Here is a 72,089-nt window from a genome sequence, read left to right on the forward strand (position 1 = left end):
CGCCCACCTGTGCTCCTGCTCTCTCACCATCTATTTATAGGTGAGAACCTGCCCTCCCCAGGAAAGCCCCAAACACTAGAAAAGGAAGAGATTGCTTTTTGGAACATCTTGCTGGAGTTTGCCACTAAAAGCCGAAATGTCAAAAGAGAAAGATGTGGTTTAAGTGCTGACTGCTTTTCCTCCTGTGTAGGACTGATTGCCCTCCAACACTATCTACCCAAAAAGAAAACCAAGTCAACAGTGAATTATTCCATTTTTGCAAAAAAAAAAAGGAAAGAAAAGAAAAAGAAAGGTTTTCATTACTAAAATTCAAATTTTTTAGTGTTAGGCTTTTAAAGGATGAAGTATTTTCTAGAATGGATTTTGAAGGAATAATCATACCCTAATTACAATATCATTTCTTTCTACAGAGAACAAAGTTAAATATGTCGCTTTTAAATGAGAAAAATAAATTTTAAACTCAGCACAGCAAGAACTATCCAATAAATAGGAAATAATTTTTTTTTCTTTTTTTTAAAGATTTTCTTTATTTATTCATGAGAGACTGACAGAGAGAGAGGCAGAGGCAGAGGGAGAAGCAGGCTCCCCGCTGAGCAGGGAGTCCGATGTGGGACTCGATCCCAGGACCCCGGGATCATGACCTGAGCCGAAGGCAGACACTTAACCAACTGAGCCACCCAGGTGCCCAGGAAGTAATTTTTCTTTTTTTTTTTTTTTTAAGATTTTATTTATTTATTTGACAGAGAGAGACACAGCGAGAGAGGGAGCACAAGCAGGGGGAGTGGGAGAGGGAGAAGCAAGCTTCCTGCCGAGCAGGGAGCCCGATGAGGGGCTCGATCCCAGGACCCTGGGATCATGACCTGAGCCGAAGGCAGACGCTTAACGACTGAGCCACCCAGGCGCCCCCAGGAAGTAATTTTTCAATTGTCTTGTACATTTCTATTTCCCCTTCATGCTCTAAATGTACATGGAGACGCTTCATACATAGAAAAAATAATGAATGTTATTTACAAACTAACCAATCTGTAGTTTCAGTATTTCTGATTTTATTGAAAAAACTAACCAATCTGCAGTTTCAGTACTTCTGATTTATGAGCTAGGAGAGGGAGAGGTTGAGTACAAATGGCTGGTTAATTTGGTAAATAAGGTCCATTTGTATAAACCTGCAAGAAATTATACCATAAACAATTCATTGTTTTCTTAAATATGGAAGAGAGAAATGCCTAATCTTAGTATTCAATCATAATAAAATGTATCTTTCAACAAAGGAAGCATTATATTGGAAATTCCTAAGATATAAACAAGTTTCCTACTTCCTTTGCATTTCTCTAGAGTGCTTTGTACACACACACACACACACACACACACACACACACACACGGCACACAGCTCACGTCTCATTAACATATGACAGAGATTAGAACCATCTATTTTACTTTTATCATTAAAAAATTTGTGCCATGATCAAATCTTGGCACATATATGAGTAGCTGTATGTTACAGAAGCGCACCTCAAAAATTAGTGTTAAGCCATTTTCATTTTATTTTTTTTTAAAGTAACTCTACCCCCCCAGCGTGGGGCTTGAACTCACGACCCTGAGATCAAGAGTCGCATGCTCTACCGACTGAGCCAGCCAGGCGCCCCAGCCATTTTTGTTTTAACAACATTTATTACAAATCACGTTTTATAAACACTAGATAAATTACATACAAAAGCTAGACAAATATACAGAAGCAAAAACAGCAGTACTAATAACACAAGAGAAATAATCTAGTATAATGTTTAAACATGTATAACTTAATAAAATTACTAATTTTTCCTTGCTAATAAATGTTCATGAGTTAAAAGGCTATTAAAAATGAAATGTAGTATAATTATTATCAACATTTGTTATTATAGAAACAACAACCATAGCACTACTTATTTTTAAAAATCTTTTCAAACATTCAGAGGCCAAATGACTGTCCTTAAAGACAAATTAAGCTTGGGTAAAAGCTCTTACCCAACTGAAGAATATAAAATTTTAGGCTTTGGTTAATAGATACTAAATTTAGTGGGTATTTTAAAATTAACAACTCCCTTATATGTTATATTCCTGAGTTTTTTGCTAAAATACTATAGATAAAGAACTCAGTTTACAGCTTTGTGTACCGTATTTATTTTTAAAAAACAAAAGGTACTATACTGTAAGTGTGAATAATGGGATTTAATAATGTAATCACAATCAGAAGAATAAGTTTAATTTAGCTTAACCGTGGGAAAAATCAATGCCCTCTGACTACTAATTGCAAAGCTTATTTGTAAATTATGATTATAATTATGTTAACCCTGTCACCAAGTTTTATTTGCATCTCATGAAATCATTCTGATTTAAAGAAGAGATTGAGAATGTAGTATAGAATGCTCTTACAAAAGACTGAAATGATACAATGCTAATGGTTAGCACGAGGCCAGACACAGGGTAGGTAGTCAATTTTACTTATGAAAGTGAAAAGTCTTTGAATGTATTATTTCGGAACATCAACACACAGTTCAATATAGTAGTTATAAATTAATCTGATATATTCAAAAGCAGTTTACACATGAAAATACATTTTTAGTAACAATCGTAAGAGGGATTTTTATAAGCGGCTATTTTCAGTCTTGGTTTTACCAAAATAGATTTAAATTTAAGGTTCCTTTTAAAAATAGACCTATGAAAGCTAATTTCCTATTAGCTGCTATATACGATGTACATGGAAGGTTCAGTCCCTTCTTCTCCAGATCACCCAATCAACATCTTCTGAACTGATTACTTTAGCTTACAACAAACTCCTCACAACCGGGTTTCCCCTGGAGAATGAAGCAGGGTATCTGGGGCCTGGGTCCAAGGATGTGGATTTTTAAACAAGTAGCTCTCCCCTGCCTCCTGGTAAATAATTATAGTCAGGTTGATTTGGGAAATAATGCTTAAAGCAGCCAAAAACAGTTTCATCATGCTTGAACACTGCTTGATAAATTAGGTGTATCTGATGAAAATCAAATCTCTCTAGTTTTTTTTTTTTTAAATAATCTGCATAGCTTATCATCATGATTAAGCATTTCATACCTAAATTCACAAGATTTTGTTCTAATTCTCCTGATAAACCACAAGAGCTAGTGATCTCACCTTTCGGAAAGCTGCTGGTGGTCGGGCTTCTATACGTTTAGCCTTGGCCTTGCATATGCCTTTCCTTACCAGGAAGTACAAGGGTCACCTAGCAGTTGCGTTCAAAAACTAAACGGTGTAGAATTTATTCACAGAATCCTACTACTCACAAAGTAGTCTTGAAACAGCTACACCAACATCAGTTAGTAGAGTTAATTGCAAAACTGGTTATCAAACCCCTATTAATTAAAAAAATGCGATTTACAAAGTACTATATCAATTCTGCGTACAAAATCTCACTCGCCACATTAAGCAATTATTTAACTGGCTATGTATACATGAAAAAAATGTGCAGAGGTTCATTCTAATTGATCAACTAGTAATGAATCTCTAAATTAAAAAAGAAAAGCAGCAATGGAATGTATTCTCAAACAATATGGAGCACTGAGGAAAGTTTAAATTCTTAGAGATTTGAAAGGATATTTAATTATGATTAAAATCATGAACTGCTAGCCACTTCTATGTTCTAGTAACGATACCATAAGCAGAGAAACAAAACCACAACCTTACTGAAGTAGGTTAAATAGTTTTTAAGCTGATTAAAACTACTGAATTTAAAATGAACTTTTTTTTTTTTTTTTTGGTAGGCTCCATGCCCAACACGGGGCTTGAACTCCCAACCCTGAGATCAAGAGTCCTATGCTCTACCGACTGAGCCAACCAGATGCCCCAAAACAATTTTGAACCTGAAGTAAGTGATGCAGTATTCAACAGTTTACTAAAAAATAAACATTAACAGTTTTATCATTAGTAAAAACCGTTGCTAATACACAAATTAAAAAGGGCTTAATACCAAGTCCTTGGTTCCACATTGCACTTCATATTCCCATCTGTATGTCAGCAAAGTTGTAGAAGCTGTCTACATCTGCAGATGCTGTCTCCTTGCTTTCTGATACAAACATCTATTTTAAATATAAAAGAAGCAAAAAATAAATACCAGTAATCCCCAAATTCCAAAGCCCATGTTGTCTACAGAACAGTCACAAGCTTGCTATTAGAAGAAATTCAAGTACACCATTTATATAATCTTTAATCAGTATTCTGCAGAATCCATACAATATAGTTTCAGTAGCTATAATGTAAATTGAGCTCTTTTAAAAGCACTTACGATATAATTAAGGTCTTCGCTTTCATAATACTTCAGTTGTACTTTATCACACTTGGAATTTTACTATTTTTTAAATATACAAGAGTCAATGTTATGAAAGCTACTGAATAGAGGTTTATTTAAAGAATTCTTAGTTTCTTCTATTTCCTAATAACAATCTCAATAGGCTGAGAAGCAAGACTTGAGATTATCATTTTTAAAGCTGCTAAAGATATATTACTAATTTTAAATGAACTACCTGCTAAACATAAGTAAAGCAGTACTCAGCAGAACCCTCCAAAAATCGTTTTTACAAATGTCAGCCAGGAATTAGAGGAGACCTGGGCTCTATTCTAGCTTTATCATAAACTAGCTGTATGATGCTGACAATTCATTCAATAAATCTCTGTGGACTCACTTTCCACACCTGCAAAATGAGAACATTGGAATTAGATAATCTTTGACTCCTCATTCAGATCTAAAACCTCCAAATCATATAACCATTTTCTCTTCGCTTCCTTTTCTATTCAACCTAATCATATTTGCCCTTCCCCTTAGTACTGTTGTGATGGTAAAATGAGACAAAAGACAAAGTACTTTAAATTATGCGAATTCAAGAAACTATTAGCCAAATCAGACAGCAAAACCAAAAATTTTATCTCAGATATTTATCAAAAAATTATTAGTTATATCTATACTCATTTAGTACTCCAAACTCTTTGGTTTTTAAGTTATATTAAGTCTGAAATTCTTAGATACACCAACCTCATCAACATATCTAGAAACTACCTACATGTAACGACTTCTAGATATAGCTCAAATTCATTGTTTGTTTGTTTGTTTTTTTTAATGGGCTCTGTGCTGGGCTCGAACCCACCACCGTGAGATCAAGACCTGAACCGAGATAAGAATTGGACACTCAAACGGCTGAGCCACCCAGGTGCCCCCAAATTCAATGTTTGATGAAGCATTACTGAAACAAATAAAAATGAACAGTGGGCAACAGGATCATCCGTCTAAAGTATATAATCTTAGAAATATAACATTTTTCAACATATCACTAGTTTTCAAAAAAGGAAGGACTTAAAGAGACATTTAATGAGACTTTTTACTTTAGAAACTCATGTATTATTGATGGTTTTTAAATTAGTAGATTCTTGGGACGCCTGGGGTGGCTCAGTTGGTTAAGTGTCTGCCTTCGGCTCAGGTCATGTTCCCAGGGTCCTGGGATGGAGCCCCACATCGGGCTCCTTGCTTAGCGGGAAAGCCTGCTTCTCCTTCTGCTTGCCATTCTCCCTGCTTGTGCTCTCTCTCTCTGACAAATAAATAAAAAAAAATCTTTAAATTAGTAGATTCTTATTTTGTAAATTTTTAAGCAGTTAAAATTTTAATTTGGCAAGGAAAGACCAAAGCTTAGCTCCCAATTGTTTACCATAGATTCTAAAAATCATGGTCTGTTCTTTTTTTTTTTTTTTAATTCCAAGCAACAATGGGGATAAAAGTACTATTTAATTGTAAGGAAAAGGAAATGACATGAAAGGTCTGACTGAAATAGAAATAATAAAATCTCGTACCTTGGTCCCATTGAATATCTCATTGACAATAAGCTGGCATCCTTCTACAGCTCCATCTCCATTAAATTCCAAGGCAATAACAGGACCTATAACCAAACACAAGAAGTGTTGTCTGAATATAACTACAAATCATTTATTTATTTATCTATTTATTTATTTAGAGGAAGTGTGGGGAAGGGGCAGAAGGAGAGGGAGAATCTTAAGCAGGCTCCACACCCAGCACGGAGCCCGATGCGGGGCTTGATCTCACAATCTTGAGATCATAACCTGAACTGAAATCAAGAGTCGGATGCTTAACCGACTGAGCCACCCAGGTGCCCCCAAATCTATTTTAAAATTTATCTTTTTATTCTTTACATTGTAAAGACTCTCCAGCCTCTTCCTTGGGGGTAAGAGAAGAAGTAGTAGACAGATGAGACACATCACCTTAGCTACTTCTTCCAACTGTAATCATAAAACAAATTAACACAATCTCATCTTATTATGATGGGTAGCTTCACTGTTATTACAGGACTACGGTCACATTTTTAAGTGTTGTAAATAGTCTGACTTTTCTGTATTTCATTCGTTAAAAACCATAAAAAGTCGACTCATTTCGCAGTACAAAAAAACAGCTGATAAGATGACAAATAAGATCAAAAGCAATTCAAGTCACCCCAAGTAGGTTTTGCCAGGCAGCCAGTCTTGCTTCCAATTCTCCTACTTATCAGCCAAGTTCTGGGCCACCAATAATGAAGCTAAGCCAAGCAGGAATTGAAGCCAGTCACCAGAAGTAATGACCATCTGAAAGTAGTTTTCTTGAGTGTGCCTTAAAACTACATTCTAGAACCAAAGACCAAGTTTTTATTCTCTGAATAGAATATTTGTGCTTCCTTTCCCATACATTAATTTGAATACTTTTAAAGCCCCTGTACTTGAAATTCAAGTGTAAAGGTTTATGATTAAGTTTGGCTTGGATTTAAATACCGCATTGGCACTGCTGGCGTCAAACTGTTGGCAAACGTGGCCATAAGTTAGCCCAGCAAAATATGTCCTTCACTTCGATTACTACTTATTCAGTTATCACTATATTGCTTAACAGATTTTCTTTTTAACTTATAAAGTAGTGGATATGTCCTAACCTGTAGAAAATTATAAATTTCTTGAAAAAAGACATAAACCCATTAAACAAACATGGAGCAACAGAGACTAAGAAGTACTAAGCAATGAAGTACTAAGGTGAATGTAGGCATGTGCCATATGACGAGACACAAGAACAAGGGAGAAGACCACGCTACACTGGGCACCAAAAGACCTGAGGGCCTGTGATTTAATATAAACAACAAATACAGAAAAGGCATGATACATAACAGTAAACTGTACAATGAGATACAGAGAACAAAGTATGAGTTTTTCAGGATCACAGTGTACAGAGCAAGACAGGCGCTATATAAAGAAGATAACCACGGAACATTTTCTCAGAAAAATGCGTGATTCTCTGTCTGGGGCAAGAAATGGGTAAGATTAACCTGGAATATCTTGTTGAGCCAAAAAGCAAGGAGGCTATCAAAGGCCAATACAGTTGTACCAAAAGGACACAGGAGCCAGCTTGAAGGGGCTCCCAGTAGCCAAAGATGAGACACTGATATCAGAAGGAATAATGACTGCAATTTATTAAAACATACTGAATATATAAAAAGTCATGAGCTCAAAATGATATTTAGAAGAGAGAAACAAAATTCACTGGACGCCAATGTAGGTTGCTAATGCATCAATTCATTACTGTGAAAACTGATAATTATTTTCCCTTTATTTATTCTGCTTTTCTGTTATGAAGCATATTTCAAGTTAACCAAACGGCTCTGGTATACAAGAGGAGTTCTGTTAACATCCATTAACATATGCAGAGGTAGTGACATGGTTAGAAAATGATCACTTTGCAACTCCTAATAAAATAATTGGATCCTGGGGCGCCTGGGTGGCTCAGTTGGGAAAGCATCTGCCTTCGGCTCAGGTCATGATCCTGGGACCCTAGGATTGAGCCCCGCATCAGGCTCCCTGCTCAGTGAAGAGCCTGCTTCTCCCTCTCCCTCTGCCTCTCCCCCGCCCCCGCTCGTGTGCTCTCGCTCTCTCTCTCTCTCTCTCTCTCTCTTTAATAAATAAAATCTTTAAAAAAATAATTGGATCCAGGCAATAATCATCAATGGTTTTAGCATCCCACAGAGAAGACTGACAGGAAACCCTATGATGAAAAGCTAAGACCGAGATCACCTAAACCTATTGATCAATCAACTAAAGGTTCAACAAACATTATAAGCCTTCTCATTTAATACTATAGGAAATAGTAACACCAAAAAAGTAACTAAACCTGAGTTTAAGAAGGCTTTGCTCTAACTTCTGGTCTACAATAACTCTAGAGGAACAAATGAAACAAACCCATGCATACTACGGGACAACTGACCAGGTTTTTTGTGTTTTGTTTTTGTTTTTGTTTTTGTTTTTTTACAAGAGAAAGGCATGCAACAAAAAGGGCGGGGGATGACAGACCACCTGTTTCTGGTTAAGAGCGATATAAGGTAACAAAACTACACACGGTGAGTGGGCCAATTTTCGATCTGGATCAAATTAACTGAAAACACAGAAAGAATGTTTTCAGATTTGAGGAAAATGTGAATATGGACTGGGTATTAGATGATATTAAGGAATTGTTGTTAATCATGATAGATGTGATATTATATTGTGGTTACTTAAGAAAACATCCGTCTTTAATTTGGTTTTAAGATACACACAAATACTTAGGAATGAATAACAGCACATATCAAAATTTGATTAAAATATTTCAGCAAAAAGGAGATTATAGATTACTTTTTGAAGTATGGCAGGAAGTTGATAAAACTGGGGGAGAGGTACACATGAGGTCATTGTGCTTTCTACTTTTGAGTAGTGATAGTACATTTGGAAATTTGCAAAAAAGAGTTTTAAAACGCATATTAAACCAAATAAATACTGAATTAAAAAGAAAAAGTTGAGGGGTGCCTGGGTGGCTCAGTTAAACATCTGCCTTCGGCTCAGGTCAAGATCCTAGGGTCCTAGGATCGAGCCCCACGTTAGGCTCTCTGCTTGGCAGGGAGCCTGCTTCTCCCTTCCCCCACTTCCCTGTTTATGCTCTCTTTCTCTCTCTGTCAAATAAAAAAATAAAATTAAAAAAAAATACACAAGGGACAGAAGACTAAGACTGGAATTAAAAAAAAAGAGAGAAAGTTGATAATAAAGGTAGGGTTTCCAGTTTTTACGAGAGTGGAAAGTTTAAATTAAGGTAAAATAGAGCATGCTTTTATTCAGGATCACTACAAGGAAATACAATAGATACATTGTTTAAAGTCAAACATTTATTACTGAAAGTTCCTGTATTCTATAAAGAGAACATAAGCTAGAATTCAGGAACACAATTTTGGTGGAATTACCCATGCATGTAACTTGGTTGACAGTCGTCTTTTTTGTTTGTTTGTTTGTTTAAGTAAGCTCTATGCTCCATGTGGGGCTTAAACTCAGGACCCCGAGATCAAGAGTTGCATGTTCTACCAACTGAGCCAGCCAGGTGCCCCAACTTGGTTGATATTCTTTAAATAGAATATGATGAACTTCCAGGAAGTGACCTAATAATCTACCAACAAAGAAACGCCAACAAAAAAGGTAGACTGGTACATCAGTTTTGATAACATGTTGTGGATAATTCTAAATTAAAAAAAAAAAAAAACCTACAATGCTGACAATGCACTTTTTAAGCAGTCCTACTTGTATAATGATGCTGACTACAATTACTGTGATTATTTCAAACTTAACTATGAGGTCAATAAAGATGACTGGTTAACTTTTTAAAAAGCATTTTAGTGTGAACATCTTATCAAATAGTTTGCAGTAGCTTTGGGGCACCTGCACCCCAATGTTTATAGCATCAATGTTCACAATAGCCAAAATACAGAAAGAACCCAGATGTCCATCAAGAGATGAATGGATAAAGAAGATGTGGTATGGAATATTACTCAGCCATCAAAACGAATGAAATCCTGCCATTTCCTACGATGTGGTTGGAACTAGAGGGTACTCTGCTAAGTGAAATAAGTCAGAGAAAGACAAATACCATATGATTTCACTCATATGTGGAATTTAAGAAACAAAACAGATAAACATAGAGGAAGGGAAGGAAAAATAAAATAAGATAAAAACAGAGGGGGAGGCAAACCATAAACGACTCTTAACTATAGGGAACAAACAGGGTTGCTGGAGGGGCGGTGGGTGGGGGGATGGAGTAACTGGGTGATGGGCATTAAGGAGGGCACTTGATGGAATGAGCACTGGGTATTACATGCAACCCATGAATCACTAAATTCTACTCCTTAAACTAATACACTATATGTTAACTAAATTGAATTTAAATTTAAAAAAATCTAAATATTTGAGCTGTCATGAAAAACTGAGATTTTGAAGCAAACAAAAAAGATTCCTGGAAGTCCTAATACCCTCCTTCTATGTTGTTAAATGTGACCTTGGAATAAGTCGCTAGCATGTCTTTTTTTTTTTTTAAAGATTTTATTTAGGGCGCCTGGGTGGCTCAGATGGTTAAGCGTCTGCCTTCGGCTCAGGTCATGATCTCAGGGTCCTGGGATCGAGTCCCACATCGGGCTTCCTGCTCCTTGGGAGCCTGCTTCTCCCTCTGCCTCTCTCTCTCTCTCTGTCTCTCATGAATAAATAAATAAAATCTTTAAAAAAAAAAAAAAAAAGATTTTATTTATTTATTTGACAGAGAAAGACACAGCTAGAGAGGGAACACAGGCAGGGGGAGTGGGAGAGGGAGAAGCAGATTCCCCACTGAGCAGGGAGCCTGATGCGGGGCTGGATCCCAGGACCCTAGGATCATGACCTGAGCCAAAGGCAGACGCTTAATGACTGAGCCACCCAGGCACCCCTATTATGTCTTAATTAGATTATAGCAACAGCCTCCCAGGTGGTCTCTCCGCTTCCCCCTTAGTAAGACTTACATTTTAAAGGGACCATGACATTCTTCTGCTCTAAAACCTCCAGTAAAATATGACCTATATTTTTATTTTTAATTATTCTAAAAATAACTGAGTTTTTCAGATTTTTATTTTCATTGAAGTATAGTTGACACACAGTATTTTATTAGTTTCAGGTATACAAAATAGTGATTCAACAATTATATACATTATAAAATGCTCACCATAATAAGTGTAGTTACCATCTATCATCTTATAAAGTTATTACAATATTATTGACTATAGTCCCTATGCTGTACTGCTTTTCATCCCTGTGACTTAATTATTTTATAACGGGAAGTTTGTACCTCTTTATCCCCTTAAAAATAACAGACAATTTATTTTATTTTTTTTAAAGATTTATTTTTTTTTGAGAGAGAGTGAGCGAGTGCAGGAGTGGGGGGAGGGACAGAGGGAGAGGGAGAGCATCTCAAGCAGACTCCCTGCTAAGCATGGAGCCTGACGCAGGGCTCAATCTCACAACCCTTAAACCATGACCTGAGCTGAATGAAATCAAGAGTTGGACGCTCAACTGACTGAGCCACCCAGGTGCCCCCAAAATAACAGATAGTTTAAAGCATTAACAAAGCTATACAAGTTAACAAGGTATTTAGGTGTTTATAGCATATATAATAGTAAAATATATAACAATGATACAGGAATGGGAGGGAAGACTTGAGAATATAATGTTATTAAGTCCTTATATACAACAGGTAAAGTGTTATTCTTAGAAGATGTATTTGAATTATTTAAACATACATACTGTAAAACCTAAGGTGACCGTTAAGTACGTTTTAGAAAAAGTAGTATAAATAATAATAGAGGAGATTAAATGGAATCATAGAAAATGCCCAATTAAACAGAAGAAGAGGTAACAAGAAACAAAGAACAAATGGACTAAAAAGCAGCTAGCAAGATGGTAGATGTTCGTCAAGGCATATCATAATCAAATTCACAAAATACACAAAGAAAGAATCCTGAAAATAGCAAGCAAGGGAAAAAAGCCCTTAACCTACAAGGGAAGACAGATCAGGTTCACAGCAGACCTGTCTATAGAAACTTAGCAGGCCAGAAGAGAGTAGCAGGAAATATTCAACATGCTGAATGGTAAAAAAAAAAAAAAATATGCAGCCAAGAATTCTTTATCCAGCAAGGCTGTCATTCAGAATAGGAGAGATAAAGCTTCCCAAACAAAAACTAAAGGAGTTCATGACCACCAAACCAACCCTGTGATAAATTTTATGGGGGGACTCTTTGAGTGGAGGGAAAAAACCCCAAAGCAACAAAGACTAGGACCAGAGAACAACCCCAGAAACACCAACTCTACAGGTAACACAATGACACTAAATTCATATCTTTCCATAATCACTCTGAATGCAAATGGACTAAATGGTCCAATCAAAAGACACAGGGCATCAGAATAGATAGAAAAACAAGATCCATCTATATGCTGCCTACAAGAGACTCACTTTAGACCCAAAGACACCTGCAGATGGAAAGTGAGGAGATGGAGAACCATCTATCATGCTAATGGACGTCAAAAGAAAGCTGGAGTAGCCATACTTATATCAAACTAGATTTTAAAACAAAGATAGTAACAAGATATGAAGAAAGGCATTATACCATAATTAAGGGGTCTAATCAAGAAGATCTAACAATTGTAAATATTTATACCCCCAACTTGAGGGCACCCAAATATATAAATCAATTAATAATAAACATAAACTCCTTGATAATAATACAATAATAGTAGGGGACTTTAATAGCCTACGTACAGCAACGGACAGATCATCTAAGCAGGAAATCAACAAGGAAACAATGGCTTTGAATGACACACTGGACCCGGACTTAATAGACACATTCATAACATTTCATCCTAAAGCAGCAGAATAAACATTATTTTTGAGTGCACATGGAACATTCTCCTGAATAGATCACCTACTGGGTCACAAATCAGCCCTCAACAAGTACAAAAAGGGGCACCAGTCGGTTAAACATCTGACTCTTGATTTCAGCTCAGGTCATGATCTCAGAGTCATGAGATCGAGCCCCGCATCAGGCTCCACACTGAGCGTGGAGCCTGCTTAAGATTCTCTCTCTCTCCCTCTGTCCCCTCCCCTGCTCATGCGAGCGCGTGCGCTCTCTCTCAAAAAAAAAAAAGTACAAAAAGATCGAGATCATACCATGCATATTTTAAGACCACAATGCTATGAAACTTGAAGTCAATCACAAAAAAAATTTGGAAAAACCTCAAATACATGGAAGTTAAAGAATATCCTACTAAAGAATGAATGGGTTAACCAGAAAATTAAAGAAGAAATTAAAAAAATACATGGAAGCAAATGAAAATGAAAACACAATAGACCAAAACCCTTGGGATGCAGCAAGGCAGTCCTAAGAGGGAAGTATATTGTAATACATGCCTACCTCAAGAAACAAGAAAAGTCTCAAATGCACAACCTAACCTTAAACCTAAAGGAGCTAGAAAAGGAATAGCAAATAAAGCCTAAAGCCAGCATTAGAAGGGAAATAATAAAGATTAGAGCAGAAATAAATGATATAGTAACAAAAAAATCAGTAGAATGGATTAATGAAACCAAGAGCTGGTTATTTGAAAGAATTAATAAAATTGATAAACCCCTAGCTAAACTTATTAAAAAGAAAACAGAAAGGACCCAAATAGATAAAATCATGAATGAAAGAGGAGAGATCACAAGCAACACCACAGAAATACAAACAATTATAAGAGAATACTATGAAAGATTATGTGCCAATAAACTGGGCAACCTGGAAGAAATGGACAAATTCCTAGAAACTTACAAACTACCAAAACTGAAACAGGAAAACATAGAAAATTTGGACAGACCAAAATCAGCAAAGAAATTGAAGCAGTAATCAAAAATCTCCCAACAAACAAGAGTCCTGGGCCAGATGGCTTCCCAGGAGAATTCTGCCAGATATTTAAAGAAGAGCTAATACCTATTCTTCTCAAACTGTTCCAAAAAATAGAAATGGAAGGAAAACTTCCAAACTTACTCTATGAAGCCAGATTACCTTGATTCCAAAACCAGACAAAGACCCCACTAAAAACGAGAATTACAGGCCAATATCCCTGATGAACGTGGATGTGAGAATTTTCAATAAAACACTAGATTTGCTAGTACATTAAAAGAATCATTCACCATGATCAAGTGGGATTTATTCCAGGGCTGCAGGGTGGTTCAACATTCACAAATCAATCAACATGATACACAAAATTAATAAAAGAAAGGATAAGAACCGTATGATCCTGTCAGTAGATGCAGAAAAAGCATTTGACAAAATACACCATCCTTTCTTGATAAAGTCCCTCAACAAAGTAGGGATAGATGGAACATACCTCAAAATCATAAAGGCCATATACGAAAGACCCACAGCTAACATCATCCTCAATAGGGAAAAACTAAGAGTCTCCCCTGCATCAGGAACAAGACAAGGATGTTCACTCTACCATTACTATTTAATATAGTACTGGAAGTCTTAGCCTCAGCAATCAGACAACAAAAAGAAATGAGAGGCATCCAAATCGGCAAGGAAGAAGTCAAACTTTGACTATTTGCAGATGACATGATACTCTGTAAAAAACCCGAAAGATTCCACCAGGAAATTGCTAGAACTAATACATGAATTTAGAAAAGCTGAAGGATAGAAAAATCAGTGTGCAAAAATCTGTTGCATTTCTTTTTTATTTATTTATATGTTTATTTAAATTCAATTAACATATAATGTATTATTGGTTTCAGAGGTAGAGGTCAATTTTAACTCTTACAGTTAGACCTATTATCCATTTTGAATTAATTATTTGTGTATGTATGGTCTAAATCCACCTTTTTACATTTGGCTATCCAAATGACCTAGCACCATTTGTAGAAAAGACAATCCTTCCCTCACTGAATTGCCTTAACAGCCTTGTAAAAAATCAATTTACCATAAATAAAAAGATTTCTGAACACTCAATTCTGTTCCATTGATCAATATGTCTATCCTTATGTCAATACCACACTCTCTTAATTACTGTAGCTTTATAGTACATTTTAAAATTGGAAGGTATAAGTCCCCCAATTTTGTCTTTCAAGATTGTTTTTACTATGCTGGGAACCAGGCTTGCATGCCTGGACCAACTCCCACCTGTTCATGGTATAGAATTATTTTTATATATTAAAATATTTGGCAATATTCTGTTAAAAAAAAGAAATCTGTTGCATTTCTATACACCAATAATGAAGCAGCAGAAAAAGAAATCAAGGAATTGATCCCATTTGCTATTGCATCAAAAACAATTAAGATACCTGGGAATAGACCTGACTAAAAGCAAAAGATCTGTACTCTGAAAACTATAAACACTTACGAAGGAAACTGAAGAAGATATAAAGAAATGGAAAAGCGTTCCATGCTCATGGACTAGAAGAACAAACATTGTTAAAATGTCTGTACTACCCAAAGCAATCTACACATTTAATGCATTCCCTATCAAAATCCCACCAGCATTTTTCACAGAGCTAGAACAAACATTCCTAAAATTTGTATAGAACCACAAAAGCCCCAAATAGCCAAAGCAATTCTGAAAAAGAAAAACAAAACTGGAGGCATCACAATTCCGGATTTCAAGCTATATCACAAAGCTGTAGTCATCACGACAGTAAGACACTGGCACAAAAACAGACACATGAATCAATGGAGCAGAACAGAGAACCCAGAAATGGGCCCATAACTATATGGTCAACTAATCTTTGACAAAGTAGGAAAGAACATCCAATGGAAAAAAGACAGTCTGTTCAACAAATGGTGCTGGGAAAACTGGACAGCAACATGCAAAAGAATGAAACTGGACCACTTTCTTACACCATACACAAAAATAAATTCAAAACAGATGAAAGACCTAAATGTAAGACAGGAAACCATCAAAATCCTAGAGGAAAACACAGGTAGAAACCTCTTTGACCTTGGCCATAGCAACTTCTTACTAGACATGTTACCAGAGGCCAGGGAAACAAAAGCAAAAATGAACTATTGGGACTTCAAGATAAAAAGCTTCTGCACAGTGAAGGAAACAATCAACAAACTAAATGGCAGCCTATGGAATGGGAGAAGATATCTGCAAACAACATATCTGATAAAGGGTTGGTAACCAAAATCTATAAAGAACTTCTCAAACTCAACACCCAAAAAACAAATAGTCCAGTTAAGAAAGGGGCAGAAGACATGAATAGACACTTTTCCAAAGAAGACATCCAGATGGCTAATAGACACATGAAAAGAAGCTCAACATCACTAATCATCAGGGAAATACAAACGAAAACCATGATGAGATACCACCTCACACGAGAAACAACAGGTACTGGTGGGGATGCAGAGAAAGGGGAACCCTCTGGCACTGCTGGGAATGCAAACTGGTGCAGCCACTCTGGAAAACAGTATGGAGGTTCCTTAAAATGTTAAGAATAGAATTACCCTATGATCCAGCATTTGCACTACTAGGTATTTACCCAAAGGATTCAAAAATACAGATTTGAAGGGATACATACACTCTGATGTTTATAGTAACATTATCAATAATAGCCAAACTATGGAGAGAGCCCAAATGTCCAACGACTGATGAATGGATAAAGAAGATGTGGTATATGTATACAATGGAATATTACTCAGCCATCAAAAATGAAATCTTGCCATGTGCAATGATGTGGATGGAGCTAGAGTGTATTTTGCTAAGTGAAGTAAGTCAGTCAGAGAAAGACAAATACCATATGATCTCACTCATGTAGAGTTTAAGAAAGAAAACAGATGAAAAGGGGTGCCTGGGTGGCTCATTCGTTAAGCGTCTGCCTTCGGCTCAGGTCATGATCCCAGGGTCCTGGGATTGAGCCCCACATCGGGTGCCCTGCTCAGCAGGAAGCCTGCTTCTCCCTCTCCTACTCCCCCTGCTTGTGTTACCTCTCTCGCTGTGTCCCTTTCTGTCAAATAAATAAAATCTTAAAAAAAAAAACAAACAGATGAACATACAGGAAGGGGGGAAAAAGGAGAGAGGGAAACAAACCATAAAAGACTCTTAACAATAGAGAAAAACTGAGGGCTGATGGAGAGAGGTGGGTGGGGGATGAGCTAGATGGGTGATGGGGTATTAAAGAGGGCACTTGTTGTGATGAGCACTGGGTGTTGCATATAAGTGATGAATCACTGATTTCTACCCCAGAAACCAATATTGCACTGTATGTTAACTAAAATTTAAATTAAAAAAAGATGGCAGATGTTGGTCCAAGTATATCCATCTCTTTTAATGTGAATGGTCTAAACACAACTGTTAAAAGACAGAGATTGTCAGACTGAATTGAAAAGGAAGAACCAAGTATATGCTATCTACGAAAACTCACTTTAAAATTAAAATTTTTTTTAATGGAGAATTTTTTAAATTAAAAAAATTGTGTGTGTGTGTGTGTGTGTACGCGCAAGACAGAGAGAGAGGAGGAGGAGTAGGAGTAGAGGGAGACAGAGAGAATCTTAAGCACGCTCTACACTGAGCATGGAGCCTGACGTGGGGATCAATATCATGACCCTCAGATCACAACCTGAGCTGAAATCAAGACTTAGAGGCTTAACCGGCTGAGCCACCCAAGCACCCCTAAAACCCACTTTAGATATACAGACATCAATAAATTAAAAGAACGGGGATAAGGATATATGATGAGACACTAAAGAACCAAATGAAAGCTGGAGTAGCTATATTTTAGACAAAGTAGATTTCAGAACAAGGAAGATTATCAGAGACCAAGAGGGACATTACATAATGAAAAAGGATTCTCTAAGAAGACGTAACAATCCTAAATGTGTATGCATCTAACAACAGAGTTTGACAGTTTACAAGACAAAATCTAATAGGATCTGACAAGAGAAACAGACAAATCCAGTTAACGTTGGAAACTTCAACACTCTTCTTTCGTTAATTCACAGAAGTAGGAAGAAAATCAGTAGAGACATAGGTGAACTGACTAGCACTATGAATCAAATTGACCTAGGGGACATTTACAGAATATTCCACCAAACAACAAAAACAAAAAAACAGATTATACATTCTTCTTGCATGCAAATAAAATATTCACCAACATGGGCTATATCTAATTAAAGAAAATAGAAATCATACAATGTGTGTTTTGGGGCCATAACAGCTTTAATTTAGAAATAACAGAAATACATCTGGACAATGTCCAAATGTTTGGAAATTAAACAGTATACATCTAAATCAATGAATCAAGTAAAAAATCTCATGGGAAACTAAAAAATATTCTGAACAACATCAGGGGTCAACACACATTTTCTGTAAAGGGCCAGATAGGAAATATTTTAGGCTTTGTGGGCCATATGGTGTCTATCACAACTAATCAACTATGCTGTTGTAGTACAAACAGCAAAACATGATAAATAAAAGAAAAGATCCAATAAAACTTCACTTATAAAACATACAGTGAACCATATTTTGCCAAAGCCTGAATTAAATAAAAATACATGTCAAAATATGCAGGATGCAGTTAAAGCAGTGCTTAAAGGAAAATTTTTAACATTGAATACATATACAGTTGATCCTCATTATTCACAGATTCCTTATCTGCAAATGTGCCAACTTGGTAAAATTTATCTGTAACCCCAAAATGAATACGTGGTCTTTTCATGGTCATTCACAGAGAAACACAGAACAGCAAAAATTTGAGTTGCCTGACATACACATTCCTAGGTGAAGTTGAACAAAGTGATCCTCTGCCTTCTTGTTTCAGCCCTCATACTGTAAGCAAGCATCCTTTTCAGTTTTAGTGCCACATTTTCCACATTTTGTGGGTTTTGTTAGTGGTTTTGCTGTTTAAATTGGCCCGCCAAACATAGTGCAAAAATGCTGTCTAATGTTCCTAAGTTTAGGAAGGCTGTGATATGCCTTTCAGAGAAAATACCTGTTAGATAAGCTTCATTTAGGCAAGAATTATAGTGCTGTTGGCTCTGAGTTCAATGTTAATGAATCAATAATATATACTGAATAAGATGTCTTTAAACAGAAACAAACAGGCATGCCTGGGTGGCTCAGTCGGTTAAGCATCCGACTCTTGGTTTTGGCTCAGGTCATAGACCCGAGTCAGGCTCTGTGCTCAGTGCGGAGTCAACCTGAGATACCTTCCCCTTCTCTTTCCCTTCCCCTCTGCTCCTCCCGTCCCCTCCACCCCCGCAGCTCGTGCGTGTAGGCTCTATCTCTCTAAAATAAGTAAATAAATAAATAGAATCTTTAAAAAAAAGAAAATAAATGAACAGAAACAAACATACAAAAGATTATGTATGGATTGATTGACAAAAATGTTATGACCAGAGACTTGCAGGAACTTAACCCCATATTTCTCCTAGGAGCAGGAGCTCAGTATTCATTAATTCAGTGTTCACAGTGACTTTACAGAATATAACTACTGTGAATAATGAAAAGCAACTGTATTAGAAAAGAAGAAATACCTAAAATCAGTAACCTAATCTTAAATCTAAAGAAACTAGAGAAAGAAAAGCAAATCAAATGTAAAACAAGTAAAGGAAGGAATAATAGTTCAGCAGAAAATAATAAAATTGAAAAGAGAAAAACAATAGAGAAAATCATGAAACAAAGAGGTGCTTCTTTGAAATTATCAATAAAACAATAAACCTTTATCCAAGCTGATAGGAGAGGGAGAGGACTCAAATTAACAATAGCAGGAATATTAGTGGGACATCACTACTGATCCCACAGATGTTAGTAGGAATAAAGAAATACTATAAACAACTCTATGTCCATAAATTTGGTAACTTAAATGAAATGAAACCATTTCCTAAAAGACAAAAACTATCAAAATTCGGGGCGCCTGGGTGGCTCAGTCGTTAAGTGTCTGCCTTCAGCTCAGGTCATGATCCCAGGGTCCTGGGATCGAGCCCCGCGTTGGGCTGCCTGCTCAGCGGGAAGCCTGCTTCTCCCTCTCCCACTCCCCCTGCTTGTGTTCCCTCTCTTGCTGTATCTCTCTCTGTCAAATAAATAAATAAAATCTTTAAAAAAAAAACTATCAAAATTCATTCAAAAAGAAAGCCCTAAGTGCCCTGTAAGTAAATAATTTAATAAGTAAATTAAACATACAGCTAAAAATCTCCCCAAATCTCCAGGCCCAGATGGTTTCATTGGTGAATTCTACCACACATTTAAAGAAGAAATGATACCCATTCTCTAAAATTTATTCAAGATCATAGAAGAGAAAGGATACATCCCAACTCATTTTATGAGGCCAGCATTACCCTAATATCAAAGCCAGACAAAGATATGATGAGAAAACTATAGACCAATGTCCCTCATGAACAAAGATGCAAAAATCTTCAATAGAATATTGGCAAATTGAATTTGGCAATATATTAAAGAGGTAATATATTATGATCAAGGGGTTCATCTCAGGAATACAAGGCTGGTTCAACATTCAAAATTAACAAGTCATTCACCAGATTAAAAAAACATATTATCTCAATAAATTCAGAAAAAAGCATTCAACAAAATTCAGCACCCATGCATAATAAAAACTCAACAAACTAGGGACAGAATGAAATTTCCTTAGACTAATAAAAGGTATATATGAGAATCCTATAACCAACATCATTCTTTACAGTGAGACTGAACACTTTATGGTGAGATTGAATTCTGAAATCAGTAACAGTGCAAGAATGTCCTCTCCTCACTATGCTCTACAACACGATAGTGGAAATCCTATCCAGCATAACAATGCCAAAAAAAAAAAAAGAAAGAAAGAAAGAAATAAAAGGCATGTCAAAATGACAGAGGAACCAACCTAAAAGAATTTTCAATGGCTAAAACTGGAACAATTTGATAGTACTGGATTATAACCCAAAGAATAAAATGCATATTCATGAGTCTCTACTGATAGAAATGATTGAGTAAGTAAACAGGGGAGAAGGGCAAAATATTTCTTAACAGAAGAATTCCAAATAATGTGAGCAGATACTACCCTCTCCAGGAGGTGTAGCTTAATTCTCCTTGCCTTGAGTGTAAGCTGGTCTTAGTGACTCAACTTCCAAAGAACGAAGTATGAGAAGGAAAAAGCAGGAACTTTACAGTGTTTGGGAAACCTGGCAGATAACACCTGAACCAAGCCACTAAGGTCAATGCCCCAGTGATAAGTCATGTCGATATCCTGTACCCCCAGATGTGATGTGATGAGGGGGGGCATTTCACCTCTTCCCCCAAAACCTCAATCTAATCAGAGAAACCCAAATTGAGGTACATTCTACAAAACAACTTATCAGTACTGTGAAAGTATTTCAAGGTCATGAAAAACAAGGAAAGACTAAGGAAGTATCGCAGATTAGAGGAGACTAAAGAGACATGACAACTGAATGCAATGTGGGATTTTAAATTGAATTCTGGAACAGGAAAAGGACATAACTGGAAAAACTGGTAAAATCTGAATAAAGACTATAGTTTAAGTTAATAGTATTTTACCAGTGTAAATTTCTTAGTTTTGATAAATGTATCATATACTAACATTAGGGGATGCTGGATAAAGGGTATATGGAGGTTCTCTGAACTACCTTTGCAATTCTTCTGTAAAACTAAAACTAAAATTATTCCAATAATAATATAAAATTATTCCAATATAAAACGTTTATTTAAAAAAAACAACTGAGGGGCACCTGGCTGGCTCAGTCGATAGACATGTAACTTTTGATGTTGGGGTCATGAGTTCAAGCCCCATGTTGGGCCTAGAGCTTAAAAAAAACATGGGGCACCCGGGTGGCTCAGTCGATTAGGCATCCAACTCTTGGTTTTGGCTCAGGTAATGATCTCATGGGTCATGAGATGGAACCCTGCATTGGGCACTGCACTCAGCGGGGAGTTTGCTTGAGATTTTCTCCCTCTGTCCCTCCTCCCACTGGCATGTGCACACTCTTTCTTCTAAAATGAATAAATAAATCTTTAAAAAACACAACTGAATGGGAGAACATATTTGTAAATCTTATATCTGGTAAGGGGTTAATATTCAAAATATGTAAAGAACTCATATAACTCAACAGGAAAAAAAACCACCAAACAATCTGATTAAAAAATGGGCAGAGGCGGTGTCTGGGTGGCTCAGTCAGTTAAGTGTCTGACTCTTGATCTCGGCTCAGGTCTTGATCTCATGGTCGTGAGTTTGAGCCCCGTGTTGGGCTCCATGGAGCCCACTTAAGATAAATGGGTAGAAGATATGAGCAGACATTTTTCCAAAGAAGACATACAGATAGACAACAGGTATATGAAAAGGTACTCAACATCACTAATCATCAGGGAAATGAAAATCAAAACCATGATGAGATTGATCATCTCACACCTGTTAGAATGGCTATCATCAGGGGCGCCTGGGGGGCTCAGTCGTTAAGCGTCTGCCTTCGGCTCAGGTCATGATCCCAGGGTCCTGGGATCGAGCCCCACATTGGGTTCCCTGCTCAGCAGGAAGCCTGCTTCTCCCTCTCCCATTCCCCCTGCTTGTGTTCCTGCTCTGTGTCTCTCTCTGTCAAATAAATAAATAAAATCTTTAAAAAAAAAAAAAAAAAGAATGGCTATCATCAAAAAGATAAGAAACAACAAATGTTGGCGAGGATGTGGAAAAGAGGGAAACCTTGTGCATTCTGGGTAGGAATGTAAATTGGTGCGTCCAGTATGGAAAACAGTATGGAAGTTCCTCAAGAAATTAAAAACAGAACTAAAGTATGATCCAGCAATTCCACTTCTGGGTATCTATCTGAAGAAAATGAAAACACTAACCTGAAAAGATCTATGTACTCTCATGATCACTGCAGCATTATTTACAGTAGCCAAGATATGGAAACAACCATTGATGTCCATGAATGGATAATGAAAATGTGGCATATTTACACACACAGACAATGGAATATTACTCAACCATAAAAAGGAAACTTTTCCATTTGCAACAACATGGATGGACCTTGAAGGCATAATGCTAGGTGAAATAAGTCACAGAAAGATAAATTCCATATGATCTCATTTATATGTGGACTCTGAAAAAACAAAAACAAAAAACCCGAAACTTATAGGTAACTTATAGAGAACCTAAACTTTTAAGTACCTTATAGAGAACAGAGTGGTAGTTGCCAGAGAGGGTAGGGTGAGGGGTGGGCAAAATGAGTGAAGGGGGTCAAAAGGTACAAGCTTCCACTTATAAAACACATAAGTCATGGGGATATAATGCACAGCATGGTAACTATAGTTAATAATACTGTAGCACATATTTGAAAGTTGCTAAGAGAGTAGACTGTAAAAGTCCTTATCATAAGAAAAAGAATTTTGTAACTACATATGGTGACAGATGTTAACTAGATTTATTGTGCTGATAATTTCACAATACGCATAAATACCAAATCATTGTTATACATCTGAAACTAATACGTATATGTGAACTATACTTCAAAAAAATATCTAGTTGCTTCTCATCTCAGACTAGAAGCCAAAGTCTCTACAATGGCCTACAAGGCCCTCTATCATTGGACTCTTCCGCCACCTCTCAGACTTTATGTATGTTTATTGAATGAATGAATGACCCTCTAAGACAAAGGAACCCAAGTCTGATTAATCATCAGAACCATCTGTGGAACTTTTTAAAAAGCAGATTCCATCAAAAACTAATGATGTAATGTATGGTGATTAACATAACATAAAAAAAAACACATCAGAAAAAAAAAAAAAAAAAGCAGATTCCAGGGGTGCCTGGGTGGCTCAGTCGGTTAAATGTCTGCCTTTGGCTCAGGTCATGATCCCAGGGTCCTGGGATCGAGCCCCACATCGGGCTCCCTGCTCAGCAGGGAGTCTGCTTATCCCTCTCCCTCTGCCTGATGCTCCCTCTGCTTGTGCGCTCTCTCTCTCTCTCTCTAATAAATAAATAAATAAAATCTTTTAAAAAATAAAAAAAATAGGGCGCCTGGGTGGCTCAGTTGGTTAAGCGACTGCCTTCGGCTCAGGTCATGATCCTGGAGTCCCGGGATCGAGCCCCGCATCAGGCTCCCTGCTCAGCAGGGAGTCTGCTTCTCCCACTGACCCTTCCCCTCTCATGCTCTCTGTCTCCCATTCTCTCTCTCAGATAAATAAATAAAACCTTTAAAAAAAATAAAAATAAATAAAAATAAATAAAAAATAAAAAAAATAAAAAGCAGATTCCAAGGGTATACCTCAGAAATTTTTTAATCAGTCTTTCTGGGGTGGGAGATGGAAATTTATATTTTTAAAAGCACCCTAGATGGTTCTGAGGATTAGTCAGGTTTAGAAGATTCTCAAGATGGAAAACACAATGAATTCTCTCACTAAGCAGACCAAAAGCTTTATCAATTGAAAGTAAATAACTGTGACTGCTTTAACTGAAGAGGAAAATTTAGAGAGTCTGAGGTGCAAAGTATTTGAATAAAAGTGAATTTTCAAAAGAAAAAGTTCACCCTTGGCTCAGAACAGTGGTTTGAAACTGGGAGCAATTTTGCCCCCCAAGGGGCGTTTGGTAATATCTAGAAACATTTTTGGTTGCCACAACTGGGGGTGTTTGCTACTGGCATCTGGGGGGTAAAAGCTAGGGATGCTGCTAAACATCCTATAATGCACAGGACAGCCCCCCACCCCGCCACAATTATCTGATATCCTAAAATCTCAATAGTGCTGAGGTTGAGAAACCCTCCTTAGAATGACTGATGGCGGGCGCCTGGGTGGCTCAGTTGGTTAGGCGACTGCCTTCGGCTCAGGTCATGATCCTGGAGTCCCTGGATCGAGTCCCGCATCCGGCTCCCTGCTCAGCAGGGAGTCTGCTTCTCCCTCTGACCCTCCCCCCTCTCATGTGCTCTCTCTCTCTCAAATGAATAAATAAAATCTTAAAAAAATAATAAAAATAAAAATAAAAAAAAAGAATGACTGATGGCCATTTTTAGATAAGGATCCAATCGACCCAAGTCCTGCTAGAATATTTCCACTGATAGCCTGCTCACTATTCCATATCAGTCAATGCAATATTGAGCAGCTAAAAAATTTTCCCCTATTTTTTATTTTGAAAAAAAAGAAAAATTTCAGACATAGAAAAGTCGAAAGACTAACATAAACATCCATCTGCCCTTCACCCACACCTATCAAATGTTAACATTTGATCCCATTTGCTTTATCCCACACTACATACGCTTTTTGTTTTTGTTTTGCTGAGCCATTTGAAAGTAGCTGACATCATGACACTTCAGCATGAATTTCCTACATAACCACAATACCATTATCATACCTAAGGATACTAACAGTAATTCCATAACATCATCTCCAAACTTCCCAAATTTTCCCCAAAAATATCTTACAGCTTTACAGTTCACTGCATCCCAATCCAATGAAGGTTCATTCATTGTACTTAGTTGTTATGTTTCTTTTAATCCACAATAGTCCCCCATCATTTATGTTTGTTTTCCAGGACACTGTCTGAAGAGTCCTAGCCAGCTGTCTAGTGGAATGTCTTCTTTTTTGGATCTGAGTCATCATTTCCTCATAGTGTCATTCAACATGCCCCTAAAATTTCCTTTCTTTCTGATAAGCTAGAAGTGAAGTCTTAGCTTGATTAGATTCAAATTAAGTATTTTGGGGAAGAACTCTTCATAGGTGATGTTGTGTATTTCTTACTGTGTCGCATCAGGAGGAACACAATGTCAGGCTGCCCTGCCTTCAGTGATGCTAAGTTTGATGAGAATGATCACCAAATCTCTGCTGTAAAGGTACATTTCCCCTTTGAATGAGAATGTACAAATATCCTAGCAACCTTCTTAGCAACTTTTACCCCAGTAGTTTTAGCTCCACTGATAATCTTTATCTGAATTAATTATTACCCTGGGGATTGGAAGATGGTGATTTCCAAAGTCTATCATTCCTTCTGCATTTATTAGCTCACAGTATTCTATAAAGAGCAAAGAGCTTTCCTTTATTTCCTCCTCCCCCCCTTTTTATTATCACTATGGATGCATGGATTTCTACTGTTAAATCAATTCCCTTCATTATTCTTTGTGATGCCTAAATTATCCCAACTTTGGCCAGTGGAAACGGATTTAAGCCTGCTCTTATGACCTTTTGGCATTACCTCCTTAGTCTTTGAGTACTTCCTATGGATATCTCTGGTTTTAAAAAGTTAATTATATGATGTTTATTTGCTGAAATTCCTGTAACATCTGCCCATTGGTTTTAGTTCTACTTTTTAAAAATTTTTAAAAAATTTTATTTATTTGATAAAGATTGAGAGAGAGAGAGAGACAGAGACAGAGACAGAGAGAGAGAGCGCCCAAGTAGGCAGAGTGACAGGCTGAGGGAGAAACAGGCTCCCCGCTGAGCAGGACCCTGGGATCATGACCTGAGCCGAAGGCAGACGCTTAACCGACTGAGCCACCCAGGCGCCCCTACTTTTTTTTAGTTCTACTTTTACTTCCTCCATGTGGAATGTTGTGTTACTTAAACACAGATATTCTATTTGGGGTTGGAGCATTTCTATGAAACCACTCCACTAACACTGCATGAGCACATAAATCATTAATTTAGACCTACTCGTATACTTACTTCATCCCTAATCTCACACATTAGGATGTCCATTACACTTATTACTTGACTCAATTTCTGAAACCTGTTGGGAGTTTAAAGGCTTGTTTTCAAGGTTCCACCAGAATGCTCCCATGTCAAAACAGCTACATCAAAGGAGCCACTATAAAACACTGATGAAAGAAATTGAAGACAAAACAAACAAATGGAAAGATAGTCCATGCTCATGGATTGGAAGAACCAATATTGTTAAAATGTCCATACTACTCAAAGCAACCTACAGATTTAATGTAATCCCTATCAAAATACTAACAACATTTTTCACAGAACTAGAACAAATAATCTTAAAATTTGTATGAAACCACAAAAGATCCTGAGTAGACAAAGCAATCTTGAAAAAGAAGAATAAAGCTGGAGGTATCTCAATCTCCGATTTGAAAGCTATAGCTAATCAAAACAGTATGTTACTGGCACAAAAAGAGACACATAGATCAATGAAACAGAATACAGTCCAGAAATAAACCCACACTTAAATAGTCCACTAATCTATGACAAAGAAAGCAAGAATATACAATGGGGAAAAGACAGTCCCTTCAACTGGTGTTGGGAAAACTGGTCAGCTATATGAGAAAGAATGAAACTGGACCACTTTCTTACACCATACACAAAAATAAATTCAAAATGGATGAAAGATCTAAATGTGAGACCTGAAACCATAAAACTAGTAGAAGACACAGGCTATAATTTCTTTGACATTGGCCACAGAAACATTTTTCTAGGCATGTTTCCTCAGGCAAGAAAAAAACAAAAGCAACAAAGAAAAAGGCAACCTACTGAATGGGAGAAGATACTGCAAATGAATATCTGATAAGGGGTTAATATCCAAAATATATAAAGCTCTTATGCAACTCAAGAGCAAAAAACCAAATAATCCAATTAAAAATGGGCAGAGGACCTGAACATTTTCCCAAAGAAGACATACAGATGGCCAACAGACACATGAAAAGATGCTCAACGTCACTCATCATCAGGGAAATGCAAATTAAAAAACCATAATGAGATATCATTTTATACCTGTCAGAATGGCTAACATCGAAAATATAAGAAATAACAAAGTGCTGGTTAGGATGTGGAGAAAAAGGAACCCTCATGCACTGTTGGTGGGAAAGCAAATTGTTGCAGCCACTGTCAAAGACCGTATGGAGGTTCCTCAGAATGTTAAAAGTACAACTACCCTACAATCCAGTAATTGCAGTACTGGATATTTACCTGAAAAATACAAAACACTAATTCAAAGGGATACATGCACTTGTACGTTTACAGCAGCATTATTTACAATAGGCAATTTATAGAAGCAGTCCAAGTGTCCATCAATAGATGAATAAATAAGATGTGGTGTGTGCATGCATGCGTGTGTGTGTATAAAATGGAATATTATTCAGCCATTGAAAAGAATGAAATCTTGCCATTTACAACAACATGGATGGAGTTAAAGAATATAATGCTAAGTGAAATAAGTCAGAGAAAGACAAATACCATAGTGAAATCACTAATTTGAAAAGATATATGCACCCTATGTGCACTGCAACATTATTTACAATAGCCAAGTTATGGAAGCAAGCCATGTCCATCCATAGATGAATGGATAAAGAAGGTGTGGTATATATATAAAATGGAATATTACTCAGCCATAAAAAAGAATGAAATCTTACCATTTGCAACATGGATGAAACTAGAGGGTATAATATTAAGTGAAGTAAGTCAGCCAGAGAGAGACAACTACCATATGATTTCACTCATATGTGGCATTTAAGAAACAAAACAAAGAAAAAAAAGACAAAAAGCCAGACTCTTAAATACAGAAAACTGGTGGTTGCCAGAGGGGAGGTGGGTGGGGAGAGGGGATGAAATAGATAAGAGACTAAGAGTACACTTATCTTGATGAGCACTGAGAAATGTACAGAATTGTTGAATCATTATACTGTATACCTGAAACTAATATAACACTGTATGTTAATTATACTTCAATTAAAAAAAAGGAGCCAATCATAATTTCCAATATATATTCTAGAGTAGATACACACACTGGGTTAGAACAAATCCTTCATACTGCTACAATAACCACAAAGGTATATGAAATACTGTATTAATGGCTGAGTCATACCCAGCATTAGTTATTAAAATGATCCCAACAGTCCTCCAACATTTTCTTTTTTTTTAAGATTTATATATTTATTTTAGAGAGAAAGAGCATGGGGGAGCAGAGGGAGAGGGAGAGAATCTCAAGCAGACTCCCTGCTGAGCACGGAGCTGGACGCAGGGCTCAATCTCACAACCCTGAGATCATGACCTAAGCCAAAATCAAGAGTCCGACACTTAACCGCCTGAGCCACCCAGGCGCCCCTCCTCCAACATTTTCATACAGGTTTTGCAGTTATTATAATTTACACATAAAAAAGCATGTAAATGCAGATGTACCATCTTTTTAGGGTATACTCAATCAGCATTGCATATTACTATACATATTTGCTCAGGCCAGTAAAGAAAAGCCTGATGAGCCTTGAGCAAACAATGTCCCTGCTCTGACAGATAAACAGAACTCTGTCCTCTAGAATCAGTATGCCTTCAAATACATACAGACAGACATAACCCTTCCGGAGGGCATATGAATTCCAGTTCCTCTGTTTGCAGACGTATTTCCAGTATCTGAAATTTGTTGGTGGCATTTGCCCACTGGGGAAAACAATTCTAGTTATGCATGAGAAGTTAATCAATCACATTAAATACATAAAATAGTATACCATTTTATTTGTATTTCTTATTTCCTTTCCAGTATGGTCAAAGCCCACTGAAGGCAGAAAGAATCCTTATGAAGTGCTTTGTAACTCTGGGCAGGGAGAATGAAACAGTCACTCACTGTAGTACAATAATATAACAACAATAAAATAATAATTAAAATAACAAAATATATAATAATAGAGTATGACTCTCAAGTACTAAGATGACAAAAGAGGAAAGAAAACCTAATGCCTAGTTAGTTACATAGGAATTTTTGAATGATGTAAAATTTTGACATTTTTGAATAGTAATAGAAAAACGATAAAACAAACAAGAAGGAGAAGGCAATGTAAGAGAAATGCTAAAGGCAAGAGCAGATCTAATCACATGTCAAGTGGATAAGCACACAAGTACACCAATCATCCAGAACGTACCTTTGTTCAGAAGAGGAAGGAAGTCAGGTGCTTTTTCCCCAAAAACCCTTTGAGCATCCTCGGCTTTCATTGACACTTCCTTTGTCTGTACTAGGAAAAAGCCTTTACCGACCATCTGTGGAAAATAAAATTTCATTTAGAGTTTAAAATGAACTTCTGAGATTAAAACAATATTTTCCTATTCTAGTATTTTTCTGTACAAAATGCAACACAGCATGCTGATTTTTGTTTGAATCATCACTCTAATTCAAGGCGTTTGCTCTAACAAGTTTTCACGTACACAAGATTTTTCCAGATGGGTAGTCTGCAGTGCCTAATTTGTTTGTCCAATGAGAAGAGAATGGTCAAGTAGGTAAACTAGGGTACATTCATCGCATGATGAAATAGCATAGTTCATTAAACATAACAAATAATAAAATGGGGAAAAGCTTATGTAATAATTTTGAAAAGCATGATACAAATATATATAGTATAGCACAATGGTGATAGACCACATTTATGGAGCCCTACTGTGTGCCAGGCAGTCTTATGCGCTTTACATGTATAGCACATTTAACCCTCTCATGAGGTAGGTACTATTATTACCCTCATTTTACAGGTGAGAAAATGAAGGCACAGAGTGGTAAAGAAACTTACTCAAGGTCACATAACTATCAAGTAACAGAACTGTGATTCGAACCTAGTTAATCGGATGATAGATGAAATAAATGAAAGATTATTCCTAAAAAGACTATTCAAGATATAGTATGTTATGGATGATTTTTTTTGTTATGGATGATTTTTAAACATTTCTACAATTCTGTACAATAAGTACACATTAATTTTTAGAATAATGATGAAAGTAGTTTTTAAAAATGCAAAGTATTCAACCACTTTAATTTTTTTAGCAAAGCCTATTGGATTTTTAAGTATAAAAGTAACATACATATATGCTCAACACAGAACACCTGAAAAATGAAAAAAATAGAAACAAATACGAACCAAGGTGCCACCACTCAAAGGTGCCACTGCCATTTGGGCATACTTCCTTTTACCCTCCCAGTTTTCTTTTTCTCCCATTACAGAAATGACACATGTTCATTGTAAAATCCATATAACCACAAAAAGAAAAGAAAATCCTAATCTTAATCCAATTCCTAAGAATAACCACAACTGTTAACATTTTAGTATATATAACTTTCCACACTTAGATCTCTAAAAAAAATTCAGATACTTATATAATATTCTACAAATTTTCACTTACTTGACTGTGAATATTTCCCAGCTATTCCACTATAAAATTACTTTTAATGGCTGATAGTATTTCATCCAATCAGCTACATCATCCCATACCATTCCATCAAATTGGATTCAAACTCAAATCCTTTTTCAGAACCCTCAATGCTGCCTCAGAAAAAAGAAACATACATAAAAAAGTAGCAGAAAATTGCGTGGACATCCACTGCCAGGTGATGACTGCAAAGTTACTTAAAATATCAGAAATAATCCTACATCTGTTTCTAATTTTCTAGATGGCTCACTACCTCTCATTTTATAGTCAGACACATAAACTGACAAGATGATTAATTCAAAATACTGTTACCTAAAAACAAATAATGAATTACAAAACTTGATCTATTTTGATATCTCACTGCAGATATCTGGAGACTCTTTTTTCATGGAAATTCTTCTACTTATAAAGACTTGAAAATAGTGGTAACTACCCAACTTAAATTATGCAATACATTACTTCCAAACAATTCAAACTACTTTTACTCTAATTTATCCTGTGCATATCTGTGATGTACCTAAGAGGGAGCAAGAAATCTGATTTTTAGGAGAGAAAATTGAGGCCCAGTAACTTCTCTTGATTCCCTTTGGAATGTGCTTTCTGCTTTATTCAGCTTCTCTGGACTTCCTATCTCAAAAAACTATTATGATACATTTAATTTATAAAAACAATGTGAAACAAAATTCTGTGATACTCCTAGGGTTTAACAAAACCAGAGTTAGCAATCACAGTTCCAGTCGAAGCTGTCTTAAGGTATTCGGGTTATGATATGAGAAAGACTCAAGTTTTGTGGGGTTTTTGTTTTGTTTTGTTTTGTTTTGATCTCAGAATTAGGTAGCTCCTACACATATTTTCCTGGGAACTTGAGCTTCATTTTTTTTTTTTGAAAAAATATGTAATCTCTCCCTTAATATGTAAGTCAGTGATCTTTTAGCATGTTTTGATACCCTCTTCACATGTACTTGGCATTTTCTTCTTTTTGTTCTTTTGTCATTCCTTAATTCTGTGCTTTCAGAATTAGGTAGGATAACTCCAACCACAAAGTCCCAGGGTTTTTCCTTCTAGGCTGAAGGGTAGTATCTGCCTTGACTCCCCACACTTTCAGTCACATTCCTGCTCCACCAGGCACTCGTCAACGTTCCTTTACCACTGGGGCAGCAGATTAGCATCATGCTTAAGGGTTCAGACTGTGCTTTAAAGCCAATTCCTACCAAAAAAGGAGTTTAACCTGAATAATTACATCGTCTGAAAACTGTATGTAGATTTTTTTTCTAAGTCTGGATTTAAATCATGGCTCTGCTGTTTACCAGCTGAGTGACCTTTTGCAAGTTACTTGCTCTCTCTGTGGCTCATTTTCCTTATCTGTAAAAAGGGGACTAAATGGCACCTATTTCATAGGTTATTCTAAATTAAGTGAGTTACTTCATTTAAATTCCTTATAACAATGCCTGGTATACAGTAAACACTATATAAGTGTTAGCTATTATTACTGCTGTTGTTGCATTTTTGTTTTAAAATATCTTGTACTCCAGAAGGACATCTAAAGAACATCATTCTGGGCGCCTGGGTGGCTCAGATGGTTAAGCGTCTGCCTTCGGCTCAGGTCATGATCCCAGGGTCCTGGGATCGAGTCCCGCATCGGGCTCCCTGCTCCTTGGGAGCCTGCTTCTCCCTCTGTTTCTCTCTCTCTCTCTCTCTGTCTATCATGAATAAATAAATAAAATCTTAAAAAAAAGAACATCATTCTTCCTGGTCACATGTTGCTTTCAAGTGCACACAACGCTGCCATTTCACACATCAGATACCCAAAATTAAAAGGTTAAGAACATCTGATGACTCATGAAGAAAGACTGTTTGTTTTGATGGGATTTTTTTCTTTTAAACATGCTATCTATTCTTTATGTCCACTTCTCAGTTCTTACCAAAAAAGGAGTTTAACCTGAATAATTACATCGTCTGAAAACTGTATGTAGATTTTTTTCTAAGTCCCCATGAAGTATAATGAAAATGCTGACCTCTCAGATGTTGGATTAGCATGTGATTAGATTGCTCAAAGGCCAGAAGTACTTTTTCTATATCTTACCAGATTCATAGCATGTTTTCAGCAGATTGGCATGAACAAAAAATAAAAATACCACAGTCTTAAAATTATACTTTGGTTTCTGTTGTTTTGAAAACTAGACTTCAGATATACTTTGTAGGTTTCAGACATGGATTTTCTACATTGTAGGATGTATAGCTACAGAGAGGTGGTCATTTTTAGTGTTTTCCCCCCCTATAATCTTCCTTTCGACAGAACAGTTTCAATTTTTAGGGATGCCTGGGTGGCTCAGTCATTAAGCATCTGCCTTTGGCTTAGGTCATGATCCCAGAATCCTGGGATCAAGCCCCGCATCAGGCTCCCTGCTTGGCAGGGAGCCTGCTTCTCCCTCTCCCGCTCCCCCTGCTTGTGTTCCCTCTCTCGCAGTCTCTGTCAAAAAATAAATAAAAATCTTTAAAAAAAAAGAACAGTTACAATTTTTTAAAAAACCCATTCAAAAGGAGACTTGAGTTTTCCATTCACTTCTTCATTTCTGGAAGTTTGATTTTTAAATTTGACCACTCCTGCAGAACATCTGATTAATGGGTGACCAATACATCCCACTGCTGCCTCCCTACTGGAGCACCCACCAACATAGGAACTGCTGCTTCTGGAGCCCCTAATCTCTACGTCCCCAGTTATTTTTCAAGTGGAAGCTGCTTCCGCGAGAAGGACTCTTCTTTAATCCCAAACTCACCGAGTCCCTGCTCCTGAGCCCACCACCTCTGCTATCCCAGCTCCCACCTCATTCTTACACACCAACCTCCCCTTCCCATAGCAACAGGGCAAAGGAGAATAATGTGGAGGTGGTTTTCACAGTCGCCCCAGTGGCCAAAAGTTGTACTCCTAAATGTTTTTGCCACCCCTTCCAACCAATTAAAACTCCAAAAAAATATTCCCAACTAAATAAGGTCATGCTTTACTATGCAGTACTACTTTTGTAAGCTTCCGTGGAAATCATTCATTATAAAGAATGGAAGTTCTCTGAGGGCAGAGAATTTTGCCTATGGGTCTCCATCTCCAGCATATACTCCAGAAAGTGGTGTGTTCCTATCTAGGTGTGGGTCTGTCTTTCTTCTCTCTCTCCTTACCTCATCAATTAGTTTTCTGGCATTTGCAATAGTGTAATCACCAGCAAATAATACCACTAAGCATGACTCATCGCTGCTCTTCTGTCTCTGACCCCGAGATACTGGAACAATACTTCTATTGGCTTCTGTGGAAACTCGGACAGCTTTGAGCTCTTCGGTAGTAGGTAGAGGAACATGGTCTTGCACTACAGCATTCTCTGGAAGAAGGCTCCAGTTGAGTTCTCCTGACACAGGTGTAAAGTCATGAATGTTGCTCCAGGTATTATTGAAGATACTTAGCCCTGCATCTTTGAACTGGAACGCTAATTCAGGGTAGTACCATTGGAAGCAGCCAAACTTGATGTTTGTGGAAGACTCAATGATGGGTTGAGTGGCACAGCACAAAAAGACTTCCAGCTTTCTACAATCCCTCACACGAAACTGCTGGCAGGCTAACGTGCACTTGCAATCTCTGCAATTCCGGAAAAACACACTGCCTTTCACAGGTCCCAGAAAAATTACGCAGTTAGTACAGTCGTCGATAGTAATTGTAGCAGAGTGATCAAAGATGTAGATGTTACAGTTCTCACAGTCTTGAATGAGAAACTGTTGTCCTGCCACTTGGCCAGGTAGGCGACCTACTGTTTCATCCTTCAGGCCACTGAACATGTAGTCTTTTGGATCAACCTGCAGGGACAAAACACAGGCCTTGAGTATTACTAACATTATTCAACAAATACTAGTCAAGTGTCTACTGGGTACCAGGCACAATTCTTGGTGCTAAAATAAGAAGTTCCTACTCTCACCGACTTTGCAACACAGTAAGAAAATGAACAGCACAAATTATTTTTTTCCAATAATTAAGAGGAATGGGGGGGGGGAAGGGAGAGGAAACTGTGATAAAGAAAGACTCAAGGACATATCAACCAAACAATGTGTGAACATTGTGTGGATCCTGTTTCAACATACCAACTATAGAAATACTTTTTTGAAACAATTGGGGAAATTCTCACGCACACAGCATTTTGGATGATATTAAGGAATATTTCAGCTCTGACCCTTTCTTTTTTCCTAATGCTTCAATTTTTAAATTTTTTAAATTCAAGTGTAATTAACATACAGTGTTATATTAGTTTCAGGTGTACAATGTAGTGATTCAATAATTCCATACATCACGCGGTGCTCATCACAAGTGCCCTCCTTAATCCCCATCACCTATTTCACCCATCCCCCCACCTACCTCCCCTCTGGTAACCTCCAGTTTGTTCTCTATATTAAGAGTCCGGTCTTTTGACTGTCTTTTTCCTTTGTTCGTTTGTGTTGCTTCTTAAATTCCACGAGTGAAAATGTAAAACAACTTCTGCTGCTTCTTTAAAAACTTCTGAAATTGGAAATACACCCGGACTGAAATATATTTCTCTATCCTTCAGTATATGGATGCATGGGTCTTAGTTTCTAAACCCCGACTGATTTCTGCAATATGCTACAGAAAATGGAAGAACCTGAAGGCACAAGAACTACTATATGGCATAACTCCCATCTGCAAGTTTGATTCAAATATTTATTGAGCTTTTCCTACAATGTAATTCTTTAAATGCCACCATTCCTATCTTTAGATATTCTAAACTAAAGCACACATAACCTTTTAAACCGTATGCCTGGAATTTGTCACATTATATATTTTAAAATTCTAACTGACCTCTAAGAGCCACAAAAAGGCCATTTTGATTTTTTTTAAATTACGTTTGAGTCTACTTGCACTGTTTTACCTTTTTGCAAATATTAAATTTCATGCAAAACTATTCATGTGTCAGAAATAGACTCCCATACAGCAGGTAAAATTTTGATTATTCACCAAGGATAATTTAATCATCCCAACCATTTCCAAACTAACTTAAAGTGACTTATTCAGTATTGCACAATAAATGTGGTACTTATCCAGTTTTATATAATGTACTAGAAGGAGTACTGGTCTGTAGCATGAAGCAATAAGAGAGGCACTTTGTTTCCCAGTCTTAATTTTGTCACCTATAAGCAACATCATCCTGGAAGAGGCACTTCAACTTTCCAGATCTTCAGTCATTCAACCAACATTTGAACACCCAATATGAGCCAGATAGTCTCTTAGGCACTAACATGAGTATGACCAGCTCCTCCCATAAAAAAGTAAACACTAACCTAAACAGATGATTTAAAAACAACTTGGATGTGTAATGCAAGATGCCTAGAATATTGTGGAAACACAGAGGAGAATGACACCTGGGGTGGGGGAGGTAGGGGTGTAAGACTTTACTAACAAAGTGAGAATGAACAAGCTGAAGATCACCACATAAAACGGGTAAGAGTAAAGGATCCTCCCTTCCCACACCAGGCAAAAGTGAAAGAATTAACAAAATAAAACTCTTTGGAGAACGTGAGGAAAAGCAAAAGTGGTTTGGTGTTTACCAGTGATACTAGAATGGGAGTAGATGAAGCTAGAGAGATAGGCAGGGGCCATATTATAAAGCCTGGAAGTTATCCATGGGCAATTGGTTACCACAGGAAGATTTTAAATAAGAAAAATTTACATTTCAGGAAGATTACTCTGATAAGAATATGGAAGTGGAGCATGGATCTGAGACTGCTGCAGTCAGTCATCCAGTAAGGACTGGACGTAGAGCAGTGGTTAGGAGAGAAGAGGAAGATAGGATAAATTTGAGAAATCCTGAGGAAGTAGAATCAATTTGGTAATTCAATGGCTATAGGAGGTAAGGCAGAAGGATGGATCCAAAATGATTCCTAGTTCTCTAGTCAGTGTTTTTCAACTTTTTTGGACTATAATCCACATTAGTAGATTCTTCAGCACAGCGCAGTACACCTACTTGTGAGTATTTGTGCATGTACACATACCAAAGAAATAAAAGCTTCACAAATAATATTTACCCTAATTTTGTGTTAAGCCCCCCAAATTTTCTATTATCCCACTGATGGGTTTGAAAAAACATTGCTCTGATTTATATGATTGGATGTTAGTGTGCTAAACATCAGAAGAAGGGAAAAATACAGGAGGCAAACACAGGTTTAATGTGGAAAGAAGTGTTCAAGCAATTCTATTTCTAGGATTTTACAGGTGATGCGTGTATATAAAGGTACTGGGGCACCTGGGTGGCTCAGTCTGTTGGGTGACTCTTGGTTTCGGCTCAGGTCGTGATCTCATGGATTGTGAGACTGAGCCCCATGTCAGGCTCCGAGCTCCGTGTGGACTCTGCTTGAAGATTCTCTCCCTCTGCCTGCCCCCTCAAATAAGTAAACTTATCTTTTTTTTTTTTCAAAAGAGGTACAGTATTCCAGTTTGGTCTCTACCAAGAAACTGAATTAGCATGGTTGCTGGTTCCCTATTGCCTAAGATCAACCCCAAAGGGACCACGTAAGGAAAACACCAAGAAAAGGGGAAACTATGAGAAGTCCCTGTGGTGGAGAGTGGGAGGATAAAACAGAAAAGGAACCTCTGGGATTTCTGCTCTTGCTTCTCCCCCACCCTAAATCTTGAGACCACAGTGCTTCTCCCACACCTGCTGGGACTCAGATCTCTGGTTCAGGCTTCCTTTGAGTAAATTCAGGGCAGGACAGAAACCCTGTGCTGGTGAAGAGCTGGGAAAAAACAGGTGGGGACTAACTCTGACAGTTGCTCTGGACCTCTCCAAACCCTCATAACTGGCAGATTAAAATCTAAGGAGTGTCTTCTAATGTGCTCCTCCCAACTACTGATTGGTCAAGGAGACCAAAAAAATTAACAAAATATATAAGATCTGAACCACACAATGAGAAAAAGCTTGAGTTCTGCATCCAACAAGTGGAGTGTACTCACAGTTTTCTTAAGGACACATTAAAGCTTTTTTAAAAATCATATACTAGATCATAAAGCCTAAACAAATTTTAAATGATAGATAACTTACAGACCATGATACGGGACCAACATGTAATTAAGTTAAAAGTTAATAACAAAAGATACTTTTAAAAATTCTTGCCTGCTTGAAAATTTTAAAAACACACTGCTAAATAACTCACGGGTTAAAGAAGAAATCATAATCAAATCTAAAAATACTTAGAATTAAATGTTAAGGCACCACATTTGGGATGCAGCAAAGATGGTGCTTTGAAGGAAATCTATAACCTTAAATAGCTATAATAAAAACACTCAAAATTAGTTAAATGTCCATCTTAAGAAATTAGACAATAAACAATAAACCTACAGAAAGTAGGAGAAAAAAAGACAAATAGAAGTTAATGACTTAGGGGCGCCTGGGTGGCTCAGTCATTAAGCGTCTGCCTTCGGCTCAGGTCATGACCCCAGGGTCCTGCGATCAAGCCCAAGCCCCACATCGGGCTCCCTGCTCCGCGGAGAGCCTGCTTCTCCCTCTCCCACTCCTCCTGCTGCGTTCCCTCTCTCGCTGTGTCTCTCTCTGTCAAATAAATAAATAAAACCTTTAAAAAAAAGAAGTTAATGACTTAGGTATTAAATATATAATAGAAAACATCAGCAAAGCCAAAAATATGGGTTTTTGGGGGGGGGGCAAAAAATAGGCAAACTTCTGGCAAGAATGACCAAGGAAAGAAGAACGAAACACGAACAATATGAATGAAAAGAGGGATATTACCATAAATAGAGGTTAAAAGGAGAATAGTATCAACAACCATATACCAACAAGTTTCAAGAGATTTTGTCTATGAAATGAACAAATCTCTTAAAAAATAACTTCTCACAACTGACTCCAGAGGAAGTTAAAAGCTTAAATAAAATGCTATTACTGCTAACGAAATACAACCAGTGGGCTAAGTGTTCCCACAAAGAAAACACCAGGCCCAGATGGTTTTATAAGCAGATTCCAATTTTATTTATCCCAGGTTTATGCAAACCCATAAAGACAATAGAAAAAGAAGGAACAGTCCTAACTCATGCTATTAGCCTGCCTGGCAAGAACCTAGTAAGAAAAACAAAGACATAACAAAAGAAGATGATTTTAGGTTCATTTCACTCACATCTGTAGATGGGAAGAAAAAAAAAAAAAAACACCCTGCAAATTAAATCAATCCTATAAAAAGAGAAAGTACCACAACCAAGTTGAGTGCAAATGGTTCAGTATTAGAAAAATCTTTCAATGTAAGTCACTATTATGTGATAACAACTTATATTTTGCTCCTAATTCCTATTGATCTGCTGTGGGAATGTATTCCTCAGTAGATCTGAAGCACTTGTTGTGACTTGTCTATGTCCTCTGATTCTCCTTTGCCTAGACAGCCTTCTCCTAGTTCTTCTTGTCCACTTGTCAAACTTGTTTCTGTGAAGCTCTCCAGTTTCCTCAACCAGGAAGCCTGCTCCCCCTTTTCGGAGGATCTATATTGCATTAAATAGCAGCCTCTATCCCTTCCTGTACAGCGATCTTTGGGCTGGGATCCTGTAACCAATCTACTTAAAACGGAAACACCTCCTCCAATACTACCTCTTTACCCTTCTTTATTTTTCTCCAAAGCACTTAGCTTCCTTTTAATGCACTACGTATGAATTATATTTATTGTCCTTATTCCACCAGCCCTCCATTGGGACATAAGGTCTATGAGGGAACGGATTATCTGCCTTGCTCGCCCTTGTTTTTCCCTGCACCTAGAACAGTGCTCAGCAGCACAGGGGCACTCCATACACCCATGTTGAATCCATTTTAACTACTTAATCTTTGTTACCTCAGAGTGTAACTGGAGGTAGGCGGTCCCCAGGGGTCGTTTTAATAAACAAATGTGAAGAGTAACTAAGTTTGGTAATCACACACTTGCCCACTCCCCCATTCTCCACGCCATCCCCAAAGAAGAGAGATCCCGATAATGATCAAGAACAACAGGATATTCCTAGGGACATTTAGTCAGGTCACTGTGCAAGTTGGCCAACTTCTGAGTAGGAAGATAATTATACACAGAGGAGGCAAAGGCACTCTTAATACCAGTCCTGGGTTTCTCCTTTTTACATTCTCTTCTCTCCCATACCTGTGGTAAAAGAAAGCTGCGGCTGCCTTCCCCTTGGAAGAGCCAGTCAAAGGGGATGGGAATGTGGTCATGGAGCAGGCTAATGGGATCTGGATCTAATTCAGGCCTTAAAGTGGAGAAAAGAGAACATGCAAGAGTGGTTTCAGTCAGTTCTGCTTTAGGCCTTAAGGAGGGTAAAAACATTGTCTGGTCTTCTTCAGCCTGTCACCTTGGCACCAATCCACCTCCCACAGTGGGGGTGAGAAGATCAAGAGCACCAGGATTAGGTGTAGGGAAAAGGAGCCCAGGAGTTGGCCTGTCTCTACCAAGGCCTCAGACTCAATGGGCAAGTAGAATCTTCAAGTTTCAGTTTACGGTTTATCTCACTGTACCAGAAACTCCTTAAAACTCTGATGTAAGGGGTGCCTGGGTGGCTCAGATGGTTAAGCGTCTGCCTTCGGCTCAGGTCACGATCCCAGGGTCCTGGGATAGAGTCCCACATCGGGCTCCCTGTTAGGAGGGGAGCCTGCTTCTCCCTCTGCCTCTGCCTCTCTCTCTATCTCTCTCTCTCTCATGAATAAATAAATAAAACAAACAAAAATTTAAAAAAAAAACAAAACTCTGATGTAAAACTTTGTATTTTCCTGGGGAATTAATTTGGGGTTCAAGATTCTGGCCAAATTATCTTTGCCTGGGATATGGATAACAAGTTCAAACATTTGCAAGCATATTTATCTGAGAATTAAGTAGGGAACAAACCAGTGTTTGGATAAAAATAAAAAAACAGTTGGGGCGCCTGGGTGGCTCAGCTGGTTAAGCATCTGCCTTTGGCTCGGGTCTTGATCTTGGGGTCCTGGGGTCTGCAGGTCGGGCTCCCTGCTCAGTGGGGAGTCTGCTCTGCTTTCCCATTCCCTCTGCCCCTCCCCCCCCAGCTTGTGTGTGCTCTCTCTCAAATAAATAAATAAAATCTTAAAAAAATAACAGTTAATACCTGTTACTTAAAGGAATTTGGCAAATTTGTTTTGCATGGAAATGATACATAAGATGTATAGTATTTGAGAAGTTTCAACTATATTAATTATAATTAGTACTATATCAGTAGTTGCAGTTAAGACTTGTTGCAAACGCAGAAATAATATCCACTCTTTCTTTTTTTTTTAAGATTTTATTTATTTATTTGAGAGAGAGAGAGAATGAGAGACAGAGAGCAAGAGAGGGAAGAGGGCAGAGGGGGAAGCAGACCCCCCGCTGAGCAGGGAGCCCGATGTGGGACTCGATCCCGGGACTCCAGGATCATGACCTGAGCCAAAGGCAGTCGCTTAACCAACTGAGCCACCCAGGCGCCCGTTATATCCACTCTTTCTTAACTTTGAAATTACTGAGCTGCTGCCTTCGTCTGCACAGGAATGTTATGTACTGAATACCTGTATCCTCTCAAAATTCAAATGCTGAAGCCCTAACCCCCAAAGTGATGGTACTTGGAGTTAGGCCTTTCAGGTTTAGAAGAAATCATAAGGGCAGGGCCTCATTATAGGATTAGGGCTCTTAGAAGAAAAGAAGAGATCTCCCTCTCTTCCTCCCTCTGTCTCCCTCCCTCCTTGTGCACACACTAGAGGAAAGGCCATGAGTCCACAAGAAGGTAACTGAATATGAACCAGGAAGCAGGCCCTCACCAGTAAGAACTGTGGAACTCTTGGCACATTACAATTCCGTCCAAATCCCTGCAGTAAGAGACCTGACCAAACTCCACCATGTCTTCTAGCAGCACAAAGCCATGTCTCTAGAAGGACCCTACCCCCTACCCCCATTAAAATTCCTGCCTGGAAAATTTTCCTGCCAGGAAAATTTACTACTTATTCTAGCCAATGCTTGATAATAGGCCCCTGACTTCCCTTTCTTAGAGCATTTATTAAAAAGGGCTTAACAGGAGCGCCTGGGTGGCTCAGTCAGTTAAGCGTCTGCCTTTGGCTCAGGTCATGATCCCAGGGTCCCCGGATGGAGCCCCGCATTGGGCTCCCTGCTCAGCGGGGAGTCTGCTTCTCCCTCTTCCTCTGCCGCTCCCCTTGCTTGTGCACTCTCTCTCTCAGATAAATAAATAAAATCTTTTTTTTAAAAAGGGGGCTTAACAGTTGTGAATATGTAAGTCTTAAAACTCAGAGATATCTTTCTCAAGGACCGAGAGTCATTCCTTTGAAATATAATTACCAGGAAGGATAGGGCCTCTGTGTACCAGTCTCTGTGGGAGGAGAGAATCCTAAGGTTGATAACTGCGAGTGAACAAACACAGCTGGTTTAATCACATTTACACTGACCAACTTTGTAATTTTCACTTCTCTGACTTTACGGAGCCCCTGCTCTCCCTGTTCCCTCATTTTCCTGATAAAATTGCTGAAATCAGCTCTACACAAATTGGTACGGAGCTCAGCTCTGTCCCCTAGTGTCAGCAGTTACTGAACAAAATCTGTTTTCAATGCTTTAACTAATGTCCAGCAGTATTTATCTTTGACACCAGACACTCGATCTGCTGGTACCTTGATCTTGGACTTCTCAGTCTCTAGAACCATTTAATAAAGAAATGTTTGTTGTTTAAGCCACCTAGTCTATGCTATTTTGTCATGGCAACCTGAGATAGACTAAGACTGGTCGTCATAACAAAATAACAGACCAGGTGGCTTAAACAACAGAAATTTATATCTCACACTCTGGAGGCTGGGGAAGTCCAAGATTATGGGTGCCATCACGGTTGGTTTCCTTCCTGGGTGAGTGCAGGGCAAGCTCTCTGATGTCTCTTCTTATAAGGACACTAATCCTATCAAATCAGGGCCCCACCTTTATGATCCCTTTTAACCTTAATTACTTCCTTTGAGGCCCCATCTCCAAACACAGCCACACGGAGAGTTAGGGCTTCAACACAGGAATTTTGGAGGGACACAAATACTCAGTCCATAACAACTGCTAATGGTGAGGAGTTAAATGTAATTTACTATTCTTCTAAGTATTTTATCCAGACACCTCAGTTCTTCTAGTTATGGGGAGAAATTAATGCTGTAGTCAAAGATCCTCTAAGCTAAAAAGTTCTATAGTACAAAATTATTTGGACTGTAAATATGGTCTACAAAGGAGAAATTTAGGATTTATGTTGCTGTACTTTCTCAACAAATCCTGAAAGTTCTTCAAAACAAAAGTAATAATAGATAACCTGAAGCTTAGAACAATAGTAATTTTGCAAAAGTTAACTCTTTCTCAAATAAAGTGCCCCAAACCACAAACATGGAAAGGTCATATTTCAAGCTACCTTTTCACAAGAGCCACTTATGAAGTGAGCTTAGTTTAGGCTGTATTTCTTACTACAATCCATAAAAGGTAGTAGGTACACTTTCAAAATCAAAGAAACATTTCAACAGCTGCAATTCACCCGATACAGCTACTAAACTAAGTTAAGCATTATTTTCCTAACAGAAAACAAAAGTAAACATCTTATTTTTTTACCGAGTAGCAATGCAAATTTTCCATTAAAATTCATCTCCACAGGTAAATTTCCATAATGATAATCTGAGATGAAATAACAGAATTTTTAAATTTTCATGGAAAGCCTGTCTGCACAGAAGTCCAAAATAAAGCTCAGGCGTATAAGAAGCATGTATAGGTACAAGGCACCATTCCCAGTGCTTTATAATCATTCACTCAATACTCCTAAAAACCCCGGGGCGCCTGGGTGGCTTGGGCTGTTGAGTGTCTGACTCTTGATTTCAGCTCAGGTCATGATCTCAGGAAGGCAAGATCCAGCCCTCCCTCGGGCTCTGCCAGCCCTCTCCCTTCCCCCCTGCATGTCCACGTGCGCAGCTTTCTCTCTCTCAAATAAATAAATAAAATCTTTTAAAAAATACTCATAAAAACCCCTATGAGAGTTGTGTACTATTATCTCTGTTTTACAGATGAGAAAATTTAGGCACTCAGAGGCTAAATAACTTGCCCAAAGTCACACAGTTAGTAAGTGCTTGAGCTGAGTCTCAGACCTAGGCAGTCTGGCTCCTAAGTACATTTTCTTGGTTGTTTCTTCATATTTAACCATACTCAAACAGAAACCAATGTTTACTAGGCACATAAATCAATGGAACAGCATAGAGAGTTCAAAAATAGACTTATGTATACACTGGCAAAAGTGCAAAGGCAATACAATACAGAAAGGAGAGTCTTTTCAACAAATGTTATTGGAACAATTGGAAATCTATAGGTAAAAAAAGAAAAAGAATCTCTCATATTTTGCACCATATATAACAATTAACTCAAAATGGATCACAGAACCTAACTGGAAAACCAAAACTCTACAACTTCTAGAATAAAGCGGAGGAGAAAATTGTTGTAATCTTGGTTAGGCAAAGATTTTCTAGATGTGAAACCAAAAACACAATCCATAAAAGAAAAAATTGAAAACTGGACTTTTATCAAAATAGAAAACTTTTATTCTTCAAAAGACACTGTTAAGAGAAGACAAATCATTAATTGGGAAAAACAAAATCTGCAAAACACACATATGACAAGGGACTTGTATCCAGGATATATTAAAATAAGTCTCAAAAGTCAATTAAGAAAACAACCTAGTAAAAAAGGGGCAAAAGATTTTAATAAACACTTCACCAAAGTAAATATATGGATGGCAAATAAGTACATGGAAAAATGCTCAACATCATTAGTCATCAGGGATATGCAAGTTAAACCACAATGAAATACCACTACATGCCTATGAGAATGGCTAAAATTAAAAAAAAAAACCCTGACCATACCAAGTGCTGGTGGCGTAGCTACTGGATCTCATACATGGCCGGTAAGAATGCAAACTGGCATAGCCAGTATGGCAGTTTCTTATAAAATTTAACATACAATTTCTATATGAGTCAGTAATCCCACTCCTAGGTATTCGCCCAAATGAAATGAAAAATCATGTTCACTCACAAACCTGCATGCAAATGTTTATGGTAGCTTTATTCATAATTACCCAAACTGAAAACAACCCCAACGTTCCTCAACCACTGAATGGATAAACAAACATGGTACACCCATATAATGGAATACTACTCAACAGTAAAAAGGAACTCCTGATACATGCAGTAACATGGATGAATTTTAAAAGTATCATGCTAAGTGAAAGAAGGCAGACTCAAAAGGTTATATACTACATGATCCCATTTATATGACATTCTCAAAAAGACAAAACTATATATAGGGATAGGGGCACCCAGTCCGTTCAGTTGGTAGAGCATGTAACTCTTGATCACCGGGTCAAGAGTTTGAGTCCCATGTGGGGTGTAGAGATTACTTAAATAAGTAAAACTTTTTTATTTTTTTTAAAGATTTTTCATTTATTTATTTGACAGAGAGAGACAGACAGAGAGCACATGCTGGGGGAGCAACAGAGGGAGAGGGAGAAGCAGACTCCCCACCGAGCAAGGAGCCCGATGTAGGGCTCGATCCCAGGACCCTGGGATCATGACCTGAGCCGAAGGCAGACAGACGCTTAACTGACCAAGCCAGGCGCCCCCAAACATTATGCAAATTCAAGGTGTACAACGTGATGACTGGACACGGGCGTGTATTTGATACGCATATATACTGCAAAATGTTTACCACGGTAAGGCTAGTTAACACATCCTTTACCTAACATAATTACCATTCGGTTGTTATGGCGAGGCCATTAAAGCTCTGCTCTCACAGCAAGTGTCAAGTACACAATACTGTATTGTTAACTATAGTCACCATGTTGTACATTAGATCCGCCAAACTTTTTCATCTCATGCGAGCATCTTTTCATTATGTTATTGCTAATTGCTGCAGGGAATCGCCATTCATAGCTTGCTTTAGTCATAGTTTCTGTTCTCTCATCAGAACCACCAACTGTCCAATTATTTTGGTATTCCCCAGTTAAATTTCTCAGAGTGGAATATGACCCAGCTAATTTCTTGGTAGGCGAAATCCTAGATTGCTGGCCCGACTATGGATTTGTTGCTTTGGGTCAGAGGAGTCCCTGACCTTCAGTCTAAACATGTGTGGCTAGCGGGCCATCATAGGGCCCAATGACGCATGCACAAGGGCTTCCCCTTGAGTGGGAGCTGTGGGTGACCCACAGTACACTTGGCACGTGGATACAAAGTCCCATGACTCCAAGGGGCCCCTGGGTGGCTCAGTCGGTTGAGCATCTGCCTTCGGCTCGGGTCATGATCCCAGGGTCCTGGGATCGAGCCCCGCATCGGGCTCCCTGTTTGGCGGGGATTCTGCTTCTCCCTCTCCCACTGCTTGTGTTCCCACTTTCGCTGTGTCTCTGTCAAATAAATAAAGAAAATCTTTAAAAAAAAAAAAAGATAAAACTATAGGGATAAAAAAGTGATCAGAGGCGACTACAAAGGAGCATGAGGAAATCTGGGGGGATGATGGAACTGTTCTATATCTCAATTGTGATCAGTTACTCGACTATGTTCATTTGCCAAAACTCCTAACTGTACACTTTAAAAGGGTAAATTTCACTGTATGTAAATTACATTTCATTTAAAATAAAATTACTTAAAATTTCAACATTGTTAAATCAGTTTCAGGACTACACAGCTACATAGCTGAAAGGTTATTTCATAAATGAAAATGGCAGTGCCAAGTAATTATAGAAATAATAATAAATACCAGTACCTTGAGCTTATGTACACTGAGGATAAAAGAAGGTGAAGCACTGTATTTATATTATTAGTTCACCATGTTGCTAAATTGATAACCACAAAATAGAATTATAAAATTTTAGGGGGCGCCTGGGTGGCTCAGTTGGTTAAGCGACTGCCTTCGGCTCAGGTCATGGTCCTGGAGTCCCGGGATCGAGTCCCGCATCGGGCTCCCTGCTCGGCAGGGAGTCTGCTTCTCCCTCTGACCCTCCTCCCTCTCATGCTCTCGGTCTCTCATTCTCTCTGTCTCAAATAAATAAATAAAATCTTTAAAAAAATAAAATAAAATAAAATAAAATAAAATTTTAGGATTGAAAAGGATTTTCCAGGGGCGCCTGGGTGGCTCAATCGTTGGGCGCCTGCCTTCGGCTCAGGTCATGATCCCAGGGTCCTGGGATCGAGCCCCGCATCGGGCTCCCTGCTCAGCGGGAAGCCTGCTTCTCCCTCTCCCACTCCCCCTGCTTGTGTTCCTGCTCTATCTCTCTCTGTCAAATAAAATCTTTAAAAAAAAAAAAAAAGGATTTTCCATACCATCTAATTTAATCTTAATCTAATTTTACATCCTATCACATTCCCTTTGTTTACCCCAATTTGCCTGAATGCATCTAGCAATGCTTACCGCCCCGCCCCCATCCTGAGATGCTCAAAGAATTAGAGAACTCGAATGGATCTTGGGAAATTGAAAGCTGGAAAAGCTAAAGGCCTTACCAATGAGGTATACTGGTGTGTCGAATACAAATTAAAACCCCAGTCCCATATACTTTTCACTCTCTGTGCTTTTCCCCTTTACCAAAACTTTATGTAAGTGAAGAAATTTGAACCCTCAATACACTGTTGGTAGAAATATAAAATGGTACAGACACTTTAAAAAAATTCAGCAGATCTTCAAAAAGTTAAACATAGAGTTACTATATGACTCAGGAATACCAAGTCTAGGTATATCCCCGAGGGAAATAAAAACATATGTCCACATAAAAAATTGTACACAAATATTCATAGCAGCATTATTTGTAATGGCCAAAAAGCGAAAACAACCCAAATGTCCATCAACTGATGAATGAATAAACTGGACAAATAAAATTTATAAGTAATTATTCTGTGGAATATTATTCACCAATAAAAAGGAATAAAGTACTGATACATGCTACAATATGGATGAATCTCAAAAACATGCTAAGAAGCCAGTAACAAAAGGACAAATACTGTGTGATTCCATTTATATGAAATGTGTAAAATAGGCAAATCTATAGAGATAGAAAGTAAAATTGTGGTTTCCCAGGGCTGGGGGGGGGGGGCGTGGAGAGAGGGAAGTGGGAATAACTACTAATAGGTATGGGTATTTCTTTTGTGGGGAATGAAAATGTTCTAAAATCAGATCATAGTAATGGCATCATAACCCTGTGAACTTACTAAAACTACTGAACTGTGTACCTTAAGTAAGCTGTATGGTAGCTGTATCTCAATAAAGCTATTTTTTTATATTAAAACTGTTTAATTTTATTGGCTTCATTATTATATGTGCTTAAATTTTTTTTATTTAATCACTTTAGAATAGTGTAAACATAAGGGATTTATGCCTGGCTTTATGTTTATACAGATTTGAATAGAATTATAATAAAATAATAGTCAAGTAGAAATCTATATTAGTCTTTTATAGGTATCCATTACTTATATATTTTTCCCCCAGAGATCGCATCTTTATTAATATTTCTATTTATATACACTGCATATATATCCGATTATAAAAATAAGGTGTGCTTATTATAAAAACTTTAGAAAATTTAGACATTTATTTCTAGTCCTTTTTAGGACTAAACATATTTTTTTCTGTTTTTAAAAATTTTAATTCCAGTGTAGTTAACATAGAATGTTAGGTTTCAGGTGTACAATACAGTGATTCAACAGTTCCATACATTACCCAGTGCTCATCAAGATAAGTGTACTCTTGATCCCCTTCACCTATTTTACCCATCTCCCCACCTACCTCCCCTCTGGTAACCATCTGTTCGTTCTCTATAGTTATGAGTCTGTTTTTTGGTTTGTCTCTCTTTTTTTCCTTTGTTTTGTTTCTTAAATTCCACATGAGTGAAATCATATGGTATTTGTCTTTCTTTGACTGGCTTATTTCGCTTAGCCTTTATACTCTCTAGCTTCCAACCATGTTGTTGCAAATGGCAAGATTTCATTCTTTTTGTGGTTGAGTAATATTCCATTATATATATACCACATCTTCTTTTTCCATTCATCTATTGATGGAACACTTGGGCTGCTTCCATAATTTGGCTATGGTAAATGATGCTGCAATAAACAAAGGGGTGCAAATTAGTGTTTTTGTATTCTTTGGGCAATTATGCAGTAGTGCGATTACTGGATAGTGGGGTAGTTCTATTTTTTATTTTTTGAGGAACCTCCATACTGTATTCCACAGCAGTTTGCATTCCCACCAACAGCAACAGTGCAAGAGGATGCCTTTTTCTCCGTATCTTGGCCAACACTTGCTGTTTCTTGAGTTTTTGATTTTAGCCATTCTGACAGGTATGAGGTAATATCTCATTGTGGTTTTTTTTAAAGATTTATTTATTTATTTGAGAGAGAGAGAGAATGTACACGTGAGCAGGGGGAGGAGCAGAGGGAGAGGGAGAGAATCTCAAGCAGACTCTCCACTGAGCACCGAGCCCAACACAGGGCTCTATCTCATGACCCTGAGATCATGTCCTGAGCTGAAATCAAGAGTCCGAAGGCTTGGGGTGCCTGGGTGGCTCAGCCGTTAAGTGTCTGCCTTCGGCTCAGGTCATGATCCCGGGGTGCTGGGATCGAGCCCCGCATCGGGCTCCCTGCTCAACGGGAAGCCTGCTTCTCCCTCTCCCACTCCCCCTGCTTCTATCTCGCTAACTATCTGTCAAATAAATAAATAAAATCTTAAAAAAAAAAAAAAAAAGAGTCCGAAGGCTTAATCGACTGAGCCACCCAGGTGCCCCTCACTGTGGTTTTAATTTGCATTTCCCTGGTGATTAGTGATAAAGCTGTTTTTAAAATGAATAAACAAAGAGCTAGTTACCTCCTTTAAAAAACAGTAACAACAACTTTACGTAAAAGATTTAAAACATGTGGACAAATTCGTTGATCCTCCTCCCATCAAAAGGTCTCTTCCCCTTGAACGTGGGTGGGCATTTGTGACTACCTCAACCAAGAGAATGTGGCAAAGTAATGCTACATCACTTAAGAGGCTAGTTAGAAAAAGCCATGCAGCCTCTCCTGGTCTCTCTTAGGACACTTGCCCTTGGAACCCAGCCATCATGCTGTGCAGAAGCCTGGGCCACACGAAGAGGCCCCTGGCCCTCAGCCCTAGCCAAACGCCAGAATCAACTTGCCAGCCAGCTCTGTTATTAAGCCATATTGAAAGCAGATCCTCCAGCCCCCAGTCAAGCTGCTGCATCTGATGTGACAGAGAGCAGAGAGCCAAACTTGATAAACCCTACACAAATCACAGAGTTATGAACAAAATAAGTACTTGCCATTATTCTAAGCACTGAGTTTTAGAGTGGTTTGGTATGCAGCAATTGATAACTAGAATATGTACTTTACATACTTAAAAGGCTAAAAACAGCATCTAGCCCCCTACTCAATGCAGATACTTCTTTCTAGTAAGTGGCCATCCAACCGCTGTCTGAATCTTTTGACTAATACGGAGATCAGTTCCTCACAAATCCACTCCTTCCACTGATGAACAACCCCAGGAGTTATGATCTGCTTTATAATAAGACTGGTTGTCCTGTCCAATCTCTGGTCTGAGTTCTATCTTCAGAGGTGACCATTACTGTCTAACCCCCTTTTGTCAGGACAGGGCTTCACCCTGTTAAATAGTAATCTTTTTTTTTTAAAGATTCTATTTATTTATTTCAGAGAGAGAGAATGAGAGAGAGAGCACATGAGAGGGGGGAGGGTCAGAGGGAGAAGCAGACTCCCCGCCGAGCAGGGAGCCCGATGCGGGACTCGATCCCGGGACTCCAGGATCATGACCTGAGCCGAAGGCAGTCGCTTAACCAACTGAGCCACCCAGGCGCCCTAAATAGTAATCTTTAGCATTGTCCCATTTTATAGCCAAGGAACCTGAAATGCACGAATTGACTGCTTTATCCAAAGTCATGAAACAGACACCAAATAAAATGCAGTTACTTGAATCTCTGGTATAAGGCTTTTGTCTAGTTTTATTTCTATCAAATATGAGACAAATGTAATGGATACAAGATGTGTTGCCCATACTCAAACTCACTTATGCCATCATTGTTTAGAGGACAAATCCTCATTTCTATCATCTAGGAGGAGTATTGGTATGAATAACTGGAAAATGAAAACTACTTTTCTGTACCACTCATCTTTTCCTTGTTTGCACTTAAATATTTCCTGTTTTAACTCAATAAAACCAGTCAGCTCTTTAAGGGCAGGGATAATTTTTATAATTTTGAGTCTTCCTTGGTGTTTGAGTACTTATATATTAAATAATTTGCATAGCCATGAGAGGCAGCATACAGATAAAAAGTGTAAAAGCATTTCTTTCCAAATAACTTAAAAATGGATGGAACTAGAGGGTATTAGAAAGACAAATACCATATGATTTCACTTATATGTGGGATTTAAGAAACAAAATTGATGAACATAGGGGAAGGGAAGGAAAAATAAAATAAGGTAATAATGGACAGAGAGGCAAACCATAAGAGACTCTTGACAACAGGGAACAAACAGACGGTTGCTGGAGGGGAGGTGGGTGGGGGATGGGGTAATTGGGCGATGGGCATTAAGGAGGGCACTTGATGGAATGAGCACTGGGTGTCATATGCAACTGATGAATCACTAAATTCTACCCCTCACATTAATAACACACTATATGTTAACTAACTTGAATTTAAACTAAAAAAAATCTTACAATCCAAAAATATTTCTCATGCCAATGTAGTAATTGTACAGTAAGCTTTTCACTTTTTCCAAGTTAGCAGCAATAGAAAATAAGCTTCATACACTGCTGATTACAGTATATCAGTTGCCATGACAACACTTAGTCTCCAAACATTCTGAGGCAATTTCTCCTAGCTTCAGTCCCCTAAGACTGACCCAATTACACAACTCAAAACCCAAAACCCAGAGGGTGCCTCTCAACAAAGACACTCTGATTACACAACCTAAGGAAAAATTTAAACACCACTTTTCCAAATTGCAAGGAAACTTTTCAGGCAATGAATTATGTTTTTACATCTAAAGTTGAACGGTAATTGTCTGATGTAACTTTAAAACGTATCTCACTTATGTTCTCTGGGCTGTATTTGCATTCTGTTCCTTTTAAGGTACAACTGAAATCTTCTAGGGGCAAGCAAGACCATACTAAACTCAGTAGAAGTATCACTGGACTAATACAGAACATTTGTACACTAGCCTAGATCGGCCTTATGAGAGATAAAGAACTAGAAAAAGAATCTTTAAAATCATATAAAATTTAGCAGGCTACTATAAATGAGGCACCCTAGAGTGCACTCCTAATAATTCCAAAAGAAGGGATGCCTGGGTGGCTCAGTCGGTTAAGCATCTGCCTTTGGCTCAGGTCATGATCCCAGGGTCCTGGGATCGAGCCCCGCATTGGGCTTCCTGCTCCGAGGGAAGCCTGCTTCTCCCTCTCCCCCTATCAGTCCCCATGCTTGTGCTCTCGCGCACTCTCTCTCTGACAAATAAAATAAAATAAAATAAAATAAAATAAAATAAAATAAAATAAAATAAAATAAAAAATTCCTAAAGAAAAAGAAAAAATCCCAAAAAGGTAAAGCAATGTTGGGAAATGTGGTACCTCCACTGTCTCAAAATGTAAGCTAGTAATTCTCTTTCTCTAATAGGCCAACAGAGCTTTAAACTGGGTTGTTTTCAAAATATAATGCTCATCTAGTAAGAAAAATTCTGATTAGGTGAGTTGATCAATATTTTAACTTTTATTATGTACAGACCCAGAAGCATGAGCTTATTTTACATATCCAGTAATATGTCTTACACCTCTACAACTACAGTATCTACTAGTGTTCCCCAAAAATGTTCCCTATAAGCTCAAAACTGTCTACAAATGGAAGTTTACATGCTCAGATGGGGGGAAAGTTTAGATGTTGGTGTCCACTATTCTATTTTTCGATGCATTTACTTAGCCAAAAAGCAAAAGAAAAAAAAAAATCACAGAATACATCCATGTATCTAAAAGGAGAAAGGGGCGCTTGGGTGGTTCAGTCGGTTGGGCCTCTGGCTCTTGATTTCAGCTCAGGTCATGATCTCAAGGTGATGGAATTGAGTTCTGCATTGGGCTCTACGCTCAGCCCAGAGTCCGCTTGTCCCTCTCCCTCTCTCTCTCTCAAATAAATAAATAAATAACATCTAAAAAAAATAAAAAGAGAAAGATTAACATATGAGATTCTAACTAACCTGAACATTATGTTAATAAAGGTTAACTGTTGGGGCGCCTGGGTGGCTCAGTTGGTTAAGCGACTGCCTTCGGCTCAGGTCATGATCCTCGAGTCCCAGGATCGAGTCCCGCATCGGGCTCCCTGCTCGGCAGGGAGTCTGCTTCTCCCTCTGACCCTCCCCACTCTCATGTGCTTGCTCTCTCTCATTCTCTCTCTCTCAAATAAATAAATAAAATCTTTAATAAATAAATAAATAAATAAAGGTTAACTGTTTGCACAGCAAAGGAAACAGTCAACAAAACCAAAAGACAACCGACAGAATGGGAGAAGATATTTGCAAATGACATATCAGATAAAGGGCTAGTATCCAAAATCTATAAAGAACTCATCAAACTCAACACCCAAAGAACAAAGAATCCAATCAAGAAATGGGCAGAAGACATGAACAGACATTTTTCCAAAGAAGACATCCAAATGGCCAACAGACACATGAAAAAGAGCTCAATATCGCTCGGCATCAGGGAAATCCAAATCAAAACCTCAACGAGATACCACCTCACACCAGTCAGAATGGCTAAAATTAACAAGTCAGGAAACGACAGATGTTGGCGGGGATGCGGAGAAAGGGGAACCCTCCTACACTGTTGGTGGGAATGCAAGCTGGTGCAGCCACTCTGGAAAACAGTATGGAGGTTCCTCAAAAAGTTGAAAATAGAGCTACCATATGATCCAGCAATTGCACTACTGGGTATTTACCCCAAAGATACAAAAGTAGGGATCCGAAAGGGTACGTGCACCCTGATGTTTATAGCAGCAATGTCCACAATAGCCAAACTGTGGAAAGAGCCAAGATGTCCATCGACAGATGAATGGATAAAGAAGATGCGGTATATATATACAATGGAATATTATGCAGCCATCAAAAGGAATGAGATCTTGCCATTTGCAACGACGTGGATGGAACTGGAGGGTATTATGTTGAGTGAAATAAGTCAAACAGAGAAAGACATGTATCATATGATCTCCCTGATATGAGGAATTCTTAATTGCAGGAAACAAACTGAGGGTTGCTGGAGTGGGGGGTGGGGTGGGAGGGATGGGGTGGCTGGGTGATAGACACTGGGGAGGGTATGTGCTCTGGTAAGCGCTGTGAATTGTGCAAGAGTATTGACTCTCAGATCTGTACCTCTGAAACAAATAATGCAATATATGTTAAGAAAAAAAAAAAAGAAGAAGAACAAGGTAGCAGGAGGGGAAGAATGATGCGGGGGAAATCAGAGGGGTAGACGAACCATGAGAGACGATGGACTCTGAAAAACAAACTGAGGGTTCTAGAGGGGAGGGGGGTGGGAGGATGGGTTAGCCTGGTGGTGGGTATTGAGGAGGGCACATTCTGCATGGAGCACTGGGTGTTATGCACAAACAATGAATCATGGAACACTACATCTAAAACTAATGATGTAATGTATGGGGATTAACGTAAGAATAAAAAAAAATAAATAAAATAAAAAATAAAAAAGTTAAAAAAGATAAAGGTTAACTGTAAGACCATTTATTACAAAGTAATGAGTCAAAGGGCAACTGAGACTACTCTAAATAAAAAAAAAAATAAATAAAAGCACTTTAGTTTTAGCCTATGGTTTCAAAACACAAAGGTAAAATAAAAATCAAATACACAAGCTTCTCTATGGCAGACAGTTCAAGGTTAAAGAGCATTGTTAGAAATACTAAAGCTGAGGAAATGAATCTTTTAAAAACTGTCCACCAAATAACTTCGAATGATAGGTGCAATCTTCTTGTATGACAGAAAGCACACTACTTTCCATGCCTACGCAATAAAATGATGCTATCATATATAGATAAGAGAATTAATATACCATGCAACCCAAGAAGGATCTGAGAAACGGGGTAGAAAGATGCGGCTCAGAATTCTGCAAAAAGCTTCCAACTGCTTAAATCTGACACTTGGAGAACTGAGTTTCCATGAATAAATTATTCTGGCGATTGAAAACCACGCAGGAAGGGCTATGAAATCATAACAATCAATACGAACTTCACTATAAAATATCCATGCGTAAAGATATGTTGCATTAAGCAAGGAAGTAACTGTTTACAACGTTTATTTAAACATCTTTTTGTTTGGAAAAGAAAAATTGCCAAATCTATCGAAGTGTTTTACTAAGCACAAATGCAGAACTATGTAGAAAGAGGAAACATTATGAAATTTATGACTAAGTGTGTTTTGTGCAACACTAGGGGACGTTTCAAAGCTTTCTCGTTTCTGGCTGTATACAAAAGTAAAAAGAAGGGCGTTTCCATTCATTGAAAACAATAGTAAAATATTGCCTGGCTTATGCTGGTTATTTTCACCATACAGTCCTGACATACGTCCCAAGACTGATTCGATTTTCATTATTCCTTTCGGGTAACTGGAAGAGGAGGAAAAGCAAAGCCGTACGCTCAACAGTCCGCTTCGTAACTGAGAAAATTCAGCAGTGGAATATACCATTAGGCACCCAAGAGATTTAGCGGCTAGGGCAGACAAAAGAGAAAACAGCCACAGACGAACGTGAGCCGCGAAAAAGATCAGACTCGGTCCCACGTGTAACTCGAGGACTGGACAAAACCCCGCTCGGCGCTGCGGGTGAAATGAGCAGATTTCGGGGCATTCACGGCTCTCCTTGCTTCCCTGGAGTCCACCCCTGGAGCGCAGGGAAAGCCCCCAGGGCTCTGACAATGAGCTCTAAGCCCCCTTCCAGCGCTTCGCAGTCCCCCGCGGCGCCCCCTCCAGCGGTGTATTTCACCGCACCCCAAAAAGTCACTCCCCCCCGACTTCAACTACTCGCGTGAGAGAGGAGAGCGCGCGCAAGAGAGCTGCAGCTGCTGGGTCGGCCCCCTCAGCGCTCCCGGGCCGCCAGGGACCCTCGCGGGGCGGCTCGGGAGGGCCTGAGACCAGCGGCCGCGGGACTTTGGTTACCTTCTCGCGCTGGTCCCAGCTGTACTGCTTCGGCCGCTCCTCCCCGCCCTCGGGCTGCGACTCCTTCTCAGCCTTCCGCCTGTTGGAGAAGAAGCACCCCATGGTCCCGATTACTCCCCGCCGGCCCGCTCGTTCAGGTACTCCCTGGGAGTGTGGCGCGAACCCCGGGCGCCCGGGCCCCGCAGCTCTCCGGACACCGCCCCGCCAAGCCGCCCAGCCGTCCCCAGCCCGGGTTAGCCCGCCAGGCCCAACACCCCTTCTCTTTCTCCTCTCAGTCGCCCAGACGACCCATCGCAGCCAATGACCACTCAGCGCCCGGTGAGCCAATCAAAGCCCCGCGAGCCCTGCGCGGCCTATGAAGAGAGGTCGACGTACGCACACAACCAATCCACTCCCCGCTCCGGCGCCAGCCCCCAGTGGCGGGCCCTGCGGGCTCTGGCGCACGCACGGCCGACCCCGCCCCCGGCCCGGCCCCGCCTCTCCGAGGACGCCGTGGGGTTGCTGCTCAGAGTCCTGCTCAGAGTCCTGCTTCGGCGGCCGTGTCTCTTTGCCCTTGGTTCTGTTTCCAAGTTCTAGGCGCGGGAAGGATCCCTAGTTGAACATTAAGCTTCACTTTTATGATGCAAGTGGTGAGGGAACAGGAATTGCAGCTGACACAGGAAGAGGCCCTGAAATTCGTAATTTTCCCCTCCTTTCCCCCCGCCGCCCCCCCACAATGTCTGACTAGTGTCGCCCCCTTCGGAAACTTCCCCCAACCACACCCTCTTTTGCCTTCTCTGTGCTTTCTTAATATTCCTACGTATCACTCTAAAATTGCACAAGTACTTAGCAAAGTAATTGTTTGTGTATTCTCTCCCTATTGGAAATGTGAATTTCTTGAGGCCAAAAGGCCTGTCTTAAAGAGCACGTATCTTTGAATTCCCTAGGCCTGGCTCAGCTCCACGCTAGGTGCTCAATAAAACGTTTGTCAAATGAATGCATGAATGAATGCATGCTAGTGAAGGAAGTATTTATAACGTCTTTTATATATTCCCTATCAAAGAAAGTGACTTAAGTGTGTGTGTGTGTGTGTGTGTGTGTGTGTGTGGTGAGGGAGAAGGGGGAGTTACAGTAAAGGGGTTCTTCTTGTGAAATTTATGGCCTAGTGGAGGACATAAGCATTGCCATATAAGCAGTCAGCTCTAAGCAAGTGGTATAGGGTTTGTGTGAAGGTATTAAATATATATATATATATATATATATATACACTAAATATTAACATTTGTTACACTTGGGCCAAATTTACTACAATACACATGTATTGCTTATGTGATAGAAAAGGGTGCCTGGGTGGCTCAGTGGGTTAAGCGTGGGACTCTTGATTTTGGCTCAAGGCATGATCTCAGGGTGGTGAGAAGGAGCCCCCCTCCCAAGGCTCTGCTGGGGTGGAGCTTGCTTAAGATTCTCTCTCTCCCTCTTCCTCTGCTGCAGCCCTCCCTAAAAAAAGGCAAGTTGTTGCTTTAATTCTCTGAGTACAGTGTTTTGACATCTTGGTAGGACACCAAAATGCGGATCAGGTCAGGTTCAAATTTGGTTATCTTTTTACTTTCCCACACTTATTCACATCTAGTGTATATCGTAAATGAGTCTCTAACTTAATTTGAGCATTAAGAATGTTCCCTTTTTCACTTCCTGCCTTTTATTGCACAATCAGGAAGAAAAGTGCATGTGCTCAAGTATTAGAAATTACTGCAAATTTAAGTTCCAGATCTTAGGCAATAGGGCCTTTACCCTGTACATACTTTTTCTTCTTCCGATTGAAATGAAAGGTCTAGGTGAGGGTGTTTTGGATAAGACCCCTAGATATTTTATAGTCGTAGAATGTTAAAATTGTGACCACCATGCAGTGCAGTAGGGGAAACAGAGGTCTACAGAGATGAAGGGACTAATCCGTGTCACAATGAGAGTGGTTGACCAGGGACTAGAAAAACCCAGAGCCTGTGTTGTCCAGTGCTCCCTCCTACCCTGAATGCGTTCGTTTCTGATTCATCTGAAATAAAGAAGTAAAGAAGTATCTGGTTAGGCCTTCTGATGCCTATGGGAGCTCTGTCCCTCAGTGATGCTCTTCCTCTTAATGAACAAACAACAAAACCAATTTTAGAGAAACCATCCCGAAAACTCTCCTAGGTTTGAAGTATTCATTAATGAGAAACTCAAACCTAAAACAAAAATCTATATCCGACAGTGATCTTTTCAGGGACCCTAAGCAAAAGGGAAGATGAAGTCCCCATTCTGTTAAATCCCATCCCACCATCACCCCCAGCCAAAAATAAAATAAAGAATCAAATTAAATGAAAATTTAAAAACTGGGCACTAGAAAGCCAAGGAACAGAGCTAGTAATAGAGCTCTGCCATGCTCTTTCTTACTCTTTCTTTTCTGCCCCTCTCTCTGTTTTTCTCCCCCCTCCCCACCTTGGATTCTCATCGCCACTTTTTTTTTTTTCATCACCACTGTTTGGCGCAAACCAATTCCCTTTACATACTCATCGGCATACACCATACATGTGGCTGAGAACAGCCATCCCGGCCTGATTCCTCATGGCCTTTCTGTCCAAGTGTATGCTACAATCTCTTTATATCCTATTTCAGATTCTCAAGGAAGATAACCACATAAATTGCTGGCCAGTCAACACCAGAATGGTCCTCCCTCGGTCAAGTGTACACCTTTGGTCTCACTGCTGCAGCTGCACGGATGAACTTCATATCACAAACAGGGGTGGGGAGCAGGCACTAAAGGTGACGTGGGCTGGCAGCTCTTAACTCCGAAGAGTCCAGGCAGAAATTGGTTGTTTCTTCAGCCTCTCCCCCTCCTGCTACTTACACCCTTGTGACTTCTTTTCTGTAGAAGGCTGCCCTTTGTATTCAGCTTAACAGATACATTCAGCTATGTTAAAAAGGTGGGTTGTGGGTTTGTACCTGGCCACAGGTCCCTGAGAGAGTCTGGGTTCCCCATATGTCTTGGCCACAAAAGTGGCATAGTTACTTCTCAGAAGACAGACCTGAAGAGGTCTATCTCCACAGCATGAATAAGTCAATTACCCCAGCAACAGCAGCTGGAAAAGTCCCTGTTCTTGAGTTGCCCTGACACATGCTTGCTCACTCTGCACTCAACGAAGGAAACACTTGACAAGTGAAGGAGAAGGGAGGGGGAGGAGTGTCCCCATTACTTACCGCTGTGTAACAAATGGCCTGAAAATGGCTTAAACAACAAGTACTTGCTTTGCTCACGAATCTGGAACTAAGGCAGGACTCTGAGGGGACAACTGAACTCTGTTCAATGTTGCATGCGTTCGAGGACTAGAATGGCTGGGGGACTGGCCAGAAATCACTCTATGTGAAATCTCAGGGCCTCTCCATGGGATCTCTCCAGCAGGGTCGGGCTTCCTCTATCATGGGATAGTGGGATGGTCGGGCTTCCTCTATCGTGCTGAGGGCTCCAAGAGTGAGTGTTCCAAGAGACCAAGACAGAAGTTGCAAGGCCTCTTAAGATGTGGTCTCATACGTCACGCAATATGGCTTCCCCTGGATTCTATTGGTCACACAGGGCTGTCCCGAATTCATGAAGGGAGGGGACTGAACAAGGGAATGAATACTGGAAGGCACAGATCTTTGGGGTGTCATCTCAGGGGCTGGCCACCACAGCCGGAGTCAACTCCATCAGTGGTACCACATGTGTACCGAAGAAGATGATTGGAAGGTTAAAAAAAAAAAAATTGCACAGGCAAATAACTGTTTCTTTCTTTTCATAGACTTTCAAGCCAACATTTTTCTCATACTTTAGCTTTTAGGTACTTCTTACTGATTTTCTTTTACTACCTTATTGACCAATTCTATTTCTAAAAGCATCACAAATTGTGTGTAATCAGGTTTTTCCCCCTGCTCTTAGCATGGGATATCTTATTCACTGTTGTTGGTAAGATTCTTAATGTAAGCCAAGGAAAATATATTCAAACGTTAGCACAGAAGAGGAATAACAGGGGAAACGGACTTCTAACTCAGATTGGGCTGGGGAGGGTGGAAGAGTCTAGAAAGACTTCTCAGAAGTCAATGGATTTAGCAGCATAAAATAAAAATAATTCCAGTAACTTTTTATAGCAAAGCAGTTCCAATGGAAACTATTAAAAAAAAATAGCTTCTGGACTAAAAAAATTTTTTCTAGTGGAATTTCCATCTTCTAAATATTCATCTCAATACTTTTCAGGAAAGGGACAAACTATGATAAAACTAAGAGCTAATCAGAGCGTGTTAGTTATTGAAATTTGTTTTTATTCCTGTGATTTTATTAACAAAAGAGAGCTGCTTGCTATTTCACCCATGCTAAATGAGAGATAATATTTTTTACTTCCTTCTACACATGGAGACAAAAAAATAAGTCTTAATCTGACATCTAGAAGATCCCAACCCACATAATTGCAACTCATCAACATTTGTATAGTATAAAAATAATTCCAAATTAGTGAAAAAGAAAGATTTGGGGGAGATAACTGATGCCACAAGGCAAAAGTTTTAGTAAAAGGAGATCTGATAACATTTCCTAAATCTTACATGAGAAAATGGTTATTATCACATAGATGGCCATTAGCTAGGCAGGCCTGAAACTTCCTGGGACTTTTAAGAGTAGGATTTCTTTCCTCCTCCTCCTGTCCCAGTTCTTAACAAAAGTAGAGAAAAAGTGTTCATTCTAGACAAAAATCTTTCCTAAGAGCTGCTCTGCTGGTTTAGTATGATGCTCACCTCCTCAGCTTCCTACTGCAACCCCCCAGCTGCATAGTACATTCTAAGACCAGGATAAGAAAGTGAACCAGGGACGAAGAGATCTCTTTGGTACTTCTTTCGTGTGCTCACTAATTCTTGATGCCAAGGATGGCATCGAATAAACAGCAATTCACTCTAAGACAGGGACAAACCCAGGATTAGTAGGGTTTGAAGTTTATACAATTTGGGTTGGGTCCTTTTTTAAATTGAGATATAATTGGCATACAGCATTATATTAGTTTCAAGTGTACAATGTAGTGATTTGATATTTGTATACATTGCGAAATGATCACCACCATAAATCTAGTTAACATCTTGCCAAATATACTTAACAGAATTTTTTTATTCTGATGATGAGAACTTTTAAGATTTACTCTTAGCAACTTTCAAATATGCAATACAGTATTAACTATAGTCACCATGCTGTATGTTACATCCCCAGAACTTTTTTTAAATTTTATTTTATTATGTTATGTTAATCACCATACATTACATCATTAGTTTTTGATGTAGTGTTCTATGACTCATTGTTTATGTATAACACCCCAGAACTTTTTTATTTTATAAATAGAAGTTTGTACCTTTCGATCACCTTCACCCATTTTGCCCACCCCTTACCCGCCCCCCCTCTGGCAATCATCAATCTGTTCTTTGTATCTATGAGCTTGAGTTTTGGTTTTTGTTTGTTTGTTTAGATTCTACATATGAGATCATGTGGTATTTGTCTTTCTCTATCTGACTTATTTCACTTAGCATAATGCCCTCAAGTTCCATCCATGTTGTCACAGATGTCAAGATTTCATTCTTTTTTATGGTCGAATAATATTCCTGTGTGTGTGTATGTGTGTGTGTGTGTGTACACATCCTCTTCTTTATCCATTCATCCATTGATGAACACTTACGTTGCTTCCATATCTTGGCTATTGTAAATAATGTTGCAATGAACAAGAGGGTGCATATATCCTTTCAAGTTAGTGTTTTCATTTTCTTCAGATAAACACCCAAATGTGTGATTGCTAGATCACATGGTAGTTCTATTTTTAATTTTTTGAGGAACCTCCATTCTGTTTTCTGTATTGGCGACACCAATTTACATTGGGTTGGGTCATTTTTAAGAAAAACAATACAAAATTATGAATAGCAAATTGCTAGGACCCCTTCTGGGGAATGTACAGGACTTATACAAATGAAGGGCTCTACCGTTTATGTTCCATTAGTTATACTATAAGCTGCCTATCCAAGGGTATTAGGGATATTATTTCTTGGTGAGTCAGGATCTAAGTTTGGACATACTACATATTTTTCATGTACTAGTTGGCTTCAGAATATATATATGGCCGCCCATTATACAAAGGACCAAGAAGACCATACTTTCCTGGCAGTTGTAGATCTGCCACAACTTATGAAAACCTTCAATGGGAACAGAGAAGTCAACCAGCTCAGGCTGATGAAAGCCAATCAAAAATCAGCCACTAGAGTCAGATACGCAAAGAACAAAATTCCTAATGCAAACTATACCGACCTGTTAACAATCCTCAGAGACATTCAGACAACCAGAGGTCCCAATTTGGTCAAAGTCTTAGAAACTTTCCAATGAGAAAGAAAAGTTAGGATCTTGACATTTATATGTGGGCTCAGCGTTTCGATTCTAAATTGGGTTTGACTACAAATTTTTCTTTTTTCAAACTGTTCATAAGACTGTTGTTTACACTTCCTGTTGAGACAAACCTGTTATCAAACCTGTCACATTGTTCTTTCTTGGGAGCCAAAATAAATTCAGTTCCTACATCTCTTGCCCAGCTTTTTATTTTAACAATGGTAACATTCAATTTTATGGTCGCTTACCCCATTGCCTCCTCGTTGATAAGAAACCCTTCCTTGAAAAGGGTCCCACCAGGGGCACCTGGGTGGCTCAGTCAGTTAAGCATCTGCCTTGGGCTCAGATCATGATCTCAGGGTCCTGGGACTGAGCTGGTCGGGCTCCCTGCTCAGCGGGGAGTCTGCTTCTCCCTCTGCCCCTCCCCCCACTCATTCTCTCTCTTTCTCTCAAATAAATAAATAAAATCTTTAAAAAACAAAGAAAAGGGTACTACCAAAGTGCAATTTTCACACTATTAAAAACATAATTCCTATACCAATTGACAGTGATCCAGTGTCCAATATTTATTTAATTCATTAATGAGGAAGCCCGAAGGTCAACAAGTTGGTTCAAAGTGGATATGAGAAGGAGGGCTTTATAGAGTTTAGTGAAGAAAAAGGACTACTGAAATAACATTGCTACCATGGATACAAACCTGGTTAACGTCCTAAATGGAAAAAGACACAGGAGATTTGGGATCTTTTCAACCAGGCGGAAAAGAAAATCATCACACTTTGCCAGTTTTCTATAAGTTGACCTCTAACTTTACAGACTTATCAAATATCTGAGTACTAATCATCAGTACACTGGATGCCAAACAAGTTACATTCTGTTAAAGAGTCAGCTGAACCTTAGTCAAGCTTATAGGACAGTGCTCCCAGAACAGCATTTAAAGGCCATGAAATCAACTTGCTTCTTCCCAGATTTTATCTCATTTTTCTTAACATGACTCCAGGGTGGTGTGATTGCTGCTAGTTTCCAGTGATCGACAGTGAAATGACAAGATTTGCAGTTTGGTATTAGTATGCCCCTCAAGAATTTTGGTCTGGAATTCGAAGCCTTGTTGGTTGTCTTCTTTGGGTTTTAGGCTTGCAAAAGAATGTTTCTTCATGATTCATTTTTCTAACCTCTTGGTCCAAGAGTAGGCTACCAAATTAGCCAAAGTGAGCGACTGGTGATGGAACGAGTTGGGAAAATCTTAGGCTGGAAAAATCTTGGGCTGTGCTATGTATGGGTTGAACTGTGTTCCCTCCAAAGTCATATGTTGAAGTCCTAACCTCCAGTACCTCAGGATGTGACCTTACCTGGAGGTGGAGTGTTTACGGAGGTAATTGAGTTAAAGTCATTAGGGTGGGCCCTCATCCAATATGACTACTGTCTTCATAAGAAGGGGAAATTCAGACACAGACACTCATAGAGGGAAGACATTGTGGAGAAACACAGGGAGCAGACAGCCACCTACCAGCCAAAGACAGTGGTCTTTGGACAGATCCTTCCCTCACGGCCCTCAGAGGGAAGAACCAACCCAGCCAACATCTTGATCTGAGACTTCCAGCCTCCAGAACTTTGAGACCATGCATTTCTGTTGTTTAAGCACCAACTCCCCCAACCCCCAGGCTGTGGTCATTTGTTATGGCGGCCCTAGGCTGACTGTGGGAGTTTCCCTTCTGCAATCATGTGGAATGAGGATCTGATTTTGTTCAGGCTTGTGATCAGAACGCAACATCTCCCTGGGTGAGAGCTTTAGTACACAGCTATCAACAAGAGTCATGGGATTGCACTTTCAACTTCTGAAGTCCTGCTTCACTCCATTTATAATGAAAAATGTTCCAGTTGGCACATTAGCCAGGCTATCCTCCATCAAGATAAGTCCTAACATTCTCAGTGCACGCTAAGCCCCCAGGAACCTCACTGAGAATGCCAGAGGCCTTTTTGAGGCCAGTGGATATGATGGGCTACTCTTGATTACGGCTGCACACACCAGTTCTCTGGGCCATCCTATGGCTCAAAGCCACAGAAAGATCTGAGGAGGGTCTAGTGTTAAGCGGGTTCAACCGGTGCTGATCGGCAATAATTAGGACCTTTCTGGCAACAGAATACTTGATGTAGGTGCAGATTTTTCATTGATCTTCTTGTACCTAGTGAAGGCAGTGGCTTGTTTAAAACTAGTGAGGTTTCCTCTAAACTCCACAAGTTGTAAAAAGGTCTAGAATTCCAAGACTCTACCTGCATGTTGTGGACGGGTGGCCCCACCATGGTGCCCTGGTAACCTTGTGTGTATCCACAGAGGGTACATAGACAAGGCTTGGACCCCTCTGGATCTAAGTCTTGGCAGGGATGCCTCTGATCCTTCTGGAACATGAGAGCATGGGAGGCTTGTGAGGAGCTGCTTTGAACCCATTTTACCACTCACCTCCCTGTCTCGCCCCTGGGAGATATCAGCCTGGGAGACTGTCATATGATAGGTTTTTTTTCATGGAAATATATTTGACATATAACTTTGTGTAAATTTAAGAAGTACACATGTACATGATGTTCATTTGATACATTTATATATTGTAATATGTTTGCCACTGTCACAATAATCAGCACCTTTATCAAGTAACATAATTAGCATTGCTTTTTAGTGGCTGGAATAATTTAGTTCTACTTTCTGAGCAAGTTCGGTGATTATAATGCAATATTGTGAATATTCACTATGCTGTGTGTTAGATCCCTAGGATTTTTTTCCTACTCATCCCAAGTTTGTACCTTTAAACAACAAGTCTCCTATCCCTTCACTAGTATCCCTTCACTCCTTCCCTCCTCTAGTAACCGCCATTTTACTTTCTGTTTTTACGAGTTTGGTTTTTTTAGATTCCATATATAAGGGAGATCATACAGCGTTTGTCTTTCTCTGGCTGACTTATCTCACTTAGCATAATGTGCTCCGAGTCCTTCCATGTTGTGGAAATAACCCAAGCACCCATCATTGAATGAATGGATAAAGATGTGGTACACACACACACACACACACACACACACAGAGGAGTATTATTCAGCCGTGAGAAAGGATCTGCCTTATCATAAACTGGGTGCTGATAGGTATGAGGCTTTCTGCCTTGCCCCCTTAGGGCAGAGCTGCAGGCTATAAAACCACTTAGCTGCAGTCTAGAATATGCTCCTGAGCAACAGAGTGTCCTATCACTTGTGTTCCAGTCATTTGGCCTCCTTCGTTTCAGTACTGCCCTGCTCACCGGCCATGGGGAGCTATCCTCTTCCTTTCATTGTCTTTGTGAGTAAAGAACTAAATCTGAAAAGGGCTTGTCATTTCTTGACCAACAGAATCTGTCGTCTGGCTTTGCTTTGTGCTTGACACGTAATCACATGCTATCTAGCCAGAGACAAAGGCTGGGGTCTTGGAGGAAGAGGGAACATGAAAAAGGTTTTTTGTTCTGTTTTGTTTAAATATTTTATTTATTTATTTGAGATAGAAAGCACAAGCAGGGGGGAGGGGCAGAGGGAGAGAGACAAGCAGACTCCCCGCTGAGCGGGGAGCCTGATGCGGGGCTTGATCCCAGGACCCTGAGATCATGACCTGAGCCGAAGGCAGCTGTTCAACCAACTGAGCCACCCAGGCGCCCCGAACAAAAATTTTTTAAAGTGTGTGTGAGAAAATACTCACGCATGATGTGGTGAAAAATAGAACACAAGTTGCATATTGATATAGAAAAAATCAATGTAAAATTTATATAAGCATAGAAAAACGTGCAAGGAACTATGTTAAAATATTAACTGGTTGTCTGTGGATGGTGGGAATGTAGTGCTTATTATTTTATTATTTGTACTTCCAAAGAAAAAAAGGGTATGTATTATAGGTATAACCTGCTTCACCAAATTATGTAAAAAATCACATCTTTAAAAAACTTTTCAGGGGCGCCTGGGTGGCTCAGTCAGTTAAGCGTCTGCCTTCGGCTCAGGTCATGATTCCAGGTCCTGGGATCGAGCCCCGCATAGGGCTCCCTGCTCGGCGGAGAGCCTGCTTCTCCCTCTCCCTCTGTCTGCCGCTCTGCCTACTTGTGCTCTCTATCTCTGTTAAATAAATTAATAAAAATCTTTAAAAAAATAAATAAATAAAAATAAAAAAAAAATAAAAAACTTTTCAGTTCTTCTCTTTCCTCTGTCCTTATAAGCAGGCACTCCAGCATCTTCCCCCATAGGGGGAAGTGGAGGGAGGAAGGAGGCAATGGGAGGCCTGTGACAACTAACGGCTTCAACTCGAGTTACCCCACAGATGGCTTTTCTCTCACGGCGGTTTTACTGTGTGTGTGTGTGTGTGTGTGTGTACTTGCCAACGGTACTGTCTTCCCTCCACGTCTGCCTTTCTAAGCTTACAGAATCTTCGATTTCTGGTGTATGTTGACCAGCTCGTTGTTTCTATTTCATACTATTACAGCGTTCGCTACGAGACATAAAATAGAGTTTTGTCCTGCTCGGTTTTCTATGCTGAGGTCCGAAAATGATATCAAACTTTTTGAATCTTGGTGGATTGATTCTGAACAGCAACAAAAGGCAGAATATGTTCATATTCACAGTGGCAAGACCCAGAAGACTTGGGTTCATCCCTGATCAATGGCCACACCCGCCCCAACCTCTCCGAGGGAAGAGGAACCGAGTCAACATATCCCAGTCCAGAGCCAGCTCTTGCGTGAATCAGTATTCCATGCATAAACGTGTCTCTGCTTGGCCTCCAGGCAGTTGGCATGGCAGTTATGATGGTAGCCAGAGTTCTCTCATGGGGTGTCCAGGAAACTCTCATAAAATCCTGGAAAGAAGTGTATTTTCTCCCTTGGTTAGCACTGTTGGGGTGTTGTCACCCTCAGGGGCAGTGAAAGGGGAGAACTGAGTCCGGTAAATACAATCGCCTCTAATCAAAATAATCAAAACTTCATTTTCATCCCTTAAGTTTCACTTTGTTGGCTCAGGGTTGAGGGGATACAATCTGACTTGCGCTTCCCTTTCTTACTCCTGGGAACTGTACCAAGAGGATATGCTTTTTCTCTGCTCTTCTGGTGCTTAGCCAGGTTGGAAAATAAGCAGAAAGCAGAAGACTTTATTTTTATTTATTTATTTATTTGAGAGAGAGAGTGAGAGGGAGGGAGAGAGCACGGGCAGGGGGAGCGGCAGAGGGAGAGGGAGAAGCAGGCTCTCCGCTGAGCAGGGAGCCTGATGATGATGATGATGATGATGATGATGATGATGATGATGACGATGATGCGGGACTCGATCCCAAGACCCTGGGATCATGACTTGAGCCAAAGGCAGATGCTTAACAGACTGAGCCACCCAGGCGCCCCGAGACCACTAGTTTAAATATTACTGTTGTAATAACAAGAAAAGTTCCTTCATGCATTGTGTGTGAACACAGGAAAAGCTCCTCCCAAACACAGTCTTGAAGCAGGAGCCTTGGGCTTCTATCAGGGCTTGGGGTGGAAGGAATCTAAGACAGCAGGGGGCACAACAGGAGCCTGCGGCCCCTTCATCCTGGTACACTGCTCTTATTATGCTTAAGCTACTTTCCATATGTCAGCTTCTTTCTTTCTTTTTTTTTTTAAAGATCTTATTTATTTATTTGAGAGATTGAGAATGAGAGACAGAGAGCATGAGAGGGAGGAGGGTCAGAGGGAGAAGCAGACTCCCTGCCAAACAGGGAGCCCGATGCGGGACTCGATCCCGGGACTCCAGGATCATGACCTGAGCTGAAGGCAGTCGCTTAACCAACTGAGCCACCCAGGCGCCCCTGTCAGCTTATTTCTATCCGACTACCAGTTTGTCTCCCCTGTCTATATCTTTGCAGTACACACAGCTCCTATTTTTTCAGCTTTATTGAGATATATTTGACATATGAACATCTTGTACATTTTAAAAAATTATTTTATTTTTTTTAAAGATTTTATTTATTTATTGAGAGAGAGACAGCGAGAGAGGGAACACAAGCAGGGGGAGTGGGAGAGGGAGAAGCAGGCTGCCCGCGGAGCAGGGAGCCCAATGCGGGGCTCGATCCCAGGACCCTGGGATCATGACCTGAGCCAAAGGCAGATGCTTAACTGACCAAGCCAGGCGCCCCCAAACATTATGCAAATTCAAGGTGTACAACGTGATGACTGGACACGGGCGTGTATTTGATACGCATATATATTGCAAAATGTTTACCACGGTAAGGCTAGTTAACACATCCTTTACCTAACATAATTACCATTCGGTTGTTATGGCGAGGCCATTAAAGCTCTGCTCTCACAGCAAGTGTCAAGTACACAATACTATATTGTTAACTATAGTCACCATGTTGTACATTAGATCCGCCAAACTTTTTCATCTCATGCGAGCATCTTTTCATTATGTTATTGCTAATTGCTGCAGGGAATCGCCATTCATAGCTTGCTTTAGTCATAGTTTCTGTTCTCTCATCAGAACCACCAACTGTCCAATTATTATGGTATTCCCCAGTTAAATTTCTCAGAGTGGAATATGACCCAGCTAATTTCTTGGTAGGCGAAATCCTAGATTGCTGGCCCGACTATGGATTTGTTGCTTTGGGTCAGAGGAGTCCCTGACCTTCAGTCTAAACATGTGTGGCTAGCGGGCCATCATAGGGCCCAATGACGCATGCACAAGGGCTTCCCCTTGAGTGGGAGCTGTGGGTGACCCACAGTACACTTGGCACGTGGATACAAAGTCCCATGACTCCAAGGGGCCCCTGGGTGGCTCAGTCGGTTGAGCATCTGCCTTCGGCTCGGGTCATGATCCCAGGGTCCTGGGATCGAGTCCCTCATCAGACTCCTTGCTCAGTGGGGAGCCTGCTTCTCCCTCCCCCTCTGCCGCTCCCCCTGCTTGTGCGTTCTCTCTCTCTGTCAAATAAATAAATAAATAAATTAAAATAAATAATTTAAAATAAATAAATAAATAAATAAATAAAATCTTTATTTATTTGACAGAGAGAGACACAGCGAGAGAGGGAACACAAGTAGGGGGAGTGGGAGAGGGAGAAGCAGGCTTCCTGCCGAGCAGGGAGCCCGATGCGGGGCTCGATCCCAGGACCCTGGGATCATGACCTGAGCTGAAGGCAGCCGCTTAATGACTGAGCCACCCAGGTGCCCCATAAATAAAATCTTAAAAAAAAAAACAAAAAAACGAAGCCCCACAACTCCTGACATTCAGTGAACTCACTGGCTCAATAACAGCGTACCTACAGTCACATGAATACCTTATTTATCTTCTTTCCTTGTCTTTCATTAAGTGTCTTAGAAATTTTGAAAGGTTACGAAGGAGTAGGGACTGTAACTGGCTTATCTTCCGGGCTAGGAAATGTTCTCATTGGCTCTGGATGTGACTTTGTTGAGGAGGAGGCTCATATAACAACCGAGTAATACCCTAAAGCTTCGACATGGACAGCAGAGTGCTTCTTTCCCAGTCCACGGATCGCTGAGGACTCCATCTCTGTTCTTCTAGACTGTACTTTTCCACCACAGGTAACATTTGTAAACTCTCCTTTGTGTTGCGAGTTTGTAATTAAAGATATATAGTAAAATGTCAGAGCAGGTGTCAAAAGACCTTGACAATTATAAGGATAGCAATTCAGTTTCTGCTTTTTTTTTTTTTTTTTTTTTGACTAAGCAGTCATCTAACTTCAGCTCTTAGACAGAATTATTAACAAAATAATGATTGAGTGTCTACTAGACGCCAGGTACTGGGTGCTGGGGATATATTAGTGAGCGAAACAGACAATTTCTGGCTCTCATGGAGCTTATATCCTCGTGCTGTAAACAAATATGAATCATGTCAGGTGGGGATAAGTGCTGCAGTAAATAAGCTGCAAGGATAGCCCTTGTCACCATCGGTTCCTTCCCACCCTGCACCTGCATGCTGTTCTTCCTGCTGAGTGGTGGAGTCTCTTTTCTCTTTCTTTCTGTCTGGGCTGGCCTTGTTTCTTTCTTTGACCCCGAGTATGTTGCACAAGGGCCACCATATTAATTCTGGGTCTAGCTTTTTTTTTTTTTTTAAGATTTTATTTATTTATTTGAGAGAGAGACAGAGAGCACAAGCAGGGAGGAGAGGGAGAAGCAGGCCTCCCGCCGAGCAGGGAGCTGGATGTGGGGCTCGATCCCAGGACCCTGGGATCATGACCTGAGCCGAAGGCAGACGCTTAACCACTGAGCCACCCAGGCGCCCCCTCTGGGTCTAACTTTCAAAAAGCCTGGCAATTTTCACCTCAGCTAAGGTAAAAGCCAGCACCCATGTAAGAAATCCAACTCTCCCTGAGGCCACCCCTCTGTGAGGAATTCCAAGCTAGCCATGTGGTGAGTCTCTCATGGAGGAGAGCCGAGGAACCCAGATGACAGCAAGAAGTGAGGCCCTTTACACATGAGGCCAGCTCCCAGCCATTACATCCGTCCCAGTCGAGGCTCCAGAATGCCTGGATCTCCATCCCACAAAATTTTGAGTAAATAAAATCGTTGTTGTTTTAAGCCAATAAGTTTTGGGGGTGGTTTGTTGTGTAACAGTGGGTAGCTGGGACAAATGCTCAGGAGAAGAATAAAATCAGGATAAAGAGAGGGGGAGAGGCAGGGGTCCTATTTTAGAAAGAGTAGTCAAAAAAACCGAAACCTTGCCATTTGCAACGACGTGGATGGAACTAGAGGGTATTATGCTGAGTGAAATAAGCCAGTCAGAGAAAGACACGTATCATATGATCTCACTGATACGAAGAATTCTTAATCTCAGGAAACAAACTGAGGGTTGTTGGAGTGGTGGGGGGTGGGAGGGTGGGGGTGGCTGGGTGATGGACATTGGGGAGGGTATGTGCTGTGGTGAGCACTGTGAATTGTGTCAGACTGTTGAATCACAGACCTGTACCTCTGAAAAATAGTACATTATATGTTAAAAAGAAAAAAAAAAGAAGATAGCAGGAGGGGAAGAATGAAGCGGGGGAAATCGGAAGGGTAGACGAACCACGAGAGATGATGGACTCTGAAAAACAAACTGAGGGTTCTAGAGGGGAGGGGGGTGGGGGGATGGGTTAGCCTGGTGATGGGTATTAAAGAAGGCACGTTCTGCATGGAGCACTGGGTGTTATACACAAACAATGAATCATGGAACACTACATCAAAAACTAATGATGTAATGTATGGTGATTAACATAACATAATAAAATAGAAAAAGAAAGAGTAGTCAGGGACGGCCCCTCTGATAAGGAGACATTTGAGCAGAAACCTGAGGGCAGGGACAGACCAGACCATTTGGCTATCTGGAGCAAGTGTTCCAGGCAGAGGCATCAGCAAATGTTGGTGCTGAAAGGTAGAAAATGTTTGGAATGTTCTAAGAACAACACAAAGGCCAGTGTAGGTCCGAGCACAGTGAACAAGAAGGAGATTAGCAGAAAATCTA

The 72,089-nt window shown here is 39.5% G+C and overlaps 1 protein-coding gene across 3 annotated transcripts; it reads right to left on the reverse strand.

Annotated features, from left to right (window-relative positions):
• Positions 1-1,799: 1,799 nt before the first annotated feature.
• On the reverse strand, positions 1,800-56,521 carry RP2 (RP2 activator of ARL3 GTPase). Of its 3 annotated transcripts, XM_021679207.1 has the most exons (6): positions 56,234-56,521; positions 34,152-34,817; positions 29,711-29,825; positions 5,850-5,935; positions 3,982-4,090; positions 1,800-2,909 (listed from the first exon to the last, which is right to left on the reverse strand). In XM_021679207.1, the coding sequence occupies exons 1-5, from the start codon at positions 56,333-56,335 to the stop codon at positions 4,007-4,009; spliced, it is 1,053 nt and encodes a 350-aa protein (XP_021534882.1). In that variant the 5' UTR covers positions 56,336-56,521; the 3' UTR covers positions 1,800-2,909; positions 3,982-4,006. The 3 variants fall into 3 exon arrangements, with proteins under 3 accessions (XP_021534882.1, XP_021534875.1, XP_021534891.1); XM_021679200.1 differs by lacking the exon at positions 1,800-2,909 and having other exon boundaries at positions 3,936-4,090; XM_021679216.1 differs by lacking the exons at positions 1,800-2,909; positions 5,850-5,935 and having other exon boundaries at positions 3,936-4,090.
• Positions 56,522-72,089: the final 15,568 nt, after the last annotated feature.

The sequence above is a fragment of the Neomonachus schauinslandi genome, chromosome X (assembly GCF_002201575.2).
Source record: "Neomonachus schauinslandi chromosome X, ASM220157v2, whole genome shotgun sequence".
NCBI classification, from domain to species: Eukaryota; Metazoa; Chordata; class Mammalia; order Carnivora; family Phocidae; genus Neomonachus; species Neomonachus schauinslandi.

What these genes read in the sequence shown, in the direction of transcription:
- RP2 (XM_021679207.1), bottom strand. Translation starts at nt 56,335, where the DNA reads ATGGGGTGCTTCTTCTCCAACAGGCGGAAGGCTGAGAAGGAGTCGCAG. An exon ending in GCTGGGACCAGCGCGAGAAG is followed by an intron (nt 34,818 to 56,233) that starts GTAACCAAAGTC and finishes TTGTCCCTGCAG; the next exon opens with GTTGATCCAAAAGACTACAT. An exon ending in CCTTCCTCTTCTGAACAAAG is followed by an intron (nt 5,936 to 29,710) that starts GTACGTTCTGGA and finishes GTTTGGTTATAG; the next exon opens with GTCCTGTTATTGCCTTGGAA.